This window comes from Phragmites australis, chromosome 3, assembly GCF_958298935.1.
Source record: "Phragmites australis chromosome 3, lpPhrAust1.1, whole genome shotgun sequence".
Classification (NCBI taxonomy): Eukaryota; Viridiplantae; Streptophyta; class Magnoliopsida; order Poales; family Poaceae; genus Phragmites; species Phragmites australis.
Window position 1 is genome coordinate 11,279,968 of NC_084923.1, and position 60,948 is coordinate 11,340,915.

The window sequence follows — 60,948 nt, forward strand, 5'->3', positions numbered from 1 at the left end:
GCGACGAAGGACGACAGGATGATGACAACAAGTCCATTTGAGGGTTTGAACAACATTGGAGGAGATCGTGGTGGCTCGATGGCAGAAAGCTTCAGTCGGCGTCAAGAAAGTAGCTCCGGTGGGGGAGGGACAACAAGGATGGCACCAACGGGTTGCTCGAGGTCTTGCGGCACTATGGGACTTGCTTGGAGACGACGACGAGTAGCGACAAAGGAGATCAGGGTTTGTCAATGCTCGGCCGGAGTTGGAGAAGACAAGCTCTGGAGTGTCGATTTGATAGCGAGGCAGTGCGATTTTGACTAGGTTTCGCAGGAGGGCTCGTGAGAGGTGATGGGTCTCCTTTAGCATGAGGAGGCAGAGCCACGGCGAATTTGGTTCACCCTATAGTGCATGGCGAAAAACAGGTGGTTTCTTTCCCGTCCTTAATCGATGCATCATTGATGATCTTCTTCAATTGCAGTTGCCAGCTACCATATGCGCATTCAATCGACAGTTCACTGCATTGATTTGGGCGTGGTCTCAACGGGATTCAAACCGGGCGCCGGTGAGCAGTAAAGGAAGGGGAAAATCGGGAGGTGAGAAATGATTCCGACAATTGGGACCCACTTGGTAGTGATAGAGAAGAACAGGGGAAAATTGGTTGTCGCTTGCATCATGTCCCTAATGTCCCCATGCCTGCTTCATGCATCACTCCCAAGGAAGAACCAGCTTCATGCATAGATTCAGGTGACCAAGGACTCACTTTAATCCTTGCTTCTGTAGTCATAAAGTCATCAAAAATTTCTAGCTCATCAACTCTGATTTTGGACTGGAATCTCATGAGAAACAAATTAGGTCCAATCGTTTTTGCCTTCCAGTTCCACTTCCACTTAAACATGTTAGTGAGTCTTGCCTCAAGCTGCTTCATGGCAACATTCGCACTCATATTCTTTTGTCATTATCTCATGAAGGTTAACCATAGCATTCGCCTCGTGGTGCCACAGATGCTCGAAGGAATGAGAGATGGTGGAATGGTTCAACCGAGACAACGGTGTCCTCCGCCACCGAGCTCTGAACCAGCCCGCTCACATCTCCGCCATCGGAGATCACCCGAACACGCATAAGGTGCAGTTGCAGAGAGAGCCCTCACCTGTTCCCCGCTCCGAGATTCCGTAGAGTTGAGAGCCCGCCCAATGTCTCCGTGCAGACCGAGGGATCCCCTCTCCCGAGCTGCTCTGAGCTCAGATGATCCCCGGGCGAGCGCGCGCGTTGGCTCGCGGCCTCGTGAGGCGAGAGACGCGCCATCCCCTTTTTCTCATCATAAAAAAACATTTTGATAATACTATAATTTATTAGGTTTTACTTTTTTGCAAAAGAGTTTATTAGGTTTTACAAATATACTACAAGAGAAATTGTGGTCTAAGGCCATTTTTCAAAGACCCCATCAGTACCCAAAACAACAAAATCTTTTTATTGGTCGCTAGTTCATGCCTTCATGGAGCAAATAATTTTGCCATATGAATTTTAGTATGAATTAGGACCACTATGATCATGGTTTCTGCTGCCTTCCCCTTTTCTTAGATGAGTCTTTTTAACCCATATCTTAATTGATCTAGCATCGAACTTTACCAACTTGGTAGGCATTTGGAGTTGGAACACCATTCATCCTGATGATGTTCTTGACTTCTTGTTGCCTTTGTAATTATAGAAAAAAGAAATTGTATAAATGACATAATTGTATTTTTAATTTCGACCCAAATAGTTTAACCTGCCGTACAAAATGTACATGGTACGATAAATATACAGGAAAAGATGACTTCACAGAACAAGTGCAGTGACCAAACGGACCTAGCTAAGTAGAAGATCACGAACTCTCACTGGTCTTTTCACTGCATTTGTAAAACCCTGCACAGAGTAGCCTTCATGAGATAATGACAGAAGAAAACGAGTGCGAATGTTGCCATGAATGAGTGCAGGAAAATCGAGTTCAAAGCGCAAAAGAGTGGAATCATACAGAACTATTTATCGAAAACAAATACCTCTCAACTGTTAAAATCTCTATGAAGCATAAATTGATTGAATCACTGAATAGCCTTATCGATAGTAAAATAGTTAACTCACGCGATTGGATTTTGCATAATGGAGCTAGTATAGTATATTGTTAGCTACATTTTGCTAGTGTTACTGGGGAGGTGTGAATATAAAAAAAATAGCATCCAATGTGTCGCTGAAGGTGGCCCTAGGTCCCACATGTAACTTCTATTTAAAAACGATGTGCCAATGACAACTTGTAGAAGTATAGTTATGTATATCAGGGGAAACATATTCCGGCCAGAAAAAATCACCCCCTGGCATGCTGCAAATTTAATAATAAGAAACAAGTCTGCAATTGTAATAAGTAGAGATGGGTGCAAGTGTGTGTCACCAGATGAACTGTGGTATCACAATGGATAAACAGAACACACCTCATTGTATTTGAAGATCAGAGGGCGTGAGTCCCTCTGAATTGTTGCTCCTTGCTGCCCCGCATCACTTCGAGTTTTTGCATCTACCGGTCTTTCCTTCCTAAACCTATTCTTTTATCAAACAAAATAGGTAACGTCACCATAATCAATCATTGCAAGCAAAAAGGCAGGTTGAAATCTAAAGAATGGCGTTTGGTGATTTCTGCATTACCTGTCAAAGAAATTTGTTGCGCGGCTGGAGTGCTTCTTTGCATGTTTAGGATCTTGACCACTCAAACTAGAGGCTGAGTTTAATTGCATTTGAAGAGTAGTTGAATTGCGCTTGGAGCTATCGATGGAAGAATTTAATGCAGGAGCAACGGAATCAGTTGTTGCTTTCTTTCTTATAGCTGATAAAGCTTCACTCCTGACATCTCCATCGTTAGTTTGGTTCAACAATTTGCCAGCACTATCTTTAATGATCTTTTCCTTCTCTACCTGCATCAAAGATAATATGTTGACAAGGATGAGAATAAATCCTCTTTGTTCTACTATGAATTTCCCTACATCAAAGGTTTTCCCATGTGCTCAAAGTAGGCCTATGGCCCTGTTTGTTTGGGCTTACCTTTAGCTTCTCATTAAAAAAACGCAAACAAACAGGTGGACGTATACTTAGATTTCAAATCTATTACAAGTTACATAAGTCAGACTAAGGCATCAAGCAAGACATGAAACTACAACTTTCCATGCTTAAAAAGTTAGAAGTGACACCCACCTCATGCACCAGGACCTGTTTCATGGCCAAAGACAGACCAATGTGCTCTGATTGATACCCCTGATATCAGCAGTTATGTTAGGTATAGTGAGAAGTGTAAGAAAGAATAAAGATTAAAAGATTACAAACAGACCTTAAAGTTTATGACATCATTGATCGGAGGATAAAGAGAGAGTGAAGGAACATCATGCGACACTACAGATATGTTTGCCCTTTGTTGAGGCTCAAACTTTGTGTTTCTGTATGTAAGTGAGTAGGAAACCATAGTATCAACTAGATGCACAAGTTCATCCTTTTCTCTCTCTGACAGTAAATTCTGTGCCACCTGAAAAGATCTTGCATTGTTAGAACTTTGTAATGAGATGAAAATATACAGACTTAGATTGAACTTGCAATGCCATCTAGAACCCATATGTTCCAAACTAGTGAAACTTGGATTGACATAGGGTCTTAAACCCTTTCTTAGTTACAAAATTATTTCAGGAAAAATAATTAAGATATTAGTTCCATAATTCAATGCTTCATTCGTGGTTATATTGTACTACTTCAAAATACTATAGACATATAATTATCATGCAATACTCACCATTAAATTCTTAATCATCTTAGAGACAGATGAATTTGAGCAAACAAAAAATATATACCAACAGGGTAGTTTCGAGATCAAGGTTTTGCACGATTAGTGAGTGACAACTTACAGGTCTCAAACTCAGTGGAGAGAGAATATGTAAAAAGGGGGAAGCAATGTCTTCAACAAATGATTCCACTGACAGGTGCCTTGAAACAAATGGTGACATTTGGTTTTGCCAGGTCTTCAACATGTCTTTCTTTTCCAAAAGCAATGTTCGAGACCTGAAAACATCCACATTAAGCCCACTAATAGACAGCAAAATGTTTATGTGGAAGAATTACCTCTGCAAAGCTTTTGGCCATTCAATATTTGGCTTGTCAACTTGAGCAACCATGCGGCTTATCGTGATGGCAATTGGAGGTTGATATGCTGAAATATGTGGTTCAACTTTGTTAGTCAAATATCTATACAAAGAAGAAAATACAGTGTGATACTACCATGAAGTGACATCTGTTGAGTCCGGTAAACATATTGGGTCAAGGAATCTGAAACTCCAAGTATATCGAGACATTTTACCTGTATGGAAATTTGGACTATAATAAGTACGAAAATGAATTACAAAAGGAAGAAATTCAAGCATCACACCTCATGTCATTAACCAGTATCAGTATTTTGTACATATACTCACAGTTTTTTGCAACATTGGGTCATGATAAGATAGTTTCAAGAAGTTTTCGTGGATCCCATCCATGGTAACTTCATAGTCACCACTGCAAATGAAATATTTGACACAAATAAGGAAGTGATACCATCTCAGAGAAACAATGTAAGAGATCTGATAAAATAGAATTTTACCGATTAGATACGAGTGTGAAGAGAGAGTCAATGTCCTTGTCTTTGCTGAAATGACTTTCGGCCTTTCCAGACCGCTTGAGTTTTTTCTTTTGCAAAATCTGTGCAATTAAACTGAATAAGATGAAATAAAAAATGGTACAATGCAAAATTTGCTCTGGTTTTTGGTGAAATTTTGCTAGCGTAGGTCCTAAGACCTGAATTAAACATTAGAGCATGGGTACCAGCGGTAACCAAAAGGTGAAGACATATCTATCAGAGGAAAAGATTAAAGCATGGATGACTTTCCACAAACTAAAGGATGTAGAACAAGGCTTTTCTTAGTCCAGGCAAGGCTTATAAAATGCTCATTACTTTGAGTTATAGAAGAGGAGAGAACGGTAAGTTTCAAAAGGTTGATAGCAAGGCCTGAGAAAAGTAAATATAACTGCGGTCACTATGGCATTGGTCCATGAAGTGGCTTTAGTTATGACTGTCACTCATGTTCAGTGTCAGTATTGAAACTTTGGGACTACACCTATTGCTTGAATGAATGATAGTATCCACAGAAAAGAAAGGAGAACTGTGGAAGAGGAATTACAGGGAGAAAACATCAAACCTGTTTCCAAACATCAAGGATGCTTTTTGACTTATCCTTCTGTCCAATTACTTGTGAATCAAAAGCTGTCTGCTCCATAACACGTACCATTAGAAAAAGAATATCATATCTGCTATATAGTAGAATCATATGGCTATCTAAATCAGTTCACTTACAATGTTTAGTGCCACACTTTTCTTGTTCAAAAATTGAAGTGTGTTTAAGCATGACCGGATGTCACATTCTGCAGGGAAGTGTTTCTTTCTTAGTCTAATCTCTAAGAAAATAATCGTTCAACTCAGGGGGAAGATACTCCATGCAAGTACTAGCACTTCCCTTTATCCATTCATGTATTAGAAAGCACAGAATAGCAGAAAAAGAAGCAGCTTGCCGAAAAGTGAAAAAGAAAACGGTAGCCAGGTCAAAGATTAACATGTAAATTAAGACAATGCACGCACATTAATCAGGCAGAACAACTGAATCTTATTTTGTTTTTGTTAACAAAGAATTGTGCATGTCATTAATAAATTATACAGCAATAATAAAAATATGTGTGATTTAGAGTAGCAAAAGAAACTGTACCAGTGTACTCTGTTGTTTTGTTATTGTTAACAAAGGATTGTGCACGCCATTAATTTCATTATACAGAAACAGTAAAAACATGCGACTTGAATGAAGCAAAAGAACTGTACCAGTGTACTCTGCTAAAGCAGAAAGGGCAATTGCACTTGTCTTGAAATCTTCGCTTTTGCATATATACTTGAGCCTAAACAAGAAAACTGGTTCATGAACGAATGGGCAATCATAAAAGTATGTTTGTGGCTACAAACATAAGCTTTGCTATCATGAAGCTAAAGAAATAAGCGCATTCAGATCACCTGTTTACCACACGACTAATTGTTGGCTGCACAAACATATGAACCCTGTGAATTTAAATCAGTCCTTGTAAGAAAAACCTTTAATGATTTTACAACTGTACCAAACCAGAACAGATACAGAGAAGGAAAATATTACTTGGCTACTTGGCGCAGTTGTCTCAAGGCTGGAGCATAAAGGTCATTGCATATACAAATCACCTTTAAAATTGTACAATTAGTACATTTGGTAGACTTTTAAAGACACTAAAATGGTGGCAAGAGGCATAGGCGTAGCTTCAATACTTACAGGCCTCAATAGTTTTGCCATTCTATGACTTTTCCTTGAGGACGCCTTTCGGACTTGAGCTTCTTCAGCATTAGTGCTTCTGTCAGAATTATTATTCTTTTCAGCATTGATCTGCAAGAGAAAAGCCATTTATCCAATGCAAACTCATTTTGGTAAGGAAAAGAACTAATATTGAAGTGGGGAAACAAGTAAAGTAAAGCTGCAGCAAATATTAAATGACAATGATATAGTTGTAGTCAACGAGAGGAGGGTGAGGACTACCATCTTCAAAATAACCTCCACAGCACCTTTTCCATCACCAAGTGCTCCATCAATTTCATCTATCACCTAAACAGGGCAGAACACTCAACAGAATATAAAGAGAGTTGTTCAACAATTTAGCAGCATTATTTAACTCACCAGACACTTGGGCTTGGAATCTGACATGATTGAATTCATCTGAACTACATCAAGAATTTTTGATTCAATGGATGAAGCAGAACGATCATCACTGGCATTTATCTGCATTTAACACTGAACATAAGCAACATAGAGAACTTGAATTGAGAACCAGAAATAAGTAGGTTTATGAACATTTCAACTACCCATGATAAATCATGTAGATATATTGTGTTAGTACCTTGACAGACCAGAATTTAGTACAAAGGCTGTCCTGGATACCTTACCGGTCAAAAATTATTTTTCTGACCCTGAGGAGAGTGAGGACTCAACAGACCAATTAGTCAAACCAACCACTCAAACATTTTTAACAAGAGGTGCTGTTAAAAGTTTGGGATAAATGCTACTGAAGGGAAGATCAGCATAGGTTTCAACATAAATGTTATGGAGAGTATCTTCAGCAAAAGGATAGAGGTTCAATTAGAGATAGAGTTTGTTAGCTTAGTTAGATCGTTAGATTCATTAGTTGGAGATAAGATTGCTAGTTGGTTTAATTGGAGATAGGATTTGCTAGTCGGTTTAGATTAGATTATCTGTTAGCTTGGGGTCTATTTAAAGGATGGTGATGTATCGAACAAATCAAGCAATGAATTAACTATTAGGAATAGCACCTTAAATTCTCCGGAGGCCCTGGGCCAAAATATATACACATGTACTTGTGTCAATGTGCAAAAAGCCCCTTATAGTCTGAGGGTATTACACAAAACAATATATATCTTTAACACCCCCTTAAACTTATAGGGAATCAACCACACTGTGTTTGGAGAGATAGAACCTATGCTGAGCTGTACTCTATGCCTTCATGAAGAAATCAACCAACTAAAGCTCAGAAGGAACATATTGAAGAGCAAAACCTCATCATGTACCTGTGCTCGTGTGTAAGAAGTATCAACACCAATATGCTTAGTGAGCCCATGCTTCACGGGATCCCGAGCAATACTGATAGCACATGTACTGTCTGAGTAAAGAGGAGTAGGTGCAGGAGAAAAAACAACAAAATCCTCAAGTAACCAATGTAACCAATTGAGCTCCGTTGTCAAAAATGTCATGGCCCGTAACTCAGCCTCTGCATGAGAACGAGAAATTGTGGTCTACTTTTTAGTCTTCCATGCAATAAGAGAACCACCAAAGAAAACACAGTAGGTAGAAATAGACTGACGATCAGAAAGATTGCTAACCCAAGTAGCATCAGAATAAACACGAAGCTGTAAAGAGCTGGAGCGTTGAAAGAAGAGACGACGAGAGATAGTCTCACAAAGATAGCGCAAAACACGCAAGAGATGATTATACTGGAGCTAAATAGGAGCAGAAACAAACTGACAGAGGATGTACACTGCATGAGAAATATCAGGATGAGTGACACCAAGATAAACAAAACTCCCAACTAGAGGACAATAGCGAGTGGAGTCCGCAAGAGGCTCACCATCAGAGGACTGAAGCTTAAGATTAAACTTTATAGGAATCTCAACAGTACGCTCATCAGTGAGAGAAGCACGATGAAAAGATCCTGAATATACTTCTCTTGGGACAGAAAGAAGCCCTCAGAGGTAGAAAAAATCTTAATCCCAAGAAAATAACAAAGAGAGCCAAGATCGAACGTAAGAAACTGGTCATTGAGACGAACCTTCACAAAGGCAATATACTCAAAATCTTCTCATGTAATGATCATATCATCAACATACAAGAGAAGAGTCCGAGCACGAGAGCAAGTATGAACAAAAAGCGCAGGATCATGAGCACTAGCAGAAAAACCAGTAGCAATGATCACAGAAGAAAAGCACCTAAACCAAGCTCGAGGAGCTTACTTAAGGCCATAGAGAGAGCGACGAATACGACAAACCATACCCTTAGGAACAGAATACCCTGACGATGGGTGCATGTGGACATCCTTACGCAACTCACCATTAAAAAAGGTATTTTTGACATCAAGTTAGGAGATAGACCACTGACGCATAGAAGCAATAGCAAGAAGAGTGCACACTATAGTCATGTGGGGTACTGGGGCAAAAGTCTCATCATAATTACGACTATACTCCTGCTAGAAACCACAGGCAACAAGACGAGCCTTATAACGCTCAAGAGAAACATTAGAGTGAGACTTAACCTTATAGACCCACTTGCACGTGATTGGACGAACATGTGGGGAAAGAGGAACAAAATCCCACGTGCCAATGCACTCAAGAGCAGCAAGCTCCTCATATATCACATGTTGCCATTCCTGATGAGTAACAGCCTCACGGTAAGAAGACGGCTTAGCAAGAACAACACCAGTAGAGTCAAAATGATTAGGAGGTCGAATTGAATGGCGATCACGAAGAAAATAACGATGAGAGGAAGGAACTGAATCACCAGAAGGAGATGGCTCATCAAAAAGCAGCTCAGCAGGATGCGAGACATCACGGGATCAATGAGGGTAGTGGAAAGGAAAAGGCTCAATTAGACCAGAAGTAGGAGGAGCATGAGACGAGGAGGCTAAAGGCATGGAAGGTGCCGAAGCAGGCACAACAGGAGAGGGCACCAACGGTGCCCGGGGAAGTGAAGAAGAAACAGATGTGGCAGGAGAAGTGAGAAAGAACAAAGACTCGACCAAGGATGTTGAAGAAGTGAAAGGTGTGGGGCGAGGATAGAAGGGACAAGACTCATCAAAAGCAACATCCCGAGAAATACGGATCCAACAAGCAACAGAGTCCCAACACCTATAACCCTTATGCTCAGCATTGTAGCAAAAAAAACACACTCAACAGATTGAGCAGTCAGTTTGGTACGTTCACGAGGGGCGAGAAGAACGTAACAAACGCAACCAAAAAGACAAAGAGAGTAGTAGTCAAGAAGGCGTCCATATAGACGCTCGAAAGGAATCTCACCCTTGAGAGTAGAGGAGGGTTGGATATTGACCAATATGCGGCAGTGGAGACTGCCTCAGCCCAAAAAATAAGGTGGAATAGAAGAAGCAAACATAAGCGCACGAGCAGTCTCAAGGAGATGATGATGCTTGCGCTCAGCAACATCATTCTGAGCATGAGCTCTAGGGCAGGAGAACCACGATAAAGTACCCTGTTCAGCAAGAAAGGAATGAAGATGCCCAAAAAAAATTCACCAGTAGAGTCAGCACGAAAAACACAAATAGGAGTGTCAAACTGAGTGCGAATCATAGTGGCAAAACACTTATATATAGATAATACCTCACTACGAGAAGACATGAAATAAATCCAAGTATAGCGAGAGAAATCATCTATAAAGATAATATAGTACATATGACCCCCTTTCGAAACGAAAGGAGTCAGACCCCGTACATCTGAATGAACAATATCAAAAAGACGTTGAGCCACTGACTCACTATGAGGATAAGGAAGCTGAATCTGTTTACCAAGCTTACAATCCTAATAATCTAAGGACGCATCTCCTGAGACAGACCCTAAAAGACCACGACAAACTAATGAAGACAGACTTGACCCACAAACATGACCAAGACGATGATACCACTGCTAGAAAGACCCAGTAGTCGAGGAAGCAGAGAGACCGGCGACAGCAACGAAAGGAAAACAAAGCCAGTCAATCTCTTATAGATGCTAAGAATCATGACGCCAGGGGCCAGTACTAACCAAAGCACCCGTGCGACGATCCTAAACACAGCAAGAGTCAGGATCTAGGATAACACGACAACCATAGTCAGTGAGATGACCAGCTAACATGAGTTGCATAGTAAGTTGGGGAACATGAGCAACATATGGAATGCTAAAAGAAGATGTGCTAAGAGTGCCACGACTAGCAACGGAAAGAGAAGTGCCATCAACGGTAACGACATGAATAAACGAAATAAAAAGATAAAGCGAAGACAGACTGGAAGAATCAAAGGTCATATAAAAAGATACTACTGAGTCAAGAATACAGGGTGAAGTACCTAACTGCATAAAAGGTTGTCTCTTAGTGACGAATGCGTTTTTGATGGTCGAGTGCAGGAAGAGCAACAGCTAGAGGGTGTGATTTGGGACGAGGCTGCGGTTTGGACCATGGCTAGCGCAAGGGGTTTGTATGTGCTGCTAGCTTTATGTGTCTTCTTTTTTAGGGTGTTGGATTTTGTTTTTTCCTTTTTTTGTCTGTCCTCTTCTTTTCGTTGTGTTTTAGGGTTGTGGTATTTTTTGGGTTTGTTTTTGAAGCTCTTGAGCTCCGGTTGTGGTCCGTTCTTTTCTCATTAATATAATGACAAGCAGTTCTCCTGCCGGTTTGAAGAAAAGAGTAGCAGAACCAGCAGAACCTGTCGATGCAAAGCCAGAGGTAGCAACCAAGCGATGAAGTAGCGTCACAATCTACTGCTGAGTGTCGGTCGAAGAGGTAGTCGAGGAGGTAGCCGAGGTAGAAGCACCAGAGGAACATCGAAGATGCTTCTTCCGGTAGCAGTTCGCCTTGACATGGCCCTCCTTGCTACAGTAGGCGCAACGAGGGCGATTACCACCACCTGAAGTGGGCGCAGGCGGTGAAGGAGTCGCACGAGAAGCAAACGACGATGTAGTCGAAGACATAGGCCCTGCAGGGACGAGCAGCCAGTACTGAAGGAAGTTGCAGCAGTCCAGAACCACGCAAACGAGTCTCCTCTAACCGCAGCTCCGTAAGGGCCTCCACAAGTGTGACACGAGGATGTCGACCAAGCAACTGAGTGTGACGCTGCTCAAACTCCGAACGAAGGCGAGTCAGGAACTCACAGAGGCGTCGAAAGTCATGCTCAGTATGTCGATCCAAGCAGCACTAACAAGAGTGGCAACCAACAACAAAAAGAGAGTACAACTGACGTCACACATATGACATCTGAGCATAGAAAGCATCAACTGTGGCATTATCCTGCTGAAGAGACTGCTCCTGGCGAACAACAAACAGATAGAGAGCATCTCCAGACAACTCATAGGTCTGATGAAGATGAGTCAACATCTGAAAGGCAATAAAGAACCCAACAATCTCAGAATAAAACATGTGATCCACACTAGCAATCAGAACATACGCCACACGTGCATCATCATTCATCCACTGAGGATAGTCAGACAGCCGATCACGGTACAGCTCCAAAGCTTCCCGATAGGCGGAGACGACCTTCTCATAAGCAGCTGTGGCGATATTAATAGCTATCTTATCTCCTTTGTCAACAATCGGTTGCACAGGCTCTGTCGGAAGCTCCAGGGAAGACGGACAAGGAACGTCGCCACAGAGAACACCCCAAAGACGAAGACCGCACACGTAAATGTGCATATGCTGCATGAAATCCCGGTAATTAGTACCATCAAAGATCACCAAACACCGACGAACTGAAACGGTGTTCGACAACATCCTAAAGAGGTGACAAACGACTGCAAAAGCGCAAAGGAGAGCAGTGGTCGATGGCAAGAAAGCAAAGGTAACGACGAGCAACAGCAAGTAGCAACGAACGACAGTGAGAGCGCAAAGAAAAGCGGCAAGCGACGACAAGTGCGCAAAGAAAGCGGCGAGCTGCTGTGATTTTTTTTTTATCTAGCAATTAGACCCGAGTCCGCTCGAGACTGAGTCAGATTTAGTCCGATCGAAAAAGGCAACCGAGCAAGGCGATCGAGTCGGGCGCCAGCAGAGATCCGGCGGTAGCCGACGGAGAGGTCCGACGGGCGACGGCGCTATGATAGCGGGCGATGCAGCAATGATGGGCGAATGAGCCAGCGGCGGACCTAGCGTCACGGCGGCCCGTGGAGATCCGGCGGCAGATGTCCGAGCGCTTCGAGCAAGCGAGCTGAGCTCGGCCGGCGATGAATCAAAACGCGTCCAAGGCAGCAGCCGATTAGACGGGCAGATGCGACACGACGGCAGTCAGATCCAGGCGAATCAAGAGGGAAGAAGCATCGGCAGGGGTGGACAGAGGATGAATACGATGAGTGCTGTAGAAGAACAGTAGCCGGAAGAAGCGTGAAGTTGCAACACGTGGAGAAGAGGAACCCTAACCCTAAATTTTGACTCTGTATACCAGGTTAGGAATAGCAACTTATATTCTCTGAAGGCCCTAAGCCAGAATATATACACATATACAGGTGTCAATATGCAAGGAGCTCCTTATAGTCTAAGGATATTACACAAAGCAATATATATCTCTAACATTAACAAGTTCAGTCCACGTAAATTAGCTGCTTAGAGCCTCCTTGAAAGGGCGAGTACGCTCCACCAGTTATCCCTTTTGATCCAATCAACAAATCCATATCAATAACATAATAGTTGCAGTTTTCCAGCATATAAATATCAAAATCTTATGCAATGAAATCTAGTCATGACTAGATTAAAATGCTACAAAACTGAAACGAGGGGATTTGGAAGGATGGCAACAGATATATCTGGCACTGATCAGATAGGACATAAATCTTTAATAGTTATCCATCATCACATTAAACAACAAACACAGTGCTAGTTTTGTATGATCATAATAGAGATTACAGACCTCCACAACATGGTAGCCACAATGTCTGGCTGCAACATGAGCAAGTGTTGTCTTTCCAAGTCCAGGTGGACCACAAAGTAGCAATACCTGCAACATCAGGAGGTATTCAGTTGCAGTAGTGAACCAGCATGACAAATCACCAATATAGTTTCCCTCAAAAAAATCAGCAATATTGTCATACATGTTCAACTTACAACACAGTGGTGCTAACCCACCTTTTGTTCTGGTGTATTACCAACTGATGACGTTTTGCTGAAGGAGCTACCCAAATCTTCTGAGTTGCTACTAGTTGCATTCAGGGGCATATCATCTTGACTCATAACATGGCCTCCCTTACTCTTGGAGAAGAATTTTTTGTTACTTGCATTCTTTTGGATGGTAGAAGAGTGCCGACGTAAGGCAGATAAAACATCATCACTAGTAGAACGAATATGGGACCCAAAAACACAGGAGTCCCATTGTTTTAACCATAGAAGTACCTGAACAAGGCACATCCACACATGTCAATTAAGAAAGTTCAAGCATAAAATTGAAAGATTGAATATGAAGTAGCAAGGTGCAATGTGGAATAGCTACTTACCTCCCTGTTTGTGTGTTCGTCACTTAACAGCTCTGTGAAAGAATTCGGTGCGTACTTCTCCACCCAAAGTTGTTCTGTGACTAGTGGAGTCACTGAACAAGCCTCCCGATCTAGTAAGCCTGTGCTTTCCTGCAAGGCCTTCATAGACATTGTCCAAAGGTGGGTTAGTCGGGTACTTTAACTAATTTTTGATAAAGAAAACTTTTATTAACTCTCATCGTTACATCAAAATGATATAACATTACTTAATCACCATACGGTATAAACAAACATGAAATACTTAATCAAGCCGTTCCTTAAAGCTGGCAGTCGGTACATGTTGTCGGCATGATTAGGCACATACATTAGACTAGTGAGACTCCCAATGGGCAGTGCAGTACTGAGACTTAATATGAGCACTGTCTTCTAAATCACTCCATAGAACAAAAAAATGAGAATTGTTACGTGACTTAAGAGATTGTCTGTGGCAAATTTTCAGAGTGAAATCCACAAGGACCAAAAACACACACACGGATTCCTCTTTTATGGACTACATCATAGAATTAAATGGCAATAGTAATCACCTTTTCCTAGTACTAGTCAACAGCATCCACAACGTTTTCCAATATTTTCGAAATAAGAACCATTTGATTCTCCGATATAGTTAAAATTAAATACGTGGTAAAAACAATTATGAAGTGTCATCTATTGGCTATTCGTAACGACGTGCATCTACATATGTACCTTTGCTAAAGCCTCCTGCTCGGCACGCCTTGTTAGTGAATGAAAGGATTCTGAGAGCAGGCCTGCAGAAGCACAAAAAAAAGGGAAGTGTTAAAAGGAGCCATGAACGAACCAAGTCAATTGCATCCTGATTCTCGAGAGAAATAATTAAGCACGAGAAATAGATAGCTTAGTAACTAACCCTTGGGGCTGGGGTTTCGGTTGGAGAAGTGAGCCCCTTGCCTCGTTCCTCTAACTCCTCCACCATCCAACTCCTCCATTGCAAGCTTGGCATAAACCCTCTCCCCATTGGGCGCGGTGACGGGCACACAGTCCCCCTGGATCTCCGACGCGAACCGCGAGATTGTCTTCTCGGCGACCACGACTTCAGGTTCAGGGGCGGGCGGCGGCGAGTACCGCAGCCAGTCCTCGTCCCCCGAATCCTCCCGCTCCACGTTCCTCCGCTTGCTCCTCTCCTCCTCCTGCTGCTGCTCCGGAGGAGGCGGAGGGAGAGGCCGCTTCGAACCGCCTTCCGAAACTTCATCTTCGCACACATTGGGCCAACTCCGTCAGCAATCGAGGGGCTAGGTTGTGATCTAGAGCGAGGGAGGGTAATACAAACCTGCGGGTTTTGCGGGTGACGCGGTGATCTCCTGCGGCTGCGGGGAATCGCTCGGCTGGCCGGAGTTTCCGGCGACCGGGAGGAAGCTCTCGTCGGGGTCGTCGAAGTAGACATCCTCCTCTTCTTCCGGGAGGAGGCCGTGGCTCTCCATCCACTCGAGCTCCTCCGGATCTGGCATCTCCATGTCCATGTCCGCCTCCATGGCCGTCGCGGCGTCGCCGATGCAGCGGTAGCAAAAAGCGGCGGCGGAAAGCGGAGAGCCGATGGCGGGAAACGGTGGCCTGGCGGGGAAATGAACAAGGGCGTTGCCGCCTTCCGCCTATTGGTTTCTTGGATAGGATCCGCCTAGTGGTTTTGTGGGCTACTGGTAAGGACGGTATGGATCAGTTGGTCAGCCTAAGCCCCGAGATGAGCCTTTTAGCCCATGATACAATCACTCTGGGCCCAAAAAGGTAAAAAAAATCTTGGGCCATCGGTACTTAAACCCTTTCAGCCCATGGACTTAGGCAAATCTATTGAATTATTCGCTCTGGCCTATATCCCATAATGGGTTTAAGGGCACGTTTATGCCCTGCCTAGCCATGCCAAATCGTGGGCTCGCCTAAGAATTGGCGAACAATTTTGCCGCCACCCTGTCGGCTGTGCGTGGACGCAAAAATGAACATGCGACTCAACGCTGTCATGGGCGAGCCAATGTTTTGGTGCTCAACCAAATAGCCGCCCACGCTACTGGTCAACGCCCATGTTTTCACGCGACGGCTACTGGCATCTATCCAAACGGACCATAATTCTTGCTTTATTGCTTCCGGTACTACATAGCACACAGTAAAAACTTAAGGAGGATAAAGTTTGCAGAACATAAGAAGGAACATGAGGGCTTCCCTCCAGGGTTAAAAAACCGTCGGTAACCGCTCAAAAATCGCGGTTACCGACCTTTCCGGTCCAGTCCGGTTTCAAAAACCGCTCGGTAACCGAAATTTGAATTCAAAAAATTCGAAAAAATAAAAAAATTCAAAAAAATCTTAAAAAAAACTAGACATAATTCTAAGAACTTCTGTGAATTTTTTTTTCAAAAATAATGTCGTTTGCATCATATTCTATAGGGAGAAAGTTTGAAAAAAATGAAAAAAATTGAAGCGCGCGGCTCAATTATTAACTCACATTAAGGAAAAGTGTAACATGCAAACACATATTTTTCTTGTATAAAACGTATTTTAAGAGAATCTTTAAAATTGATTTCACTTTATTTAGAGTTTTATTAAATTCTCTATGATTTTTACAAAGTTCACAAGCATAAAGTGAATATGTTAAGAAACATCACTGTAATTAATTTTTTCATGTCTACTATTATTTTTTCTACGTAAATCATAATATAAATAAGCTAATGAAAGTGGTTTCACTAATTTTTAAGGTGTGATGGGTCAGTTATGAATTAATCTAGTCGCAACACATTTACACAATCATGCATGTTAAAATAACTAATTCATGAGTTCATATATTTTTAAAATATATAGGATCATGTAAGAAGACTAACAAAATTAGTTTCATGATTTTTGGATTAGCAAAGAGTAAACTATGCATTTACCTTGGTTTAACAAATAAAATTTCTCACAGAAAATTTTGAACTTTTTATGAGTATAAATACTTTTATCATGTAGATCATGTTACAAGGAAGCCAAAAAAATTTGTTTCACTTGATTTGAAGCTCGGATGAATTAGTTATTGATTTTACAAGATTGAACCCTTTTTTAGGTTTTTTGTTGAACTGCGCTGAAATTCGATAAAACCGCTCGATAAATCGAGAAAACCGAGCGGTTACCGACCCAAACCGCTCGGTAACCGACCGAATCAAAAATGCAAGAAAATCGCTCGGTAACCGACCCAAACCGCTCGGTAACCGACCCAAACCGCTCGATTACCGAGAGGGCAAAAACATGATTTTTTCGCAAAAATTTAAAATTTGCCGAATGAATTTTCTCCGAATTTTTTTGAATTTTTGACCGGTAACCGCGGTTATCGCGCATTTTCGGTTACCGCCGGAGCTCGGTAACCGAGCTCCGGTCGGTAAATGGAACCTTGCTTCCCTCTACTTAAGGTATGGATATGGGTCCTTAATTTACCAAAGAAATTGATAAAGCATCAGGTTCTTTGGGCCATGGGTACTATGTTTGCAGCTACACAGGCTATAGATATGGCAACCACTAAAGTTAATATTTTTGGGAGATTATAAGTGGCAGTGATCAACCCATCTCTAATTTCGGATGTTATGGATGTGATCATTGTGATTATATATTTTTGAGTTAAAATTTGCCATTGAGCAAGATACAATAGATGGTTCTTCACAAGTTGTTGTTATGGATCATGATGGACAGGGGCTGATGATACTTGAAATCATGGAGATACGCCAATGGAGGATAGGGAGGCCAAAAGGGCTAAAAATGGTGGAAGCAACGAGGGGTCCAGGGATGCTTTGGGTCCTACAGCATATGTAGGACCTACTGATGCTCCAAAAAGAAATTAGAATGATAACAAATTCTTAGAAATGGTGGAGGAGATTCTAGATATGGCTTTCCATAAGCCTATCCATAAATTATGTGATGAGGTTTTAGCTGAAGATGGAGTGTTGGATGGTGTTGAGGAGCAAGTGCAGGGAGTTTCGAGTTTGGAGGTGTTGGCAGTTGAAGATGTAGCCTTGGTGGAGAAACAAGCAGGTGTGGGGACTCAAGGAGAGGAGGTGGAGGTGGCTAATTTTGATCTCGTCACTCCTGCCGTCCCTGTTGAAGGAGGTGGCAATTGCCTTGATCCTTTGGTGCATGTCTAGTAGCATAGGGGCAACACGAGCTGGGACAACTATTGTCCTTTCTGATTCACATTGTGGGCACACGTTGAGTCCTAGGTTGTTGTTGAGTTGAGCGGGAGGGCAACTCATGATGAGGTGGCTTACCTGACAGGGTTGGTATGGTGGCACACGTGGGGGGCATACAGGACGTACATGAGGCCAGGTTCAGAGCTTTGTCTGGGAATGCTGCTGATCTTGACCCAATTTGAGTCAGTCGACACAGGGGAGGTTCGGCAGATGAAGATTCCTTGCAGCGTGCATCTAGGTTGGCGGCTTGGTTAAACTAGGAAGAACCTCAAGGTAAGAAATTTGAGAATTCTATTTTTTTTCTTCGATGATCAAAACATAGCCTTCAATATCCATAGCCTAGGTGTTTCTATAGAGATGAATATAGATGGTTCTGTTAAGTTAATCAAGGAAGTAGAAATGAATAGAATTAACATTTCTCCAAAGGATCACTCCAATGTATAGGAGGATGAGGATATGGACGAGCATAGTGATGAACTAGATAACCTGGTCCTTGGTCATCTGTGTGGTGATCTAGCGGAAGAGGTGATGGATGAACTGTCTGATCACTCAAGTAAGGAGTTATAGACTACCATCCATAAAAGAAAACCTATTTTGTTGAAAGTGGATAGAGCTTTTAGGGATATTGTAGTTAATAAAAAAACAGTCTATGTCAAATTAAAGAATTTTTTTGAATAGTAATGGTCTTAGAGACCTAGCTAAACATAGATTTCCTACATGTACGTCTAGATAACAACACCTATATTTCATTGCTATTTTAGAGACGGGTAGGAGAAAGTTTTCTGATGCTACCCGCAATACCCTTTGGGGTGGGCAAATTTTTTTTGGGATTGGTCCCATCCGCATGACAGATCATGAGGTATCTTGCTAGGTGTTAGTTTAGATTGTTTTGATATTGGAAGTATTTTGATAGGTGATTTTTATGTTAAATTTCATCTAAAAATAAAAATGATGGCTTTTAATGGATTCTTGTTGCTTTTTCTGGAGCAGCTCAACCAAAATATAAGGAATGTTTTTTGACTGAATTGGTACATTCTTGTCGTATTTAAAGTTTGTCCATCATAGTTGGAGGTGTGTAACACCCTAGACACCGCTAAAGCCTAGAATATTACTACAAACTACTCCACTTGACTTGCCAAAATTATAAAATTTTGGCAACACATCCTCTAAAACATGATAAAGCAAAAGCAACAACATAGATATAGGATGCATAAATAAAACCGCACACTAACACATAAGTATCCTAGCAAAACCAATGCATTAAGGCATTAAATTTTTGACCTCTAACAAAGCAAGCTAAAACAAGTTTACCGACGCTAAGCAACACTAAGAGATAAACAACTCCAACACTTACATTATTATTACAATACCACTACTGCATTAATATGTGTGATTATAACGTGTAGAAGTGCTCCTACTCTCATCCCGTCCAAGCAAGCAAGCATCAAGCACCTAGAAAGATTATTAAGAGGTGTGAGATATATAATCTCAGCAAGCAAACTGCTTTAACAAGCTATTTAAACTACATGTTCATTAGATATCGATTTAAAAGAGAGTAATAATAGCATAAAAACAAACCAAGTTAGACATCAAAGATTATCATAAACCTCATCTAAAAAGATTAAACCACATCCTCATATCTTCTGGAGAGGCATTCGCTTCTCAACATCCACTTCAATAATAGGAAATAATTCAATTAAATATTGCAAAATGCAAATGCAATGCAAATGCATATCCACTACCTTTACACCCAACAAGGTGTAAAGTTGCACCGTACCCCTCCTCGGGTAACGTACGACGCGTATCGGTACAAGTCGCGACCAGCAAACGGCGACATATTACCACTTTCTAGTTATAGCTTTTTTGTATTTGAAGCATCTAAGGTGGCCAAAACACGCTCTGAACATGACTGAACTTTCTGACGATGAAACAACAACAGAAACTTTTAAGAGGCCATAACTGGAGTTCTACTTATCCTATGATAATGTTCTCTACGCCGTTGGAAATATTATGAAAAACTCTACAACTTTTCTTCAGATCGAACCCTAAAATTATTCCAATATGATGGCAAAAAAACTGGTTTGATCTACTACTGTCCAGATTCTTGACAGAGAAAATCAGTCAAGTTGAAACGATGATATATCTCAAACTACAGATGCTATGAGGGTAATCTTGGTGCCAAAAGAAAGCTATTGAAGTCTCCTACAACTTTGTCCATCGTGGGCAATTTTATTTCAGAAGCTAACATGCCCAAAAACGACGTTGAACAGAGACTGCACAAAACTGACGGTTTTCGGAACGAGGACGAAACAGATTTCGACCAAACCTCAACCTAAGGCACAAAAATCAACCCAAAAGGAGGGGATTAGGGTGGCGAATCCTCACCTAGGGCAACCACATGCAACTTGAAAAGAGCTCAGGGTTCTCATCTTTCTTCTCCTCTTTCTCCTTCCCTTCTTCTTCCCTTCTTCCTTTCTCCTCCTTCCTTTCTGCTGCACAGACCAGCAGCTCCACAAGATGCAGATGAGAGGGGATGGGGAGGAGCTTAGCACAAGGAAAATAGGAGAGGAATTCCTACCTGGGTGAGAGGGGCACCGACCCCCTTCTTCCTCCTCTTGATCTCCTCCCCCTTCTTTCTTCTTTCCCCCTCTCTTTCTTCCTTCTATGTGAAGTATAGAAGAAGGCAGGGTGGTTGCTGCTGTGGGGAGGGAGAGAACAGGGCTCTAGGGTTAAGAAGAAAAGGATGGTCTCTTTTTTCTCTCTCTTTGAATCTCAAGCGTCCAATTCGCAGCTTCATGTTCCGAAGTCAGAACATAACATGTGAGTAGTCAAACATAATCGTTTCAACGAGCCCTACGCATCTGTGGTCTCCGATCGTCCATCCGAGTGACGGGTCAAAAGGTCAACCTTTTGCATCCTCTTTAAAATGTTCGATCAACACTTATTTATATGATTTTTGGGGCATTACAAGGTGATTATAATATTATTAGAGGTTTGAATGATAAGAATAATGGTAGATTTGATGGTAGAATGCCTTTTCTATTTAATGTGGTTATAAATGCTTTGGATTTGAGAGAGTTAGAGATTTCGAGTCGTAGTTTTACTTGGGATAACGCAAGGTCGGTTCCTACTTTTGAAAAGCTAGATCGTGTTCTTGTTAGCACGGGATAGGAGCAACATTTTCCTTTAACCACTGTCCAAGCTCTAACCAGAAACATTTCATATCACACTCCTTTAATACTTAATATTGGGAAGGCAACTCATGATGTTAATCAGTCTTTGTTCAAATTTGAACTAATTTGGTTTACACGTGAGGGTTTTTCTAAGCTAGTTGAGGAAGTGTGGAAAAAAGAAACAAGAGGGGACACACCTTTACAAAGGTGGCAGCTCAAAATTAGACGTTTGCGGCAATTTTTGGAAGGATAGGCTAAAAATAATTTAGGAGCTTATAGAAAGGAGAAGCAAGCTTTGCTACAACAGTTAGATGTTTTAGATAAACGAGCTGAGTGCATGTTGCTACAGCCATAAGAATTTGAATTAAAACATTGTCTCAAACAGAGGCTAGGTGAATTGTTAAGAGAAGAGGAGATTTATTGGTTTCAATGCTCTAAAACAACAGAGTTGCTTCAAAAAAGACAATAATATAAAGTATTTTCAAATGGTGGCTAACGGTAAGCATAGGAAAATTTGAATTTTTTTAACCTGAGCAAGATGAGAGCATTATTGTAGGTGAGAAAAATCTAAGGACATACATTACACAATATTATAAAGGTTTATTTGGACCATTGGAGGGTATTGATTTTTCCATGAATGAGTCATTCACAGATGATATCTTGCAGGTATCTAGGGTTGAAAATGATTTGTTAGAAGAACCTTTTTTTTTCAGAAAAGGAGGTAAGAGAGGCTATTTTATAGATGGAACATAACAAAGCACGAAACCTTGATGGCTTTTCGGCAGAGTTTTACCAAAACTTTTAGAAAGTTATTAAGGTTGATCTTATGCCATTGTTTGATGCGTTTCATAACTGTGAATTGCCTCTATATAGTCTTAATTTTGGTGTCATAACTTTATTGCCAAAAGAAAAAGAGGCAAAACAAATCCAATAGTACCGTCTAATTTGCTTGTTGAATGTTAGTTTTAAGATTTTTACAAAGGTCCTTACAAACAGAGTTGACTTAATAGCGCAAAATTTTTTAAGTCCAACACAATCTGCTTTTTTACCATGTCATTTTATCATAGAATGTGTAGTGGTGTTGCATGAAACAATTCATGAGATGTATAGAAAGAAAATTAATGGTGTAATTCTTAAAATAGACTTTTAGAAAGCATACGTTAAGGTGAGATGGCCTTTCTTACAACAAGCTTTACGTATGAAAGGTTTTTCTCCACGTTGGTGCAAATGGATTGAACAGGTTGTCTTAGGAGGAAGTATCAGAGTTAAAGAGAATGACAACTTAGATCATTATTTTCAACCAAAAAAGGGTTACGCCAAGGATGTCCTCTTTCACCTATCTTGTTTAACATTGTCGTTGATATTCTTACAATCTTAATCAAGAGGGATAGTGAATGTGGACAAATCATAGGCGTAATCCCTCATTTACTTAATGATGAACTTTCTATCTTATAGTACGCAGATGACACCATACTTTTTATAGAACATGATTTTGAGAAGGCTAAGAACATGAAACTCTCGCTCTCTGTTTTCGAGCAATTATATAACCTTAAAATCAACTTTCATAAAAGTGAGATGTTTTGTTATGGAGAAGCTAAGTATTGTGAGGGAGTGTACTCACAGATCTTTGGATGCCATATGGAATCGTTTCTATTTAGATATCTCGGGATTCCTATGAGGATTAGTAATAGAGACGATAGAGGTTGAACTACGCTTTCAAAAAAAAAAAAGCTCATGGAAAGGTAAAATGATATCAGTTGGAGGAATGAAAGTGCCTAGAGGGGGGTGAATAGGCTTTTCTGAAAATTAAAATTAAAAACAGCGGATTAAAACTGCCGGATATTCCGGTGAAGGCCGGATACTCCGGTATGGTCCAGAGTATCCGGTCTAGTCCAGAGTCTCCGGCCTAAATGGGAAATTCAGAATAAATGTAAATTAAGGATAACAGCTAGAGTCTAAGGTTTATACTAGGTCTACTGGATATCACAGAGCTAAAATAACACTTAACACTAGCAAGATTGTCACTAGAGCAATTTATATGACAAGTCACAAAATTCACACGATAAAGTAAATAGAACAAATAAGAACACGTGAATTTATTCGGAGTTCGGCTACCTCACAAAGAAGTGCCTATGTCTCCGTTGAGGAGCTCAGAAAGAGCCGGGTCTTTCCAACCCTATCCTCTTTTAGCGACCACCAAGATCAAGCTAGAAATTCTTACCTAATTCGAAGATGTTTACAAACTCCCCGAGGCACACCACAAGTTTTGGGTGCTCTACGGGCGACTCCTTTCCTTCTAGAAGCCCAAAGCTTCAAGAGAGATGATTGCAGTAGATGCTCGATGAAGAACTCAATTGCTCAAGTGGCTTGTATTCTCTCCAAACACAAACTCTCAAAAATTTGCAAACTTTGCACTAGAGGTGGTTGGAGGGTCTTTGAATGCTCTTAAAGTGCTCAAGAGGTCTCAAGTTTACCAGCCACAACAAGCTCTAAATGCCATGGGGTGTGGGGGCATTTATAGCTCTCTCTCAAAAACTAGTCGTTACTATTTTGTCAGAACTTACCGGAGAATCTGGTGTACACCGAAGTATCCGGCCCTAAATTCAAAAACGACGTTAGAACGGTCACAGAACGTGTCAGAACTAGCCGTTACAGTTCTGTTAAATTACCGGAGTCTCCGGTGAACACCGGAGTCTCCGGTCCTGACAGTCCTTCCAAAAACGTTAAGTCCGGAGACCAGCCGGACCCTCCGGCCTCTCCAGGTACCGGAGTATCCGGTGTACACCGGAGACTCCGGTCTCTCTTTTATTTTATCAAAAAGATTAAACCCTAACCGAGAGTCTCTGCCAGAGTCTCCCTCGGAGACTCCGGTTAACTCTAAAACATTTACCGGAGTATCCGGTGAACACCGGAGACTCCGGTCCCCTTTTAATTAAAAAAATACACTTAACCGAGACTCCGGTCTGTTAACCCTTAAATTACCGGAGTATCCGGTAAACACCGGAGACTCCGGCCTTTTTTTCCAAAAAGAATAAACCGTAACCGAGACTCTCTGCCGGAGTCTACCTCGAAGACTCCGACTGAATACTGAGTACCGGAGTATCCGGTGAACACCGGAGACTCCGGACTCAGTGAAGTTTTTCAGAATGAATTCTGTGTCCGTAAGTGAATATGTCTCTCAACTAGGTGGTTCTAAAGGATCTCTTGAGTATTGAGACATTAATCAAGCAATCAAATCCAACCTTCTAAATAGAGCGGCTATCCTAGACTCAATCTCAAAAGTAAAAGAATTTAAATCCTATTGAGTACTCTTCGTTGATTCTCTATTTGTTTCGGCGGGCGTCAAACGTCATTTATCTTCACAACTAATGCTTAAACCTGTTCATAACTCGAAAAGCATGTTAGTTCTTTAATCGTTTTGTCATCAATAAGCCAAAACCCACTTAGGGGGCCTAGATGTACTTTCAAGGAATAGTAGTGTTAATCAACTCTGTTTTGAGTAGTCTTTCGATGTTTATGCTCTCTTTCTTTGAGGTGCCAAGAGGAATTCTTAAGAAATTGGACTATTACATATCAAAGTTTTTCTAGCAATGCGATGAACATAAAAAGAAATATTGATTATCTAGATGGAGTATTCTCTGCATGCCCAAGAATCAAGGGGGTCTTGGGATCATGAACCTTGATGTGCAGAATAGATGCATAATGAGTAAATGGTTATTTAAATTAATAAATAAAGATGGGACATGGCAACAACTTCTCCGGAATAAGTATCTGTGAACCAAAACTATTACTCAAGTTGACAAGAAACCCAGTGACTCACATTTTTGGTCGGGTCTAATGAAGGTGAAAAAAAATACCTCTCACGCTTGGGTTCTTTTAATTTGCATAATGGGAGGCAGATTAGATTATGAAAAAATATTTGGATAGGAAACTCAGCACTAAAAGATAAGTATCATGCTCTATATAATATTGTTTATAGGAAAAGTATCATTGTGTGAGACGTGATGAATTCGGTACCCCTTAACGTTTCTTTTCGTAGACCTTTATGTGGTGATAGGTTCGATATTTGGTATGATCTAGTCAAAACTATTGTTAATGTGGAGCTAAGTGATAAACAGGACACCTTTAGATGGTCTTTATATCAGAATGTTAGTTTCTCAGTGGAGTCTATATATAAGGCTTTAATTAACAATGGTGGCATGCCCCATAAAAATATTATTTGGAAGCTAAAGGTGCCTTTGAAGATTAAGATCTTTCTTCGATACTTGCAACAAGGAGTAATTTTAACAAAAGATAATCTAGCTAAAAGACAATGGAAGGGTAGCCTAAAATGTTGTTTCTGTTCTGCTAATATTCTTCGATTGTCTCTTTGCTAGATTCATTTAGTGGGTGGTTCAAATATCTTGTGTTTTGAGTTCTCCAACTAGTATAGCTAATTTGTTAGGTACTTGGTTAGGAGGCATTAGTCATAGAATACATAAACAAATTTTTGTTGGGGAAAGTGCAATATGTTGGGTAATTTAGTTGAGTAGAAATGATGTAGTTTTTGATAGACTACAAGTTCAATCTCCTACGCATGTGGTTTTCAGAGGATTACAGAAGTGAGATGGGCCTATCTTCTCGAAGGATGCATGTTGCCTATTGGAGAGTTCAGTGATGGAAGTTTTTACTAAGCATAGATGGAAGTTTAGTAACAGAATTTGTGCTTGAGTCTTTGGTTCATCTTATGTATCCTCTGAGTACGTTTTTTATCCTTCATGTCAGTGTGTTGTGAATTTTTATTCTATAATAATGAATGGCTATATGCATCCTTTAATGCAGAGGCTAGGATATTGAAATATTCCGTTATCTAAAAAAGACTCAAGAGTATTTAATATCACCCCAGACTGAGACTAAACCTCAACATGTGAGCAAAGTTTGACATTGTGACATGCTACGCAAACGATTGATATGCTACAATTGATGCAGATGCACCCTGCATACAAAAAGGAATTGGATACCATCTATGCGAAAAAAGAATTGGATATCAGGCATCATAGTTGGGGTGCAAGTGGGGTGGGCTGTGCCGCTAACACGCTGGGTCAGCCTGGTTTATGCGGGCAGAACTAGCTCAATCGAAACTGTTTTCTCAACCTGTGTGCCTCCAAAAATGTAGCATGAAAGTTTTTGCAATATAGTAGATGTACACCTTTTTTCCAAAACGGTCAATGGGGTAGGAGCTGTGTCATTCATTAAAGTAGAAAAGAAGTTTTACATGTACATAGAAACAACGAGAGATGATCGACGAGGGATGATCGACGAGGAACAACAGCTAGAAGATGAACATAAAACACCTTTTATTTTAGAGGTATAAAATAGTTAACTTTAGAGGTATCATTCCTGTTTACACACATGCTGGAAAATCAGGATCCCTCCCAGAGTTCACTTTTTTTTGGCTTCTATCTAAGATCAATTTGGTCACTAGGGATAACCCTGCCAAAAGGAGAGCAGATAATTTATCCTGTTTATTTTGCAGTGAAAAGGAAGCATACATCATCTCTTCTTTGATTGTGTGGTAGCAGCTAGAATGTGGTGTGACCTCGCTGAAGTTACTGATATGCCGTTTGGAAACAATTTTTAATCAGTAGCTAAATTCTGGATTAGTAGTAGAAAACATGTTATTCTGAATATGTTCAGTTCTGCAGCCCTTTTGGGGCTGTGGAAGCTAAGAAATCTTCTTTGTTTTCAGAATGGATTGTGGAGGAATGTATCCACCTTATGGCAGCATGTGATCCCCATGCTGAAGAATTGGAGTCCGCTATGTCCAACAAGTCATTTAGAACTGTACAATCAATGTAACGCTCAGTTGGAAGAGGTAATGAAAAGGTCGGAGAGAATCAAGGCGTGAGTAGAGTGGCTAGGAAGTTGGGAAATCTGATGCTGAAATCTTGCTCAGATAGTTACCTGGATGCTCAATGCTCTGTGAGGGGTGTGAGCGTTCAGTTTGATGAAGAATTGAAAGCTGCTTGGTCTGGGCATCCGGCATGCAAGATGGTGTAATGACATCAATAGGTTTGCGTTTTGGGAGGGGTGCAGTCCAGTCCGAAGGGGAGAGCAGTGTTCTGGAGGCTGGTACCTGGGTGATTTGAACCTGAAGCCTTGTTCGAGCAATGTCCAAGGGGAGGTTCTCTGAAGAATGACGGGATGAAGATGAGAAGTGGGCGCGCTCTGAGCTGTGCGCCGGTTCATCGCAGTTTTTTTAGTTTTTATCTCCTCTTGGAGTGCTCGATGAAAATGTTTTGGTTGTTCAAACTGTGCTGTAAAACGCTACTCTGGTCTTGTTGCAATGCATACGGGCTGGGGCTTTGTCCTAAAACTCTTAAAAAAAACACCTTTTAAAGTTCAGATCTGCAGCTTAGGCTGCATCTAAAAAAATCAAATAGGATCAGCCAGTTGAGTATGGCTGGTGGCTACACCTGCAGATCGAGCTACATATACAGCGGCCAAGCTAGAGCAAAAAATACCCTGGTGCACCACCTTATTGTATTTATAGCAATACATAAATTCTCAAACAATATTTCACTAAATAGTATTATCCTGCATTATTTACCCTGATGCATGTGCACCATAGAGGGTCAACATGGCTTTGCCAATGTACATATATAATCCGTGATGATGCCGGACTGTCTCCTGCATTGTTGTTTATTCTCCTTGCTAATTTTATATTCCATATGCTTTACGTGTTCATCCCAGTTCCCTGATTAATTTAATCAATCATCATAATCCAGAGTGGAAGTTGCAACTGATGTCCGCTGTAGCAGACTAGCAGTGTAGCGTCATACACCACGCCACTCGCTTACCCGAACCTGTTAGTTGGATTTTGCAGGTTGATTAACTCGTTTACCTTTATTGTTTATCAGATCCTATGCTTATAGAAAAGGTGGTTGATTGTAGTTGTCAACACTTAGGGACAAAATAATGTAGTTGCTGCTACCTGAACAGCTGAACCTGATTAACCATTCATGGCAGATCTGCACATATTTTTTTAAGAGGAATTAATTATTTCTTGGTACATAATATTTTCGAGCGAAAAAACGACTGCTCCGAGGGGAGAAAGAAACATGCGAATGCAATATCGATAGTAGACTTAAGCTTTAGTTAGAATCGGTATATAGCCCGTCTAAAGCTGAATTCATACTCCATTTCCGCCCAGGAAGCGGTTTGCGGTCGCTGCACTCTGCCTCCTTGCATCACGAGACGAAGGAATCGCTTCCACGTCAACAGAGAGGAAAACCAAGCACAAAAGCATCTGCGACGCGGCTAAGCAATCTGTGACGTTCTTGAAAATTCTGGACTAAAAGTGCCCTCGATCGGATCCTGATTCCTACGAGACAAAATCCATGGCGGCTTTGAGAATTTATGCCGAGCGATTCCACACCCGAACAACATGGTGGTGACATTTGTACCCCGACGATGACAGAACACCAGAGGAGAGTCGCGATAAGATGGAACAATACAGACGATTCCGCCGTGGGCCCCAGCTTGTCATGAGCTTAGCATCCATCTTACCAACCTGTCCGCAGAATCCAGTCACAGGTCTCGTGGTTGGTTGTGCAACCAGTCGGCAGAAGCCAGAAGGATGGGTTGCAGCGGCTTGCGGAGGGTAGTATTATTCCCCTTCAGTTGCCACGATGGCCGTGACATTAGCTGCTTCTCGCGTTGAAGTGTTTAACGCAACGATCCCATTCCCATCGCATCAGGTATGATTCTCTCTCTCTCTCTCTCTCTCTCTCTCTCTCTCTCTCTCTCTCTCTCTCTCTCTCTCTCTCTCTCTCGTGTGAACTCTGAAATAGCGACCAGTGATGTGACAGGCCCTCTGATCGTAGCCGTCGAGTGGTGCTAGACCAACACTGGAGTTGGTAGATTGTAACACTGTAAAAAAAGAGTTGAATGCGATCGAATTAATTACCATGCACCCATCCATGTGATCCGAGCGAGTATGCATCCGTGCAGCAGCGCAACATGATCATGTGAAAATGCATGGTCCATGTGCGGACCAAACAAGGAGAAAAGGCCATTACTTGTGATGTGTACGAAGGAACTGATCATCGGCTGAGATCAGGTTCCTGCTGGTGGTAACATGAATCGATGTACCGGGCGCTTTGTCACCTTTTCTAGATGAAAGAACCTTTATTTCCATATGAAACAGTGTTTTGGCCTCTGCACCTCACAAAATGCTCATGCAACCAACCGTTATAATAAAAGAAAAAAAAGACTAAAACTAAATGTGCGCCGATCAACACCAAGTCTCAATCTCAGACATACAAATCGAAACCACTCTAAGCTCTAGAACAATGCTTGATTGATGCACCAGGACCTATTGTCTTACACCACGAAATGAGAGAATCTCTAAGACTAACAATCGACGTACTCTCGCAAATAAGATGTGAATAACATGTACATCTAAAACAGTTCACAAGAATCCATAGCCTATCACAGCATCCGCGCGGTCAATTAGACATTGGCCTTAAAGCTGCACTCAGCCAACCACCACCATCGATCGGTGGGAAGCAACCACCCAGTACAACTAATGACTCAACCGATGAACCCTTGAGATTCAGTTAAACATCTTCTCTCCAAGCGGTCTCCAACAACACGGGTAGGAATTCCAAAACGATGCCTCCAAGGAGGACGCCGTCATTGCCCAATCTAACATGAGATTTGGATTTTCACAACAATACCTCCAAGGGGCGGAACGGCGCTCATGAGCATCGTTGTTGCAAAGCTTTCACCCAACTCCGCATCATCATCTGTACCCGTGATATGGCAGTCACAAAGTAGCATGTAGGCGCCCATGGGATGATGACAAAACGATGCAACGCTCCATCAAGCCTTGAGCACTAGGTCGCCACACTGAACCTAGCCATGCAGCGCCCACGGAGGGGGGCACATCTTCCCCCTGCTGCGTCAATCCGGACGTCCGGAGCCACTAATACGTAGCCAACACCTCCTCACAGGTACGAGGCAAACCAACTATTACTTGTAGTGCCCACGCCTTAGGAGTAACACTTTGTCACCTAACTTAACTATTTTAATTACTAGTACCTCTTCGGTTGTAAGTACATGACGTTTTGGATAAGAATTTGTCAAATTTTTAAAATTTTGACCATAAAAAACTCTTAGAATATTTAGTTTCAAAATATAAAATTATACGTGTGAATTTATCTTAAAAATATTTTTATAATCTTATAAATTAATTGGACTTTATAAACATATTCCAATCTAAAATAGTTTGTCAAAGGTATGTATTGAAGATGTGCCATATTGAAAATGTCAAGCATTTTTTTTGACCGAGGGGAGTATGTTGCTACGTGCCCGAACAGTAAAAACTGAACGTTCAAGGTGTGGTAAAATCTCTTGACCAGTTCTTAGGAAGTCCGCTTAATAAAATTTCTTTGACAAGCATTTAGCAGCCGGTGGGCGGTGGCGTACCGTCAAGACCTGAGAAGGACATGATGGTTTGCACAAGCAATTCTGGGATCAGGAGTTCCTAGACGGGGGAAAAAGGAATCAAGGATGCATAGTTTGTCACTCCATTAATCAAAGATTGAGCAGTTTGTCACTGGACTAGAGAAACTATGTCTTGCAAGGCAACTAGGCATTTAGTACTCACACTTTGTTGATCCGAAATCGCGATTCCTGATTTTTTTTTTTTGGGCCGCTACGCTGCAGCTCACAAAGTCGTAAAGCTTGGTTATTCTTTTCAGTTTGCTTACGAAGCATGGACTGTTGTCGATCGACGTATTTATTCAGCTTACATGCTTTGAGACAAGGACAGGTTCGTGAGCCCTGGCTAACAAACTTGTGATCGATTCCACTTCTGTCCTTTCAACAGTTTGGCGAACTTTACCTGGTACCGGCACAAGGGAGGAAACGGCAAAACTGTCTATCGACATCCCGGCCTCAAAATCGCGTCGCGTTCCGTGTACGTAGTCATTGCAGGGGACACAGAAATAGAAAAACACGACATGCACCGAGGCCCACCTGACTCAGACACGTGGCAAGAGCGATGCGTTGGTTCTGGCTGCGCGGCCGAGCTAGGCTGGATTCTCCTACGGCCGGGCGTCGGCAGTTGAGGGCTTGAGGCCGCGCCCAGTCCCCATCCGCACCCGTGCCCGTGTCTGGCTGGCTGCCGTCAAAGCGAGATTCGCCCGCTGGCCTCGGCTTAGGGATGAAAACGGCAGGGGCATTTTCCGGTCATTTTCGTCCATTTTTACTCCTACATTTATTTATATTTTTAATTAAGATTTATTATTTATATTTATTATATACTCGAGTATCGAGTTAAGGTTTATATGGTTCTTTTTTAAAGGTACAAAATATGATGTACATAACTTACTTACATCACACTCACGTCTAATGTACGCACACACGTGCATGTCCTAAGCATACACGTTACAGATATATTCTCGCTAAACGGGCACGTGTGTGCATACCCCTAACTACTAAGGAAAACCCCCCGATGAGGCTCCACGACTGGTCGTCCCTGTCAGTCTGCCACTGGAAGCGAACCAATCGAGCTACTGCTCGGTCCTAAGGCTTATATTATTGTATATTCGTATATTGTATTGTTTGAGTTAAATATTGATAAAAAATGATATGTCATGTGAATCGAAAAATCATATGATATATATATTTTTTACTTTAATACGACTTGCTGATTGGATTAGTTCATTAAACTTATTAATTCAGTGTTATCTGAAGATAATATTAAACTTATATATGTTGACATGTCTTGATGGTTCTGTAGGTCGGTGTTTCCATTTTGTGTTTTCGAATCCCGACCGATACCGGTATTTTCCCGATCGGATTGGTTCGTTTTCGACCCTCCGATTATGTCCGACAGTTTTTATTTTTTCCCATTCCCGTCTATCCTATTTTCTTTTTCGTCCGACATAGAAAGTATAAAAGTAAAAACGGTTAAAAAAAAGAGTTTTTCCAAAACTCCTATCCTTTTTTATCCCTACCTCGGCTGACGAGAGAGGGCCGGTAAAAATCGGCCCCGCGCCCGCCACTCCAAGGCCAAGCGGGCGGTGGCCTCCCACCCGCGGCAGGGAAAAGCAGATGCCTTGGCCTTTGCCTTGACAACCCCGTGTCCTTGTCGACCTCGTGTCCCGCTTGATTTCGATCAGCACGCACGCACCGCAGCCGCAGCAGAGAATCGGTTCGATTCGTTCGTTCGTTCGTCGTGCCTCCACCACTTCCCTTTTTTTCTTCCCCTCCCACACGGCCACTGCCAGACCACCACCACGTCCCCGCCGCCGTCGTCCTTCCCCATGCGTACCCCGTAGCGTCCCGGTGCTGTTGGGCGCGAGCGTTCCCGTGACGCTGCTTCCGCGCGCCGTCGCCGCCACGTCCCCCCTGCGTGGGTTCAAAGTCAAGGCGGCAGGCGAGGTCGAAGGGAGCGGACGCGGGAGGAGTAAGGATAGCCTGATAGGGCACTCCTCGGGAGTAGTAGAAGCGAAGGAGAGGCGGCGTTTAATACGGGCGGTGGACTGAGTCCGGAAATCGGCGGTGCGGGCTGGAGGAGGATGGCGCAAGCAGATGAGGTGGTGGCGCCGCTGCTGCAGGCCGAGGAGGCGAACGCCGAGTGGAACTCCAGGCCGCGCCGCATTGCCCTCTTCGTCGAGCCGTCGCCCTTCGCGTCAGTCTCCTCCTCTTCTTAAACATTGAACCTGCTGGTCGGATTCATTAGAGTAGATCAGATCGAGAATTCGAGATGCTTTGCATGCGCGTAGGCAGCTGGGTCACTAAGATGCATGATTGGTCAAACCGGTTGTTTCTCTGATCCAAGCACCGATAACTGCAAAGTCAATGGCTTTTTTTTTGCAGTTACATCTCCGGGTACAAGAACCGGTTCCAGAACTTCATCAAGCATCTCCGAGAGATGGGCGATGAGGTGTTCATCCTTCTTACAGTTCTACTGATGCGTCTTCATGGATTGTTCATAGATCCTTGTTGCCCCCAGGAAATTGACTCTGCACCTTTGATTCAGGTGTTGGTGGTGACCACACACAAGGGAGCTCCTGAGGAGTTCCATGGAGCAAAGGTCATTGGCTCATGGAGGTAATCTTTAATCCAACAGAGGCTATATTTACCTTCTGCTTTAGCGATCAGTCCGCTCGAGGATTTCAAACTAGTATAAGACCTACTTTTCAGAAAGCATGAAGTGGACTTAGTGCAAAATAGGGTGCTATTTTCTTGTTGGAGCAAACAAGAGACAATGCGAGCAAAGTATCTTGTAGTCGACTGGCATGCTAATTTGGAACATGTGCACAACTTGCAGTGAAATTGGTTATTATTGATGCAATACTCATTTCGTAATGTTTTGTTCTTTTTAAGCGTTTAATTTTGCTATGGCATTAGAATTCAACTTGTAGAAAATCTCTTTCTTTTGCCATTTCGGTTGCCTTAATTCTCTCCTTTTCAGCTTTCCATGTCCATTATACCAAAATGTTCCACTCTCGCTGGCATTGAGCCCCAGAATATTTTCTGAAGTAACCAAGTTCAAACCGGACATAATCCATGCTACTTCACCTGGAGTTATGGTAATCATCAACCAATAGGCATTTATTATCCTTTCTTCATGTGGTTTTTGATTTCATATTACCATCTTTTGTGATTTCAGATTTTTGGTGCTCTTGCTATGGCAAAGATGACATCAGTTCCAATGGTGATGTCTTATCACACACATCTTCCAGCGTGAGTCCCTCTTGTTGAAACAATTTTCTTTTGCTGCAACATGAGTCTTTTTTGCATGTATGACCTGGGTAGATACGGATCTTCCAAACATCTAAAGCAGGGATCAGATTTGAATATTGGGTCATACTTTTTGTGTCCTCTGATTTGTTTTTGTAGAAGGTGACCTCACTGGGGGATCCAGAACTTCCCTGTGGGATCCAATACTTTAAAATTCTTGAAGTTATATTTACCTGCATATAAACATCAATAGCGTCAGGGCTATTTTGCAAAACATCTGCAGCCAGTTGACCCCACAGCTTTACTGACTGTCAGTCTTGTGAATTTGCTGATGGGAGATTATTTACTTACGGTAAAAATACGTTCGCGAAACAATGCAAGAAAATGTATCATGAAATTTACCCAAACATATATGTGGGTAGGCGTTATGAACATGTGGTGATACCATGATACAAATCTGGTTTTGTGCCTATCATATGGGGTCATAGGACCTTGGTCAAATGCTTCAGCGCCTATTTGGTATAGTGCATGTGAACATATCTCCAAGACAGGTCTGCTGCAATACAAAAGGACAGACCCCCCCCCCCCCCTTACATGTACATGCAAGAAAACCAGTGGACAAATGTTCTGCCTCTGATATGCTAGACCAATGAACATGCTTTGATTTGCGTATTAGACTTCTGTTGGGCTTCATCATTTCTATTTTCTATAGCAAATTTTACTACTTGGTGACAGTAGGGAGATATTTTGCGTTGTTGAGTTGATTTCCTGTTATGGCTTTCAGGTACATACCGAGGTATAATTTAAATTGGTTACTTGAGCCCACATGGAGTCTTATAAGTAAGTGACGATATCGTCACTCCTAATTCGTTCTCACCAGAAGAAAAATGGTCTATGCAAAAGTTGATCTTTCTCATTAGTGTGTGCTGACTCTCTTTTTGTTTTAAAGGATGCCTCCACCGATCTGCAGATCTTACTCTAGTTCCTTCAGTAGCTATTGCTGAAGACTTTGAAACTGCTAAAGTAGTATCAGGTAAAACAGTGGCAATAAATCAATATTTTTGTATTTTCTGAACCCATCATTCATCCTTAACATAATCTCCCTTGCCTCTTCAGCAAACAGAATACGACTTTGGAACAAGGGTGTTGATTCTGAAAGCTTTCATCATAAATATCGGAGTCATGAAATGCGCATCAAATTGAGGTATCACTTCTTGCTTCAAGTTTCAATGATGGAAGCATTCAAAAGCATTGCATGGACTAACGCATTATCCTTTCCTCTCCCATTAGTGGTGGCGAACCAGGAAAACCATTGATAATACACGTGGGTCGTTTTGGACGTGAAAAAAATTTGGATTTTCTGAAAAGGTGAGTTTTTCCTTTATACAAATGATGTCATAATTTATGAGTATGGCCTCGAGTTTAGAAGTGTAGAACTGAGCAATAGTTTGGTCGGTATAGCCTCCAGTTGAGGGGCCGCCCACCCTGGCTCAAACCCGGGTGCTCACAGGCCGCCATGAGAACTGCTTTCAGCAAGGTTCCTGACCAGCTATGGTTCAGTACTCCCCTACCTTTAGAACAAAGCTAGGGGAACGTCTCTCCCTGTGGTCGAGTGCTTTTTTTTAGAAGGGAAAAATGGAGAAAGGGAAAACTTTCTTGATGCTTCCAGTAATGATGGAGATTATTCATAGCGTCCATGTGGTATAGGCTTTCATCCATGATATTAGCTATAATTCCTAACAATCGTGCTCTTTTTGTTCCTGCTAAAACTACTTAAAACTGACAGATCATCTTCTTTCCCAAGTATTACCATGCTTGTTAGCTGTCCAGGACAGCATAGTTTACAATGGTTTTAACCTTTTAGCTTTAGGCATACTCAAAATATAACATTTGTAGTCTTGCTATTTAACCAAGTAAGCATTTCAAGTTGGTCACCTTTTACAGGCTAGTTATCTGTAGGTTATGTTATTCTTTGGTACATGAACGTTCTTTTGCCATGTCATTAGGACTTTGGCTTATTTCGGTTAAAATACAGGGTAATGGAGAGGCTCCCTGGAGCAAGAATTGCTTTTGTTGGAGATGGACCATACAGGTGCGCCATTTTTCAATAGTTCACTATTTGTTGTTTTTTAATATGATGCAGACCTGATGAGATATGTATGTCCATCACTCATCTTTTATCTGGTACCAAAATGACATAATTTATCAGCGGCACATGCTTCATGCTATACGTTCTTCCATAAACTATTTATACCAAGTTACAAGCGGACAACCATCTCTTCGATGGCGTACGTGGGTTGGCCTGAGAATTTGTCTCTCCAATAGGTCAGAACTGTTCTTTGTAAGACACCTATAGACCAAGCAAGTAGGCTAATGCAGTGGAAGTACAGTCACCACAGACAATATAATACCAAATGTGAACGTGGGGTTGGTTTGTTTGCAACGGAGAACCAATTTTCGATGTTTGGTCGTATGTGTGACGTTTTAATGGTTTCATCTTGATATTTTGGAAATGTTTGCATCATTTGTTTCGTCTTGATATTTTGGAAATGTTTACATCGTCTGTTTCATCTTTGTCATGCAGGGCTGAGCTCGAAAAAATGTTCACAGGCATGCCTGCAGTTTTCACAGGAATGCTCCAAGGTGATGAGCTCTCACAAGCGTACGCCAGTGCTGACGTATTTGCAATGCCTTCAGAGTCTGAAACCCTTGGGCAAGTAGTGTTGGAGTCCATGGCTTCTGGAGTCCCAGTTGTCGCTGCTCGTGCTGGAGGGATACCTGATATTATACCCAAGGACAAGGAGGGCAAGACTAGCTTCTTGTTTACACCCGGAGATCTCGACGATTGTGTGAGGAAGATTGAACACCTCCTTTCGTCAAAAGATCTCAGAGAAGCCATTGGAAAGGCTGCTAGGGAAGAGATGGAGAAGTGCGACTGGAGAGCAGCCTCGACGAAAATACGCAATGAGCACTACAGTACTGCAATGTGGTACTGGCGGAAGAAGATGGGCAGAACTAACTAGGGTTCATCAATCCACTGAGGAATTCTGTTACTGCCGTCTCCAACTAGTTAGCTTAATAACCAAAGAATGTGTACATTGTATCCAACAGCTTGCGAGTTTGCGTGGCTAGCTGATTCACGTGTCCACAGTTATGATGATTGATTGACCGACCGCTTGTATGCAAATCGTGTACATTTTAGAGAGCTCTTTGAGATTGACCACTAGATCATTACCAATTTACCATCTGCTAACTAAGAAGGTTGATACAAAGTCTCCAGGAATTTCAAGTTGTTGTCAACTTGTCACACGAAACCGTCCACTATACATGTTGCCGTGTTGGTTGCTGTCGAAACTGAATCATGTGCAGTTGACTGGTATTTTTTTTCCTTAACTACCTTGTTTGCACAGTACCATGTTTAGAACATTATATGGAGGCAGGAAAGAAGGCAACAAATCAAATGCAACCCGGCCTTAGGTGTAGGCCATTTGAGCTTACTTCTTAATTCGCTCTATCTGGGTGTAAAATCTCATTAAAATTTTACTTGTCGATACTTAAGAGTAACAAAAATGAGTAAATTCCTCAACCGAACCCATGTTGCACAATTAGGGTTACATATGCCAGGAAAGAAAATAATCAGATCACACCACATGCCCATTATGAGCGTAAGAGCAATTGCTTGCTACCTCCAAGACCATGCCATGAGACTGCAATGATTTTACACAAGCTCAATATATGCGAGGCTTTGAAAGACGGTGGGATACATGCTCTGCTTAACCAGGGGTAGCGTAGCAGCATACCCTTGCTCAGCGCACACAGCTATAGTAGAGGAGTACATGCTTTCGATAATGACATGTGTAGAGGCATACATAACCAACAAAAGCTCACCACAAATCCTCAGCTGCCGTTACAGCACCAAATACTTTACTAATGAAATGTACATATCTTTCTTTTTTTTTAAAGGGGATGGATATTCACTATACATCCCAGATTTTACAAACAGGTCTAAAAAAAGATAAAAAGTACAACTAGAGGACAAATACATCTTCTTCCACCTCCGTCGGATCACCGGTCGCCGGAACAACTGATGGAGACGACGAGGAGCGTAGGTACTGCCAAGACACAACGAAGACTTCAAACGCTATTGATCGACTGCAGTAGAAGGATGCGACCAGGCACAAACACACAACTAAGGAGCTTTCGCATGTGAAAGAACGGGTGAAGAAACATCGACCATCGTCTTCGTCGTCATGGTAGACCAGTACGCCGGCGTTGTCGAGCAAATTAACAGCTCAGAACCAAAAACTGGCATCGCCGATGAGGCCATCAGTGATTTAGAGGATAAAACCTCCCTGTGACAACTGAGTAGAGCACCAGCAGCCCAGGAACACAAACACAGAGACAAAACAAAATCGAGGACAAAAACATCCTTCCCTAACACCACACATACACATAGACATATCTTACAAGCAATCTACCATAGTCGTTATCAAAGCTGGAGCAGAAACTGCCGAGCTTGCTGAAGGCCAGTAAGAGTAACGAAATGTACATATCTAATAGTACTTACAAATTGAATTGACAGATTCCAGGCATAACTACACTGTAGAAAATGCCCCTTCATCCTTCCCTTAAGTTCCGCATCACAAGTAAAATGTTCTCCCTGACCATCAAGGATCGTTATCTGGCGTATGTTGTGCCTACTGGAGGATACCTGACTGGCAATCCGGCATGTGACAGGGACAGGCGCAACAAGCAATTAAACAGAGGGTCCATGGCAACAGCAGAAACACGTGAGGCCTATATTCAGAACATTGAACCTTCCATGCACCAATTTGTCCATCATGCTCACCAATGAAACTGCAAGGTTTACAAAAATATCTGCTGCAAATGCCTCCAATCTCACCATGATGGCAATTCACAAGTATGTGCAAGTCAAAGAGAGGAGGCTGTTGTGGTAGCCTTTTGAGGCTTGGAGCAATAATATTATTCATCTTGCAGCACGATCATGAGCTCTCCACCTTGACTGAGTACGCTGTCCAGGAACGCAATCACGTTTTCTTTGTCCTTAAACTTCTTGGGTTCAGAAAAATCACTATCCAAATTAAAACAGATACCATCAATGCTTCGAATTGCGACCCAATGCCTGCCAGTCCAGAGCCCCCTCAACCTCCTGACAGGCACATTGATCATCAGACCTACCAACGCTTCCGCATCCAGATCGATTGATGATGCTCCTTTTCGATGATCATGCCAGATTACCTTCTTCTTTCTAGCTTCTAATGCCACAATAAGAACATTTACATCATGGTTCCCAGTTAAAACATTGTGGTGAGGTTTAAAGATGAACGATAGAGGAGTCCATTGGCCCTTGTTTGGATCACTAAGAACAAGGTTTCCAGCAATGCCATCCAACTCAGCTCGGGTGAAACATTCTTTTTCCTGAACCATAGAAAACATAATTGACACATTTAATCCTACAAAAGTTAACTTGAAAATATGGTGTGGCGAGATAAACCAAGATAGCACAAGAGCAAAGAAATGGACTGTGTTGTTCAGCTGAGATCATGCTTCTCGTAACAGATTTGATAAGTGAAAGTGCAAATTTATATTTACAGGGGTATCTTCTGTAATATTTCTTCTTCTGTTTCGGTGATAAATATAATAAGGCCAGGTAGAAGGTGAAATCTGTGACTTATCTGTGCTTTTATACAAATTGGACTCTCCAAGTCACCTCAGAAGCAGTTAGCAATTTTAACACAGAGTTAAGAGAGCTTGACAAGACTTAAGTCTGAAAGATTTGCCTCTACTGCGACTTATGAATTCACAATTCACGAGCATATCCTGTCAGCATTCATTCCATCAGGTGGAACATACGCATACAAAACGGAGGAGACACACAAATGTGTTTATAGTACATGTACTGGTGGCAAGTGAGCCTAGTTCAGATAGAATTAGCACACAGACTATTTGCTGGAGCCTGGAGCTTTCTGAGACAAGGCACATCACTTCCTCTTTTTTTTTTTTTCAAGATGCTGCGATCTATCCCCCACATCACAAGATGGGATAAGCAGTGCGAGTGGCGTGAAAAATATGACCGATCACGACTTACTGTACTATACTCCGCTCATAAAACTAACTAGTACGAAGACATCATCACCAGTGCTGGTGGAGTGGAGCACAACCTTCAGCCACTAACAATTTCCACAAGCAATTCGATCAGTCCCTCTCTGGTAATCCACACAGTCACATAGTACAGTTTAAGGAATCACAAGAGAGACAATTGGAACTTGAGAGGCTAGACAGCTTAAAGATACACCGAATTTTAACGAGCAGTAGACGCACAGGACACTAATTAACATGAGTATTGGGGTCCCGACCCCCCACCCACGGATTACTGCGGCCGCGGATTCCCTTGCTCCCCTCCCGCCAGGACGACTTGACCGCGGCCCTTGTTTGCACCGCCGCCGCCGCCGCAATGGAACCCACTTGGAACCTCGTCCTACCTTTTTTTTTTTAAAGCATACGATTGTATTACGATGTAAGACCATCTCCAACAGAGGAGGCTTTTTTTTCAAGATCCGGCTGCTACATTGACTTGTGGTGTACTGTAGCAACTCCAGCAGAATCGGTACCCGATGCTACAGTACTGCGGAGAGAGAAAAACGAGCCAGCAAATCTGCGGATCTACTGTATCACCAGTAACACTGCTCACAGAGACTGTCAGTGGGTCCGGAGGCAGAAAAACGCGTCGGTACTGTAGCAGTGCTGTAGCAACACTGTTTATAGAGTCTGACAGCGGGTCCGGAGAGAGAAAAAGAGGAGTCGAAAGTAGAAAATATGTAGCTGCTGGAGATGAAAAAAATAAAGGATGCTGTAACAGTGATAGTGGATGCTGTAATAGTGTTTTTAAAGATGAAAATTTAAGATAACTACTGAAGATGGTCTAAGGAGAGCGTACAAAGACGAAAACCAGTACAGACTCGTACGCGATACGGATGGAACAGCTGCCCTAACCTACTCACACAGAAGACCTTGCCAAAGAAAGAAATTACATTCAAACCCCTAAGGACCTCTGTGCTTGCCAGAGACGCCGCTCCTCGCCAAACTTGGTCAGCACCGACACGGTCGCCAGGGCAGCAGGAAAGCAGTAGACTCAGCGCCTGGATCAGAAGAAGCACCATCGCACTATGGCTTCGAAGCGAGCCGCAGTAGCGTCCCAAAAACTGGAACGGAAAGCCACTCGACGTCCATCGGCCGGGGACACACCCCGTGCTTCTTTGATCGTGGATCTGGGCAAGCCGCCTGGAGATGGCCGAGGAACCCAGACCCCCTTGCCGCACAGCCACGAACCCAGCAACCACTCCTCCACTCTCTCTGCACGCCGTCACTGTCACCACCACCAGGCACGGCGGAAACACCAGACGGCACAGAGCTCCTGTAAAGGGTCCGCCAAGATCAAGGAAGCTTCAGATCTGGCGGACACACACCTCACTAGCCCGTCGCCGGCGCCGGAGAGAACGCCGCCGAAGAAGAGAAGGGGGCCGGAGGACTTCATTCCACATCGACGACACGCTCTCCCCCACGCCATCGCCAACATCATCCTACCTTCTTTAGCAAACGCAATGATAGAGATAGACAGGCAAAATAGGAGGGGGATTCAGCGATTCGCCGGCTCGGGAGTCGGGACTCAGGATACGCCCCTACCTCCTTTCCCCCTTTTTTGTTTACTAAATACTCATGAGTTATAATAAAAATCTAAATTTAGACATGATAATATCAATTATAAATTTAAGTACTAATATATAAATGTATTATGAGAACATAGCCAAATGAATAGTCGGAGCGATGCCGTAGTTTAATTTCAAATATGATCCAAAAAATAAGGAGGTTATTATATGTTAATTTCTCTTCTAATTTTTTTATTCATTTTTATTAATAAAACCAGTTTCATATCTATAGTCGGTAACCAGATGAGAGCTGGAGCCTAGAGAATAAAGTTGGATAGCAAAAGTGAATAAATTATTTGAACTTTTGAGAATTTATTAGATAAAATGAGAATAAGAGAAGGATGGCACGAAAACAACTTGTATTTTATACAGTAGAAATTTATAATTGTAAAAGATAGAAAATTAATATGTAGTAGATATGATGTCACTTCAATTATTTCTCTGTAAAAAGATGGAGCAGGAAGAAAACAAACTCTTTTGATTTGAACGCATGAATTGAAAATCAATTTCGTTAGATGCTTTTCAAAACTCTTTTCCCATTTGCATATTATACATGCAATCCTCGTGTTCCAATGGCTCCATACGAATGGAACCATACATAACAACGTGGCTACTCGCAAAGTTGCAAGTTCTCTCTTTAGTTATAAATATATATTGTTTTAAATAAAATACGATCTCCTATTTTCTATTATAATATATTTATTAAATTTATGATATTATGAAATTATTTTAAAGATAAAATTTACGTATATGATTTTAAGGTTTCAAACTAAATACTTTAAAAGCTATTGTTATAAAAGCTATTGTTAGTTAAAGTTTAAATAAATGATTTTCAAAATGATATGTATTTATGACCTGAAAAAAATACTAAAATGCTTCATAGTTCAGTTGCCCAAACAAATACTTATACAATACGACATGAAGAAGTTAAGTGTGTGTTTTGTTGTCATAATTTGTTTTAGTCTAGTTCAGTGGATACATATAATTTTAGTGAGAAATATGATTGGTACTTGTATCTACTATTCTAACCTGGTCTGACGAATACAAATATACGTCTTCAGTCTAGCCTGGCAGATGCAGGCTTTGCATCTTTGTATCTGTTAATACAAAGATCCACTTATCAGTGTCATAAAATTATTTTTATACGAATAATATAATTACAATATCAACTATTACATCCGTTCATGTGATCTCAAATACAATTAATCAAACCAAAACTTAATTCAGTTTATACAAATAAATATATAATTAATCAAATACTATTCTTTTAAATAAATATATGATTTCACTCTACAAGGTATGCAAAACCTATCAGGAGCCAAACGCACGTCAAGTGGCGCAGCATATTTCGGCATCCAGGCCTCGATAGAACACCACGATGAGACGGCAACGACGATGACAGATGACATACATAGTACGCCATCGCTATCCACTCTTCCACAGTGAATACGTTAACATACCAACTGTGCTTTCCCTGCAACGTGCCAAGCCACGAGATATTCTGCGAATTCCTCCTAGCCCGTTCTCAGGTGGAAGGAGAAGCCAAAAAGTTCTTCTTTTTTTTTTGTTAGAGCATTTCTAACAGAGTGGCATTCCAACTCACCATCGCTACTTTAAACCAGATACAAAGAAAATCACGCTTCAGCAAAGTAGCCAAAGCGATCGGTATCTCTGTTCACTCGTCATCCCCTCCTCCAGTCATCCCCTCCTCCAGACCTGGCAAATGTAGCTAGACAAAACCCCTCGCTATCCTGAGCTCCAACGCTCCTACCTATGTTCCCTAACTCCTCTCATGTTCCCATGTCGACCCAGAAGCTTCCCGCCCTGGTCGGCCTCCTCAGACTTCGCCAGCATCCTCTGACTCGGCCAGTCGTCACGCGCCGTCCCCAGGCTTGGCTCCCTCGTCCGTCGACGCTGTGGTCAAGGGAGGTTGCCCCTGCAACCATGCACCGTCAATGTCGCTCGCTACCGGGCAACAGCCACCCCTCGTCGCGCTGACAGCCGAGGAATGGAGGGCGTGGGACGCGAATCCTTGACGGCCACCCTCCGGTTGACCTGCCCCGACGGCCGGCGAGGATGCCCAACATCCGATGACCGCTCACCCTCTAGTTCCTACCCGCCCCCGGGCCGACCTCCGATGACTCACCTCTGACAGCCCGACAAATGCGGAGAGGAGCATACACGGGGTTAGTGTAAGGAACCGTATAAATAATTTTTTAATTAAACATTAAATCGATCATTTACTTAATCACAACTTCAATGATTAATCAAATACTGCTCCGGTAGTCCCGACACATGTTTTGTGCCTAAAATCGAAATACATGTCTTTCTAACATATCACATCACAACAAAGCTTAACAAAGAGTGAATAATTTAATTATATTGTAAGTTCTTAAGTATCCACAATTACTTACAATTTACAGCAAGAGAGAGCTAGGAGGAGACTGAACTAATCAACTCCTAAACAAAAGAGAACTATACAACAGAAGCTAAAACTATAAATAACAAAAGGAGGATGTAGCCATATACCCTTAGGCCCCATCACAAAAGTACAACCACCGAGTAGTTACCTACTCACACCCGTCATAACCCTCGGCTGGCGTGAAGTAGCCAAAAACCAGCTCCTTCTGGTCGGTAGCCCCTGAAAAAGCAATGTGAGTATGAATGTACTCGCAAGACTTCGTAAGACTTAATTCATATTGGGTACTTATATATAACCCGAATCCAAAGATTATGAATTGGGATATTAGAAAGAATACGGCCATATAGTTAAGTAAATTTATATGCAAAAGCAAAATTTAACAAAAAAAAACATGTATGAATTCCTAGACTTAACCAACATAACTATCTAACTCATAACAATCAACTGAATATATATGTAAAAGGAACCATAGTAATAATATCTATAAATAACTATCTCAACCCATTAACCACCTTAAACCAAACTCGTAACTCTACGACTGTTGTAAATAGATAAAAACATGCTCATGATCAAGAGCGTGGTATTTTGAAATGTTTTTACACCCTGCAGGAGTACAACTTTACGCATAAGACTCGAGAACTATATGGCTTGAGTAACCACACATGTCCATCTAAGGGGTCCTTGTGTCAACCTTTCCTAATAAACCCCAATTATTTGAATCAGATGTCGCTCAGTGCGGAGCCCACTTAGGTTAATTACTGGAGCAACCTCAAGTGTCTATTACAAGCTCTCACGCTTACACTGTCGATGTGCAAGCTCAAATGATCACAACTATAGAGGTATTCGGCTTATCTTACCATTAAATCAACATGTGGTAAGTCCGGTAAGTGCTAGAGCCAACTGCAACAATGATCGGTGTTTAAATGACGCAAGTAGTCTATGGTGTCTGGGTTCCTCTCCCGATCTACCCCGGAGAACTCCACATCGGGGCAGAAGAAACACCCCTAACACCGTCCACATCTCACATCATCCTCACTACTCATCCAAACTATACCATCAACCCAAAATAGTTATCAGTGTGACAGCAATTAAAGCCTATAGCTCGTGAACGGGGTTGAACCACCGTTCGACTTCTACCGAAAAATTTATGCATGGATAAGCATTTCGAATAACTTTTAAACTAAATCATCATCAAGTTAAACTCCGGTTACAAGGATATGGATCACCAATAACTCAAGATGGGGATGTAATGTATCAATATAGGTTCTACCTATACAAGACTCGATATCGACTCAACAATATACATAATGTATATAAAGCATATTTTATCACATTAGACAAATACGATCCAAATTGATATGAGAAACATGCTTAGGTGCTTGCCTTACTGCTCAGGAGGCTGTCTGATGCTACCCACATAAAATTCACAGATTCCATGTGGCTCGATGTCACCTTCAACCACACCTGCATCACGCTCCGGATCTTCGTTCACTAAAGAATAACACATGAAATGATGAGCATGATGAGGTGCGATAATATATGCTACAATATGCATAACAACAAGCTAAAAGTGTAAGACATGCGAAATAAAAGCAAACTTTACGATCTAAACAACTTCAAAAAGCTAACAGGAGGCTGGAAACTCCGGGTTGAACTTGGAACCTCTAGGTTGTATTTCGGATGAGGTTTTTGGTTAGCCAATTTTAATTAACTCAAAAGGTCTGGGCTGAGTTCAGAACCTCTGAGTTATGCTGGAATGTCTGACTGAGGCTCCGAGCGAGGGTTTTCTGCTAAATCTAAATCAAATTAACCTGTATCCTTCGGGTTTAACCTAGACTATCTAGGTTGGGTGGATTATCTAGGTGAGACTTCGAGTAATGGTGCTAAGTTAAAAGCACCGTGAATTATCTAGACCCTCTGAGTTTAACTCGGACTATCCAGGTTAGACAAACTTACACTTCTCGATGATCTTCCTTGGCCGATTCGACTCGTATGTTAAATCTATCCTACATAATCATATATATACACTATACAAAAGGTTCTAGACTCAATTTGCACTCTAAACCCTAACAATTTCTGAACACAAATCATCGGGGTTTTCATTGGTCTACCTGAACTATCTGAGTTCTACCTAGACTATCCGAGTTGTCCAGAGAGGTTGCTTCGAGGAAAAAAAACTCGTCCAATTCGATTTTTGAGCCTCTCCAAACAAAAATGAAACATGTTTGAGATAGTTCATAGAGTTTAGAACTCACTCACCAACCTAGCAACACGATTCCTAGCACAAATCTCATCTGAAACATCTCTTTTTGCTCCAAAGCTTGAGAACTCGAGAACTCCACAAACTTAGTTCCAAACTCGAAATCGACCCACAAATTCACGCACTTGCCGATGGAAGCCTAAGGGACTTACCCACGGTACTTGTGGAGATTGGTGATCATCGGGTGATAAAGGAAATGAATAAATCGTCTGAGAAGAGGAGTCCAACCGTGGTTCCTCGTACTTTAAGCAAAAACACTAAGAACGACTCGAATCCTTCAGAAAAATAAAAATGAATTAGACAGATGAGGAGCTGAGTAGCTAATGATCGTGTGAATACCACATGTGTAACTTGATTCTACTTCCAGAGGGAGGGAGAGCTCTTCTCCTTGGTCGGTTGGAATGGGAGGGAGTGAGGGAGAGAGAGGGAGTTGGTCAGGGCTGCTGCTCCAAGAGGAGATGAGGTGGTTGGCCATCATTGTAGGTCCCACATACTAGAAAAAGAAGTCTGTTTTAACTGCGAATTTATTTCTTTCTCTCTTAAATTTCTTTCTATCATCCAATTGACATAAAACCAAATGCTCTAATACTCCGAAACAAAATTACTCAAAGTTAAACCTAATGTTCGTGAAGCTTGATTAGGCTTAATTACGTAATTATGGTTTTGGGACGTGACAACTAGAGGGATAGTAAGCGACGCGTGGAGATGACGCGGTGGAAGGAGGAGCAGGCGACGTTGGGCATGGTCAGCCATGACAGAGAGGCAGAGGAAGATGTTCTACAGGAGCTCGTCGGGGAGGATCGACTACGTCGTCACCGAGGGCCTCGCGTGGTCGACGTGGTGATGGAAGAGATCGATTCGAGTACTCGAGGCTGGAGTGGAACTTTACCAGTTGTTCTTTGCCTTGTTACAAATAAAGTATAGGGAAATAGAATATAGAGAGTGGAAGTTGGCTAGTTTGCTGGAGTATATAAAAATATGAAGAGAGAATATTTTAGAGTGGATAGCTAAATAGAATATGGAGAGTCAAATTTGACTAGTTTGCAAGAAATGATCTTACAGAGCTTTGATTCGAAGATCGACAAGTACCATGTAATCCTGTTGAAGAGTTCATTAAAAGTGTGTGCATGAGAGGGGTTGATTTTTTAAAAAGCGGACAAGATCAAGCTATCTATAATAGATACTTTAAAAATTTATTCTCTACAATATTATTATAACCCTTTAATATTATTATGCACTATCTATTTTTTATTTTCAGTGAATATTCTATTTCCTAACTTTTATTACTCTCTCTTCCTTTAAATTTACATTCATTATCTATAAAAGTATTATAAGAGAAACTCCAATAGAACCCGCATAAGCAATCGGTAACACTGTGCCATGCTTTTGCCGCTCTACCTAGATGGAGGAGCTGTGCTCCTCCATCTGGTGCTACAGGGATGTAGGAGATAAGAGAGGTACTTCAAATTGAAATATAGTAGCTACTTCAAATTGAAATATGGTAGCTATTGAAGATAAAAATAAGAAATATTGTAATAATATTAAGATATCTTATAATAATATTATATAAAATGAATTTTTAAATATATAATGAAGATAAACTTAAAACTATCTCTCCCTGTAAATTTGCCGATCGTCCTTTTCTTCCTGATTCGCGACTGCATCATTGTAGCAGTAAAAAGTTGATTCCACTAGAGCTCCTTTGCACCCGCTTGGAGTCCCTATCAACGACCGTAGGACTCCGCTGGAGTTGGTCCCCACCGTGATTCACACGAGCAGCTGCTGCAGTAAAGCTCGGGCTCCGGCACCGAAGGGGCAGCTGAGCAGAGTCGAGTCTACGCCACCTCGCCTCGCTTCCGTATCCCACAATTTAAGGAGACCGAGAAGGCGGCGGCGGAAGCAAACTCCGTGGGGTTCACCGGTTCAGACTTAGCCGCCGCGATCCACGGGCCGGCGCATCGAAGCGAAGCAAAAGGGGTGGACTGGTGGAGAATAAGAGCAGGCGCGGAGATGTCGGACGCGCTGATCAACGGCCTCGCTGGCGCCGGCGGCGGGATCATCGCCCAACTCCTCACTTACCCGCTCCAGACCGTACGTCACGCCTCGCGACTAACCTTGCTCGGATTGTTTGCTTGCTTGTTCGCTGAAATTTGAGGGTTTCCGCGGCGCAGGTGAACGCGCGGCAGCAGACGGAGCGAGACCCCTCTAAACCGGCGTTCAAGGACGGCGCCGCGCGCCAGCTATACCTGGTCCCCCTCCTCGCCCCTCTTTCCTTCTCCGGCTGAAATTTTAGTGATCTAACCGGATCCGGGCCTAATGCTGCTGCGATCCCTGATTTCTGCTGTGGCAGGTGGTGAAGCACGAGGGATGGGAGCGTCTGTACGGCGGCCTCATGCCTTCGCTCGGGGGCACTGCGGCCTCGCAGGTTTGTTTGCTCGTTGATTGATTCACCAGCTTCCTGCCTTGCTTTGGGATGATCGATATGCATCTGAATCGTCAAAGGCGTTTACGCGAATTCTAATTGCTTTGTCTATTAGGGTGTCTACTACTACTTCTACCAAATATTCCGGAACAGGGCAGAGACTAAGGCCCTTGAGCGATCCAGGAGAGGGCTTGGCGATGGGTCAGTCGGGATGCTCCAGTCGCTCACTGTCGCTGCCCTGTCTGGGTAATTGGAATTTAGCTGAGCACCTTCTGTTGACCTGAACATTGCATTGTCTACTCCCAGACATAATTGTTGTCATTTGTGTGGTTATCAACCTTATGTGTTGTTTGCTCAATTTGTCTCGTTGTTTTTTCACAGCTGCGTCAATGTACTGCTCACAAACCCAATTTGGGTTGTTGTTACACGAATGCAAGTAAGCAAATGCACAGTTTGACTTCTTATTTTTCCTTCTCAGCTACCTGCTTTGAGTGGAAAACGTTTAGCAACACATTTGAGGTATAACAATTCGTTCTCTTCTGCAGACACACAAAAAGGCAAACAAACAGCAAAGCCCTCAGGGTTTGACATGTGCTCTTGACAAGGCCCTCCAAACTGCTACAACTGAAAACACCCCTTACAAAACTATTGATGTTGTATGTAACTCACAACATTTCTCCTGTAGGACAAAATAATCTATTCGTTCTTAATAACAATTCATTTCTCCTCTAGGACAACATACTCTATTAGTGCAATTGTACATTGCCAATTACTGCGTCCCTTTTTTTAAAAAAAATGTAAAACCTTTACCACAGCTGTGATATAGACTATAAGCAGACAATCATCATGCAAATCAAACGGTTCATGGTAGCAATGTGTTATATTTGCATATGGGGACGAATGGGCCTGGAGAGGGCCTGTTGCGATGAGCACTAGAGGAACAAGCGAAATAATATTAATTTTGGAAGACGAAGAACAATGTATTTCATGCTTTTCACTAGAATCTGTTTTTATTTTAAGGCTGCTATGGTATATTTGATCTTAACATAATGCCGCATGCAACTGCAAATGACTACACATTAGTTTGGAGGATGGTTGTTTGACTTGGTCTAGCTGCAGGTTAAGGAGCTTTACAAAGAAGCTGGAGTGCTGGGCTTCTGGAAAGGGGTAGTTCCATCTCTAATTATGGTGAGTCACTCTTGTTCACCTTTTCTTTTGCTTAATAGTCTTAATATGGAGGTTTCACAATTTCATCTGTTATAGGTTAGCAATCCTGCAATTCAGTTCATGTTGTATGAGACTCTTCTGAAGAAATTGAAGAAGAGACGGGCCTCAAATTTGAAGGGAGCTGGTGGACTGACTGCTCTTGAAGTAAGCTTTTGCTTTTCCAGTGGTACAAATTGCCTCTACTGATTATTAGGACCAACACCAGTTTGCATCATGATAACTTGCTGTATCGGGTCCGGAAGCCCTGAACCTATAGTAATAATGACTTGAGAGCTTGTTCGGTTGGGACATATACTGGTTGCTGTATGTATTACTTTCGATCAATGCACTTGATTTGTTGGAACAGCGGCATTGGAATGTGCACGTTTAATACTAGTACTTCTATCTAAGATTATTTATTTTATGGACAGTCCTAACTTCACATTGCAAACATCCTTGTTCAGATTTTTCTTCTTGGTGCGATTGCAAAACTTGGTGCAACTGTCGTTACTTATCCTATTCTAGTTGTAAAGGTGATTGATTGGTGAATTGGTTTTAACTGCAGCGTTCCCCTCGAAATATCTCAGCTCATATTACTAGCTGAACTATATTTATTCTGCAGGCAAGGCTTCAGGCGAAGCAAATGATTGGTGCTGACAAGAGGCATCGCTACAAAGGTACATTATCTGCCTTCATCATTTTCCCTAATAAGTTTTTACTTTTATTTTTAGTGTTGCTTCAGGTAATCAGGTACTATTCTTGCTGTTGCTGACGTACTATCGAAGATCTTATAGCACCATTTCTTGCTTTCAGGTACATTTGATGCAATCACAAAGATGGTTCAGTATGAAGGTCTGACAGGGATGTATAAAGGAATGGGCACAAAAATTGTGCAAAGTGTTTTTGCTTCTGCGTTACTTTTTATGATTAAGGAGGAGCTTGTGAAGGGTGCTCGATTATTGGTAGCTGGTAACTCCAGTCGGGTTAAGAAATTACCATCGAAGTCATCCAGATGATCTAGGTCTTTGCAAGTGTTAGTATATCTGGCTATAGAGCTGCCCTCTGTTAGGATATATTAATCGTAGGTTATACAACAGCCAGTATGATTCTTTAAGAACCAAAAGCTCTTATGTATTGGATACATTATTTGTATCATTTATCTAATATATATCCACGAGGGCTGAAACAGCAGGAAATAAATCAGCATGATAATTGAATCGGCTGTCACCCGTTCGGATTTCTCGAATTGCTTTCACATTATTATTTATGCAAGGGTGGCAGAAAATATCTAGAAATCAACCAACATGAGAACTCAACCCTCAATTATTATCTATATATTCAGGTTTCTTGAGCTGCATCAACTTGTTTCATTGTATTTGTATGGACAAGGAGCCGCCTGCCGATGGTGATCATCCCACCTCTTTCTTTACCCTTTTTTTTTGATGGAACAGTAGGGTCATCTACTAATGTGCTAAATACCTAAGGGCGTGTTTGGATGGTCAGCTCCCCTCGTGCTTGTATCAGCGCGTGCATCAGCTTGTGCTCAGTGTTTGTTTGGTTGCCTGGGCCAGTTCTGTCGCCTGCACCTACGCGTACAAACGCACCGAGCGAGCCTGGCTCCGCGCGTACGCCGGAATCGGGCGTACGCGTCGGGGCTGGCTCGCCGGGTGCAACAAATACTGTGCGTATAATTTTTTTATTTAACTTTAGATTTTATTTAATGGTACAAGAGTGATCCAAAAATTCTAAATATTTTCGTGAGTAAACTAGAGCTCACTAGCAACCCATTTTAATTAATTTGATCCAAAAAATCTAAGTCAATATTTAATTAAAATTCTTCAAAAATTATAAAAAAATTCACTAATATTCTTATCCTGTAATGTACTAATTCATAAAAATATTTTCAACCTAGGTTGTTTGGTAAAAAAGTGAGTTTCTTTGTAATGTAACGTATACTCATGCGGGCAACCAAACATAATCTTTTCTCAGTCAGACTCAGCACGTACAGTCAACCAAACAGACCCTCATGCATCAACTCAGCCTGCATGACTCGTACGCACCAGGCTAAGGACATTTGGGCAACCAAACAGACCCTAAGAGTGTCTCATTCAGTAAACTGTAGCTAAACATTTAGCTGAACAACAGCAATTGTTCCATTTAATAATACCTTTTGAGATGGAATAACAATGGAAAAAATATACTATGTAGATGAGACTGAAAGAATATTGAAGTGAACCAATCAACTGATGGGAAAAAGAAATCAAACTCAGAATGAACTGACCCAGAAAACAAAAGGCTGGAAGGAAGAAGCTGATGATATCAGTTCCACGTTGGCACTTGTTTCACACCAATTCATAGTAAATTGCACTTTGACCCAGGTGGCATGCGTGATTTGGCACCTTCATGTGATTATACTGAAAGCTTCAATTTGCACTAGCCATCTGCAGTGCGGTCAAACCCGACTTGCTTAATCGCACATATTGGGTTCAACTCTGATACAAGTGGTTAGTGTAAGTTGAAACTTATTTAGGTATAATGTTAAATAAAACTATTCACAAAACCTTATGCAAATACCAAACCCTACAAGTTATTTGGTCCAATGTTCAATTTACTTAAAATAATAAAGTTCACTTAGAGGTCTTTTTTCACATCATTCCTTTCGACACTTCGATAATTATCTAATTGTGAGAAATTTTTAGACGAATTCTAGGACCTTCTAATTTTAAGGAAACGTTAAATTTAGCGAAATAGCTGAGAGCCTGAGACTAGTCACTTGGCGCGACCAAGTAGCTGAGACACTCTCCTCTGCGTTGTGATCTTGTGGCTTGGGGTCTGCGGGTGTGGCCAGACGACCCGGACGGGTGGATAAAGAGATAGAAGCGGCAGCTGCAGCGGCAGAGCCCTTCCCCGTCCCCAGCGCAGCAAAGCCGCCACAATGCCGGCCGCCGCTGTGGCCTCGTCTCTCCTCCTCTCGCTCTGCTCCTCCTCCTCCCCCTTCCTCTCCTCTTCATCCACCTCCTTCCTCCCACCCTCCTCCTCTTCCCCCGCCGCCCCGCACGCCGCCGGCAGGAGGAAGCCGGCGGTCTCCGTCCTCCGCGCGCTGCGCGCCGAGGCGGCCACCCTCCCCGTGCTCTCCTTCACCGGGGATAAGGTCGGGGAGGCCACCCTCGACCTCAAGTCTGCGCCGCCCTCCACCGCGCGCGCCGTTGTGCACCGCGCGCTCATCACCGACCGCCAGAACGCGCGCCGGGGCACGGCTTCCACGCTCACCCGCGGCGAGGTCAGAGGCGGAGGGAGGAAGCCCTACCAGCAGAAGAAGACGGGGAAGGCGCGGCGCGGGTCGCAGCGCACCCCGCTCCGCCCCGGCGGTGGCGTCGTGTTCGGCCCCAAGCCCCGCGACTGGTCCATCAAGATCAACCGCAAGGAGAAGCGCTTAGCCATCTCCACCGCGATCGCCAGCGCCGCAGTGGCCGAGGATGCCTTCGTCGTGGAGGAGTTCAACGAGGCGTTTGCGGCGGGGCCCAAGACTAGGGAGTTCGTGTCCGCTCTGCAGCGGTGGGGGCTCGATCCCAAGCAGAAGGCCATGTTCTTTGCCACGGAGTTCGACGACAATGTGCGCCTCAGCGGCAGGAACATCGGCTCCCTCAAGATGCTCACCCCCAGGACGCTCAACCTGTACGACATCCTCGACTCCCGCAAGCTCTTCTTCACCCCTGCCGCCATCGACTACCTCAACTCCAGGTACGGTGCCACCGTACTCGATGAGTACGAGGACGATACCGATGTTGAGGATGACGGCGAAGAAGAAGTGGTGGAGGAGCAAGAAGAAGCCACAACAGAGGAGGCTGCTCTAGGTACTTAGCTATGCATAACGTTTTGCTGCGCTGATTGCAATGCACTGTTTGATTATTTCTGTGCTGGGCATATGTGAAGTCTGGTAGCAATGCTACTTTGCAATCCTTCAGCTACTATAATGTTACAAAGCAGGTAGCTATAAGGACAACAGATAATAGTGATTAATGTTACAAAGCAGTGGCTACAATTGAATTGAATTGGATAATCTTAAGATTACCATGTTTTGGGCCTTAACATTCTATCAAGTAACTCAATTAAATTGCCTGCTCTTTCTGTAAACAGTTTATGCAGTGCATTGTATGGGACTCTGATAGCACAGGAAAAGTACTGAAATTGAAGGGTAGATAACTGTGTTCACTGGAATGCCAAGAGTGCATGTTATCAACTGCCTGGTATTAATTATCGGTTCCAGGCGAGATTAGTTTTCTCAGAAAATTTGGAGGGGTGTTACCATATTTCTTCTTTTTCCTTTCAAATGTTTTCGAGAATGTTGTTTGCATAAGAATTAACAAATAACAAGTACATGTCACTTAAGATGGGGATCAAGGGGGGCTTTTTAATTTTAGGTGCCTATTGCAGTGGAACTAATTGATAATGTTTCAGTAAGATTTCGTAAATCTGATCTCTTAATGTTTTGTATATCCTTAGTGGGTGCTACCTCCGATGTCAAAGGCCCGATACCAAAGTAAAGAAACAGAAAAATATAGCCATTTCTGGCTTATGGGTGCCATTTTAATTTTTAAGGCTGCAGGCTTAGTTATTTGGATAAATCTACGTTGTGCCATAGTAAGACACTTGTTATTTTATAGCATACTACATCTAAGACAGATGTCAAATCCTTCCAACTTCATATAAAAGTCGATTATATCTGTTTCTGTCACTGTACTCCATACTTCCATAGTTCCCTCCCCTCTGCTTTACTATGGCAAGTAAACACCCCCCCCCCCCCCCAAAAAAAAAAACCAGAGAGAGATGAGACCCTGTGGAATCGTTGAACTCCACTGAAGTAGGACTCTAGAGGTCCCAATGCACTCCTTTTATCAGCCCAATACCATAATCTGCACAACAAGTTACCACCTGAGACATTTTTGGCCATTGGTGTTACTATCTTCGCTCTGAAGATGTCTCTGGTAGAGTCCCTTAGCAAAGAAAGTAGTAAGGAATATGCTGGGTTCAGTAAATAAGAAGAAAGGCTTAAAGAAGTGTAAGCATGCTAAGCTGTAAGTACAGTACCTAATTTATTGTTTAATTTGTTTGAAATAATGCAATTTTCTGCCACTCTATAACTGCTGTTCTACTAGAAATTTACGTCATCTTTCAAACTTTTCATAAACTTCTTTTGTGTAATTTTCAGATGAGGCTGAAGACAGCGAGGCAGACAGCAGATCCTAGGTAAAGGAGTGGTGTAGATCATCGTATTGTTGCTTTGTTGTTGTTATGTTACTTTTTGGATGAGAGTGAATTGTTTGGGAATTCTCTCCCTAATGAAGAAACATTTTGTTTGCTTTTCTTGTAAGTTGATAATGTTCTCTCACCAAGCAGTATGTTAGATTTTCAAACTTCATATACATATACCAAATTTCAAATACTATGTCAAGTGTCAATCACTGCATATGCCACTCACAAAAAAAAAAAATGGTGTCCATCCACGCTTCCAATAATCAACAATAATCAGCTGGTTACCAAGTCCTGTTCTACAACCCTATAGGGCTGAATGATTGCATTGTACACTGTAGAACAAAACCTGGCCTAGAGCATGACAGGGCTGTCTCTGTTATGATTGGTAATGTGTACCAGAGGCATAAGAGAAGGGAGCAATGAAAGGAATCTGAACCGGAAGAAAGATAAAGAAAGGGACACCTTAGGCTTTATATATAGAGGGGTGATTTGGAGATATAAGCCAGAAAGAAATCAATGAAGTCCTCCCTCTTCTACCTCCGAGTTGTTCTTCTCTTCTCTTTTCAACAATCAATAGAACAACGCTTAGGAAATTCAAGCCTAGATCCAGAGCCCTCTATAGTTATTACCTACGATAAAAGGGTAATAACAATTTGATATCAGAGACCATGTCCACATCCGAGGATTCAGCTGAGACCAGCATGGTGTAGCTGCTGAAGGCACTACAAGTTCTAACCTGAACCAGCAGTTGGGCGACGTCGCCGCACGACTCACAGTGGTAGAAAAGAGACCTACTCTGGAATCAGCCGGCGTCTTGCCACTTTTAGGTATGCCATCTTCACCAGGAATTTCGCAGATTCAGACCAGCTTCACAGCTGTAATGAGTCAGCCAAACGACTCTCAGGTCTCTGCACAGTTCCTAGGTAAAGGAGTGGTGTAGATCATCGTATTGTTGCTTTTTTGTTGTTAGGTTACTCTTTGGATGAGAGTGAATTGTTTGGGAATTCTCTCCCTAATGAAGAAACATTTTGTTTGCTTTTCTTGTAAGTTGATAATGTTCTTTCACCAAGCATTATGTTAGATTTTCAAACTTCATATACATATACCAAATTTCAAATACACTGTCAAGTGTCAATCACTGCATATGCCACTCACAAAAAAAAAAAATGGTGTCCATCCACGCTTCCAATAATCGACATTAACCAATTGATTACCACCAAGTCTTGTTCTACAACCCTATCGGGCTGAATGGCTGCTTTTACACTGTAGAACAAGACCTGGCCTAGAGCATGACATGACTGCCTCTGTTATGGTTGGTAATGTGTACCAGAGGCGCAAGAGAAGGGAGCAAGGAAATAAATCTGAACTGGAAGAAAGATAAAGAAAGGGGCACCTTAGGCTTTATATACAAAGGGGTGATTTGGAGATGTAAGCAAGAAAGAAATCGATAAAGTCCTCCCTCTTCTACCTCCGAGTTGTTCTTCTCTTCTCTTTTCTACAATCAACAAGACAGTGCACAGGAAATTCAAGCCTAGGTCCAGAGCCCTCCATAGTTATTACCTACGATTAAAGGGTAATAACAATTTGGTATCAGAGACCATGTCCACATTCGAGGAGTCAGCTGAGACCAGCATGGCGCAGGTGCTGAAGGCATTACAAGTTTTGATCTAAACCAACAATTGGGCGACGTCGCCACATGACTCACAGTGGTAGAAAAGAGACCTACTTTGGAATCAGCCGGCATCTTACCACTTCTAGATATGCCACCTTCACCAAGAATTTCGTAGACTTAGACCAGCTTCACAACTATAATGAGCCAGCCAAACGACTCTTAGGTCTCTGCACAGTTCCTCGGTATCATCGCTTAGAGTTTCCTGTGTATGACGGCAAGGAGGATCATTTGGTTTGGATTAATAAGTGTGAGCAATTTTTTCAGGGCTAAAAGACGGAAGAATCTGACAAGGTATGGTTAGCTTCATATCATCTCACAGACATTGCACAATATTGGTATTTTCAGTTGGAACGCGACTCAGGGCAACCAGATTGGGGCCGTTTTAATATGCGTTTTGGTCCACCCATCTGCAACAATCATTTAGGTGCTCTGGCTCGTGTTCCGTTCCCAGGTGCAGTTCAGGATTACATCAATCAATTCATGAAACTTTTATGCAGAACGAAAGCCTTACATCCTACACATCAGATTCAGCTATTCACTGCCGGATTGCCTGATCAGATTAGAATTGATGTGGATTTACAAAATCCTTCAGATCTTCAGATGGCTATAAGTCTGGCTAGGGCGTATGAGCGTCGCAATCAACTTGCTCCAACACCACTTAATCGCTCAGCTAATCGACCTCTGGCAATACACCGTTTGTCTACTTCGACACCCGGCGTAGCTCAACTTGACAGCGTTATAGGTCCCGCAACACCGTCACAAGTGCTAACAGTGTAGCCTGGTCACCCTCTCCGTTGTCTCAATCCAACTGAGATGTCTTAGCACCGTAAAAAGGGTCTCTGCTTTAATTGTGATGAGAAGTACGTCCGAGGACATCGCTAAGCGAAGTTATTTTACATTGAGGTAGATGATGCCGAACCTGATCCTAATGCTACAGAATCTAATCCAATTGTATTCATGCATTCATCGACTGGATTATGGACCACTCGAACATTGAATACCATGCAGATTATGGTAAAGATTGGTAGCAAGGATTTTTCTTTCCCTCTTGACACTAGTTCTACTCATAATTTCATTAATGCTGACTTGATTGCGGAGATGGGAGTAGTGCCTGTGGACCGACTAGGCGTGAGGGTTGAGGTTGCTAATGGAGACAAAATTGCAAGTGTGGGTCTTGTTCGCAATTTACAATTGGAAGTTGCAGACACATCATTCTGTATGGATGCCATGGCTATTACTTTGAGCGGTTTTGATATTGTGTTAGGAGTCCAATGGTTAAAATCCTTTGGACCTATACTGCGGGATCTAAATAATCTTCATATGCCTTTCTGGCTGAAAGGGAGGCAAATCTCGTGGACTGGGGTGGCTGCTTCCCCATCTAAAGTTTATGCTGTGGCATGCACTAATGAGGAGCTTGTGTTAGGCCTTCTTGCTGAGTTTGAAGGATGCTTTGCTGAACAATGTACGCAGCCACCTTCTTGGACATGTGATCATCGTATACATCTTAAACCTGGTGCTTCTTTGGTAGCAGCACGACCTTATAGGTACCCTTAGTTGCAGAAAGATGAGCTCGAGAAGCAGTGTGAAATTATGCTGCAGCAAGGTATAATTCGGGCCAGTACATCAACATTCTCATCTCGATCATTCTTGTGAAGAAATCTTAAAATTTATAGAGATTTTGTGTGGATTATAGGGCACTTAATGCTATCACAATTCCTGATAAGTTTCCTATACTGATAGTGGAAGAATTATTGGATGAACTGAAAGGTGCTCTTTTCTTCAGTAAACTGGACCTTCGATCTGGGTATCATCAGGTCCGGATGTATCCAGACGTGGAAAGGCATCATTTAGAACTCATCAAGGGCATTTTGAGTTTCTAATCATGCCTTTTGGCCTTACTAATGCCCCCATCTACTTTTCAAGCCTTGATGAATGGGGTCCTTCATCCCTATATTTAGCGATTTGTGCTTGTATTTTTTGATGATATATTGGTCTATAGTTCTTCCTGTGCAGAACACTTGCAACATTTGCAGAAAATTTTACAAGCTATTCAGTCCTACAACCTTTACCTCAAGAAATATAAGTGTGTTTTTGCTACTAACACAATTACATATTTGGGTCATGTTATCTCAGCACAAGGTGTTGCAATGGATCAAGATAAAGTGGCGGCTGCCCAGACTTGGGCCAGACCATTATCGCCCAAAGCTGTGAGAGGATTCTTGGAACTTGCAGGGTACTACTGCAAATTTATTAAGGATTTTGGGATAATTGCAGCCCCTCTCATGAAGCTGTTAACCAAGGAGAAATTTCAATGGACTGTCGTGGAAGAACAAGCTTTTCAAGACCTGAAAACAACTTTATCATCCTCTCCGGTGTTGCAATCGCCGGACTTTTCTACTGATTTCATTGTTGAATGCAATGCTTCAGGGTCCGGTTTCGGTGCGGCATTTCATCAGGAGAATGGACCGATATCCTTATTTAGCAAATCAGTAGCTGCTTGCCAATCGAAATTGGCTGCATATGAGAGGGAATTGATCGGTTTAGTCTACGTAGTTTGCCATTGGAGGCCTTATTTATGGGGATGCACATTTCTTGTTCAGACTGACCATTATAACCTAAAGTTTTTTGTTGAATCAACGCTTGTCCACAATACCTCAACATCAATGGGTGAGAAAATTGTTTGGATATAGTTTTACGGTGGAATATCGTCCCGAACAACTTAATAAGGCCGTTGATGCTTTGTTCCAGCGTGATAGTGGTTCTGCTACTTTGTATGCGCTTTTTGCTCCTTCTTATGCTCTATTTGATGAGATAAGGAGTGAAATACAAGGTTCTGCTCAGTTGCAGGATATAAGTTCTAAAATTGACAATGGCAGCCTTGGGTATCCATGGGATTGGAAAGATGTCATAATACTTTATAAGCCGCAAGGTTTATGTTCTCCCAATAGTTGAAACTATTTCAGCCATTTTGGAATCAATTCACATGGGCCATGAGGGATTTCAAAAAACTCTACAATGTCTTCGTTTTGATTTTTATGCCAGTGTAATAAAACAGAAACTCTGCAGCCAGTAGGTTACTTCATTCTCTTGAGGTTCCCACCTCGATTTGGTCTGATATCTCTATAGATTTTGTGGAAGGGTTGCCTTGTGTTCAAGAAAAATTGGTTATTCTATCAGTAATTGATTGTCTTTTCAAGTATGCACATTTTATTCCATTAGGTCATCCATATATTGCTACTACAATAGCCCATGTTTTTCTAGTAGATTGTTCGTCTACAAGGGATTCCATAATCTATTGTTAGCGACCGTGATCTGGTATTCACAAGCTCATTTAGGAAAGATCTTTTTCAATTATTTGGCACTAAACTCCATATGAGCTCGAATTTTCTTCCATGGTCAGACGGGGGCTGTGGATAGGTCCATTGCTATGTACTTAAGATGTTTGATAGGTGATAAACCAAGACAATGGCTGGATTAGTTGCCTTGGGCAGAGTATTGCTATAATACATCTTATCATGCAGCTTTAAGAGATACTCCATTCAAGGTGGTATATGGCCGTCCATCTCCTTCGCTAACAGCTTATGAGGCAGGCACATCAAAGGTGGCTGCAGTGGAAGCACATTTGTTGGACCGAGACCAATACTTGCGGGAGATTAGGGAAAGACTTCTTCAAGGTCAACAATGTGCTAAGAAATACTATGACCACCACCACCGTGAAGTAACATTTGATATCAATGACCGTTGATTGGGTGTGGCTATGCCTTAGTCATCGGCAAGCCTCTTCTCTTCCCGATCATCGTACATGAAAACTTATTCCACTCTTTATGGACCTCCTAGTTCTCGCTTACACAATATTTTTTATGTGGGACTTCTAAAGAAATTATTGCATTGGGATAGTCATGTATCGCCTTCATTTACCTCCTAGTTCTCGCTTACACAATGTTTTTCATGTAGGACTTCTAAAGAAATTTAAGGGAACACCACCAGCTTCAATTCCTTCTTTGCCTCCTATTGACAATAGCCGAACAATTCCAATGCCTGCTAATGTCCTTAAGGCTAGTTT

At 42.2% G+C, this 60,948-nt stretch overlaps 5 protein-coding genes across 5 annotated transcripts; 3 read left to right on the forward strand and 2 right to left on the reverse strand.

Moving 5' to 3' along the window:
• Positions 1 to 1,641: 1,641 nt before the first annotated feature.
• Positions 1,642 to 15,451, reverse strand: LOC133912120 (uncharacterized). The gene is made up of 24 exons (XM_062354710.1): positions 15,147 to 15,451; positions 14,727 to 15,068; positions 14,546 to 14,607; positions 13,823 to 13,960; positions 13,458 to 13,721; positions 13,243 to 13,329; positions 6,762 to 6,863; positions 6,624 to 6,689; positions 6,363 to 6,473; positions 6,213 to 6,274; positions 6,077 to 6,121; positions 5,891 to 5,964; positions 5,375 to 5,442; positions 5,220 to 5,288; positions 4,625 to 4,722; positions 4,458 to 4,539; positions 4,267 to 4,345; positions 4,111 to 4,198; positions 3,897 to 4,050; positions 3,332 to 3,523; positions 3,199 to 3,258; positions 2,656 to 2,921; positions 2,445 to 2,550; positions 1,642 to 1,884 (listed from the first exon to the last, which is right to left on the reverse strand). Exons 1-24 carry the CDS (start codon positions 15,346 to 15,348, stop codon positions 1,828 to 1,830), a joined length of 2,874 nt encoding a protein of 957 aa, XP_062210694.1. The 5' UTR covers positions 15,349 to 15,451; the 3' UTR covers positions 1,642 to 1,827.
• A 16,782-nt stretch (positions 15,452 to 32,233) lies between these two features.
• LOC133912121 (sulfoquinovosyl transferase SQD2-like) lies at positions 32,234 to 37,128 on the forward strand. The gene is made up of 11 exons (XM_062354711.1): positions 32,234 to 32,868; positions 33,057 to 33,123; positions 33,220 to 33,290; positions 33,655 to 33,772; positions 33,853 to 33,926; positions 34,708 to 34,763; positions 34,873 to 34,956; positions 35,040 to 35,127; positions 35,214 to 35,291; positions 35,959 to 36,015; positions 36,508 to 37,128. Exons 1-11 carry the CDS (start codon positions 32,756 to 32,758, stop codon positions 36,944 to 36,946), a joined length of 1,245 nt encoding a protein of 414 aa, XP_062210695.1. The 5' UTR covers positions 32,234 to 32,755; the 3' UTR covers positions 36,947 to 37,128.
• A 1,778-nt stretch (positions 37,129 to 38,906) lies between these two features.
• On the reverse strand, positions 38,907 to 39,371 carry LOC133910978 (josephin-like protein). Its single transcript, XM_062353214.1, has one exon. The coding sequence runs from the start codon at positions 39,369 to 39,371 to the stop codon at positions 38,907 to 38,909; it is 465 nt and encodes a 154-aa protein (XP_062209198.1).
• An 8,718-nt stretch (positions 39,372 to 48,089) lies between these two features.
• LOC133912122 (peroxisomal nicotinamide adenine dinucleotide carrier-like) lies at positions 48,090 to 51,177 on the forward strand. The gene is made up of 11 exons (XM_062354712.1): positions 48,090 to 48,423; positions 48,504 to 48,581; positions 48,683 to 48,757; positions 48,870 to 49,000; positions 49,136 to 49,190; positions 49,300 to 49,410; positions 49,874 to 49,942; positions 50,018 to 50,125; positions 50,425 to 50,493; positions 50,583 to 50,637; positions 50,774 to 51,177. Exons 1-11 carry the CDS (start codon positions 48,343 to 48,345, stop codon positions 50,974 to 50,976), a joined length of 1,035 nt encoding a protein of 344 aa, XP_062210696.1. The 5' UTR covers positions 48,090 to 48,342; the 3' UTR covers positions 50,977 to 51,177.
• Positions 51,178 to 52,798: 1,621 nt separating this feature from the next.
• LOC133912123 (large ribosomal subunit protein uL4c-like) lies at positions 52,799 to 55,331 on the forward strand. Its single transcript, XM_062354713.1, has 2 exons — positions 52,799 to 53,814; positions 55,170 to 55,331. The coding sequence occupies exons 1-2, from the start codon at positions 52,896 to 52,898 to the stop codon at positions 55,205 to 55,207; spliced, it is 957 nt and encodes a 318-aa protein (XP_062210697.1). The 5' UTR covers positions 52,799 to 52,895; the 3' UTR covers positions 55,208 to 55,331.
• The last annotated feature ends 5,617 nt before the right edge of the window (positions 55,332 to 60,948 follow it).

Excerpts from the sequence above, each read along its gene's own strand:
- LOC133912120 (XM_062354710.1), bottom strand. The coding sequence starts at position 15,348 with ATGGAGGCGGACATGGACATGGAGATGCCAGATCCGGAGGAGCTCGAG. Across the intron at positions 6,122-6,212 it reads CAACTGCGCCAAGTAGCCAA|GGTTCATATGTTTGTGCAGC; the intron begins GTAATATTTTCC and ends TTAAATTCACAG. Across the intron at positions 2,551-2,655 it reads GCAACAAATTTCTTTGACAG|GTTTAGGAAGGAAAGACCGG; the intron begins GTAATGCAGAAA and ends ATAAAAGAATAG.
- LOC133912121 (XM_062354711.1), top strand. The coding sequence starts at position 32,756 with ATGGCGCAAGCAGATGAGGTGGTGGCGCCGCTGCTGCAGGCCGAGGAG. Across the intron at positions 34,764-34,872 it reads GCCCACATGGAGTCTTATAA|GATGCCTCCACCGATCTGCA; the intron begins GTAAGTGACGAT and ends TTTGTTTTAAAG. Across the intron at positions 35,292-35,958 it reads AATTTGGATTTTCTGAAAAG|GGTAATGGAGAGGCTCCCTG; the intron begins GTGAGTTTTTCC and ends GTTAAAATACAG.
- LOC133910978 (XM_062353214.1), bottom strand. The coding sequence starts at position 39,371 with ATGGTTCAGGAAAAAGAATGTTTCACCCGAGCTGAGTTGGATGGCATT.
- LOC133912122 (XM_062354712.1), top strand. The coding sequence starts at position 48,343 with ATGTCGGACGCGCTGATCAACGGCCTCGCTGGCGCCGGCGGCGGGATC. Across the intron at positions 48,582-48,682 it reads CCGCGCGCCAGCTATACCTG|GTGGTGAAGCACGAGGGATG; the intron begins GTCCCCCTCCTC and ends CTGCTGTGGCAG. Across the intron at positions 48,758-48,869 it reads GGGGCACTGCGGCCTCGCAG|GGTGTCTACTACTACTTCTA; the intron begins GTTTGTTTGCTC and ends TTTGTCTATTAG.
- LOC133912123 (XM_062354713.1), top strand. The coding sequence starts at position 52,896 with ATGCCGGCCGCCGCTGTGGCCTCGTCTCTCCTCCTCTCGCTCTGCTCC. Across the intron at positions 53,815-55,169 it reads AACAGAGGAGGCTGCTCTAG|ATGAGGCTGAAGACAGCGAG; the intron begins GTACTTAGCTAT and ends TGTAATTTTCAG.